This window comes from Cherax quadricarinatus, unplaced genomic scaffold (genome assembly GCF_038502225.1).
Source record: "Cherax quadricarinatus isolate ZL_2023a unplaced genomic scaffold, ASM3850222v1 Contig1270, whole genome shotgun sequence".
NCBI classification, from domain to species: Eukaryota; Metazoa; Arthropoda; class Malacostraca; order Decapoda; family Parastacidae; genus Cherax; species Cherax quadricarinatus.
In genome coordinates this window covers 31,190-98,207 of record NW_027196296.1, presented here as the reverse complement: position 1 = coordinate 98,207, position 67,018 = coordinate 31,190, and the positions used below count along the sequence as shown (strand labels likewise).

The 67,018-nt window shown below is 46.0% G+C and overlaps 1 protein-coding gene across 1 annotated transcript; it reads left to right on the top strand.

Annotated features, from left to right (window-relative positions):
• Nucleotides 1-12,501: 12,501 nt before the first annotated feature.
• On the top strand, nucleotides 12,502-56,403 carry stops (SOCS domain-containing protein stops). Its single transcript, XM_070080928.1, has 2 exons — nucleotides 12,502-12,607; nucleotides 54,657-56,403. Exon 2 carries the CDS (start codon nucleotides 55,226-55,228, stop codon nucleotides 56,357-56,359), a length of 1,134 nt encoding a protein of 377 aa, XP_069937029.1. The 5' UTR covers nucleotides 12,502-12,607; nucleotides 54,657-55,225; the 3' UTR covers nucleotides 56,360-56,403.
• Nucleotides 56,404-67,018: the final 10,615 nt, after the last annotated feature.

Genomic DNA, 67,018 nt, shown 5'->3' with positions numbered 1-67,018 from the left:
TTTCTTTTCTATTCATTAATTTTCCTGAGGAGGAGCCAGCTTTGGTAATACTGTCTGAAGTTGTTACAGGGCTGAGTAAGCCTTCACAAGTGGCGACCTTGCCAGGATCATCTCTACTGAATCAAGATTCAATTCCATCTCGAATCTACCATTGGAACTTCAACGCTGCATACCACAGACGGTTACCACCAGCCATGAGTAATCATTCTCTATGGTAGGACTACAGTACAGGTATTTAAAAGATTTTGTGATTGTTATGGTCTCAATTTATTGTAAGTCAAGTCAAGGCAGGAATACTAGTTAATTCTGCCATCTATTTTTGTGTGAGCTTGAAACACTTTGGAGGATTAGACTCTAGGGAGCCGAGATTTTCCAGTGACAATTTGTTTCATTGAGCTCTTTATTATATCAAGGGAACTGTCATAGGACACTCTTGATTTGTTGGTGAGAAGATTGGATGGTCAAGTGACCCCATTCTACTTACTGTTTGCTCGGAGCCAGCATAGAACCCTTCGTTTTAATTAATACATATTATTTAATTGAAGCAGGGATCAAGCCCTCTGGTTTATTTACAGTTTGAGCGGAGCAGGAATTGAACCCTCCGTTTCATTTCCCCTGATAGTTTAAGTTATTCTTGCAAGCATGGAGGAATACCAGTTTTGGATGAATGCTGGAAGTAAGTTAGGAATAGTTAGTTTAATATCTTTATTATGCACCCCATACCCATCCTGTGGGCGGTAGTCAAAAGATTACAGAGGTACATAATGGGTCCAGGGACTGGGCCTCAAAGTTTTGATAGCTGAGCAAGTTACAGAGGTAATGAATTCACATTTTACAAAGGTAATGAACTCACAATTTGCAAAGGTAATGAACTCCAGGTAGGTCTAGTCACAATCATTACAAGTTACAAAGGTATTTACAGATTATAGAGGTACACAATGGGTCCAGGGACTGGGCCCCAAAGTTTTGATGGCTGAACTAGGTACAAGGTAATGAACTCACAAGTTACAAAGGTAATGAATACTGTAAGAATGATTACTTACGTTTATACATGGTTACAATCATGAACAAATTTTAGAGAAATGAGCAATTCACACTTCCACACCCGGTCACAACTGTAGTGAGTTATTGGTGCAAATATTGATTGTTGAGTCACACACACACACACACACACACACACACACACACACACACACACACACACACAAATTCATACACACACACATAAACACACACACACACACACACACACAAACACACACACACACACACACACACACACGCACACACACACACACACACAGGAACCATACACAGTTTTAAGACGAGGTTTGATAAAGCTCATGGAGCGGGGAGAGAGAGGGTCTAGTAGCAACCGGTGAAGAGGCGGGGCCAGGAGCTAGGACTCGACCCCTGCAACCACAAATAGGTGAGTACAAATAGGTGAGTACACACACACACACACACACACACACACACACACACACATATGTGGCAACAAAGTGCAAGGAGGCAGAGGAAAGTTTTGTTCCCAAGGGAAACAGAAATAATAGGAAGACCAAAACGAGTCCTTGGTTTACCCGAAGGTGTAGGGAGGCAAAAACTAAGTGCAACAGAGAATGGAAAAGGTACAGGAGGCATAGGACCCAGGAAAACAAGGAGATTAGTAGAAGAGCCAGAAACGAGTATGCGCAGATAAGGAGGGAGGCCCAGCGACAGTATGAAAACGACATAGCATCGAAAGTCAAATCTGACCCGAAACTGCTGTATAGCCACATTAGGAGGAAGACAACAGTCAAGGACCAGGTGATAAGGCTGAGGAAAGAAGGTGGAGAACTCACAAGAAACGATCAAGAGGTATGTGAGGAGCTCAACACGAGATTTAAGGAAGTATTTACAGTAGAGACAGGAAGGACTCTGGGGGGACAGACCAGATGGGGACACCAACAAGGAATACACCAACAAGTGTTGGACGACATACATACAGATGAGGAGGAGGTGAAGAAACTGCTAAGGGACATCGATACCTCAAAGGCAATGGGACCGGACAACATCTCTCCATGGGTCCTTAGAGAGGGAGCAGATATGTTGTGCGTACCACTTACCACAATCTTCAACACATCCCTGGAAACTGGGCAACTACCTGAGGTATGGAAGACGGCAAATGTAGTTCCCATTTTAAAAAAAGGAGACAGAAAAGAGGCACTAAACTATAGACCTGTGTCATTGACGTCTATAGTATGCAAAATTATGGAGAAGATTATCAGGAGGAGAGTGGTGGAGCACCTGGAACGGAACAGGAGTATAAATGCCAACCAGCACGGATTCACGGAAGGCAAATCCTGTGTCACAAACCTTCTGGAGTTTTATGATAAAATAACAGAAGTAAGACAAGAGAGAGAGGGGTGGGTTGATTGCATCTTCTTGGACTGCAAGAAGGCTTTTGACACAGTTCCTCACAAGAGATTAGTGCAGAAGCTAGAGCATCAGGCGCATATAACAGGAAGGGCACTGCAATGGATCAGAGAATACCTGACAGGGAGGCAACAACGAGTCATGGTACGTAATGATGTATCACAGTGGGCACCTGTGACGAGCGGGGTCCCACAGGGGTCGGTCCTAGGACCAGTGCTATTTTTGGTATATGTGAACGACATGACGGAAGGGTTAGACTCAGAAGTGTCCCTGTTTGCAGATGATGTGAAGTTAATGAGGAGAATTAAATCTGATGAGGACCAGGCAGGACTTCAAAGAGACCTGGACAGACTGGACACCTGGTCCAGCAAATGGCTTCTCGAATTTAATCCTGCCAAATGCAAAGTCATGAAGATAGGGGAAGGGCACAGAAGACCACAGACAGAGTATAGGCTAGGTGGCCAAAGACTGCAAACCTCACTCAAGGAGAAAGATCTTGGGGTGAGTATAACACCGAGCATGTCTCCGGAAGCACACATCAATCAGATAACTGCTGCAGCATATGGGCGCCTGGCAAACCTGAGAACAGCATTCCGACACCTTAGTAAGGAATCATTCAAGACACTGTACACCGTGTATGTCAGGCCCATACTGGAGTATGCAGCACCTGTTTGGAATCCGCACTTGATAAAGCACGTCAAGAAACTAGAGAAAGTACAAAGGTTTGCAACAAGGTTAGTTCCAGAGCTAAGGGGAATGTCCTATGAAGAAAGATTAAGGGAAATCGGCCTGACGACACTGGAGGACAGGAGGGTCAGGGGAGACATGATAACGACATATAAAATACTGCGTGGAATAGACAAGGTGGACAAGGACAGGATGTTCCAGGGAGGGGACACAGAAACAAGAGGCCACAATTGGAAGTTGAAGACACAAATGAGCCAGAGAGATAGTAGGAAGTATTTCTTCAGTCATAGAGTTGTAAGGCAGTGGAATAGCCTAGAAAATGACGTAGTGGAGGCAGGAACCATACACAGTTTTAAGACGAGGTTTGATAAAGCTCATGGAGCGGGGAGAGAGAGGGTCTAGTAGCAACCGGTGAAGAGGCGGGGCCAGGAGCTAGGACTCGACCCCTGCAACCACAAATAGGTGAGTACAAATAGGTGAGTACACACACATACACACACTCATACACACACACACACACACACACACACACACACTCATACACACACACACACACACACACACACACTCATACACAAACACACGCACACACACACACACACACACACACACACACACACACACACACACACACACGATCTTATGACAATAATAATTATGGTGGTGGCTGCCACAACCTGGCCAGTACGACTGTATTTTTTATGTTAATCTCCAGGGTTTGTTGCCTGGACCTCAGCAATGAGAGTGGCTACTCTCACTGCTGGACAACGGTGACCACAAACTAGAGCAAAAACCTAATGTAAATGACCTTGGAGTGATAATATCAAAGAATCTAACTTTCAAAGATCACAAAAATGATAGAATGGATATTGAGAGCCATCAAAACTAGGGATGCCAAGCCAGTGTCTTCAAATCGCTTTTTCTCTCTAGGCTGGAGTACTGCTGTACACTAGAGATCCCTTTCAAGGCAGGCGAAATTGCAGACCTGGACAATGTACAGAGAACGTTCACTGCATGTATAAGTACAATAAAGCACCTAAATTACTGGGAACAGTTGAAGTTCCTTGACCTGTACTCCATGGAATGCAGGCGGCTACAGTGAAGTAAGATACTTGATAATGTATGGCTGGAAAATCCTAGACGGACTAGTTCCAAATCTACACAAGGAAATCACTCAGGCGATGCAACATCCCACCAATGAAAAGCAGGGGCGCCATGAGTACACTAAGAGACAGCACAGTAAGTGTCAGGGGCCCAAGACTGTTCAACTGCCTCCCAGCATACATAATTGGGGATTATCAATAGACCCCTGGCTGTCTTCAAGAGGGAGCTGAACAGGCACCTAAAGTCATACATGACCAGCTGGACTGTGGCTCATACATCGGTTACCGTGCTGCCATCAGTAACCGCCTGGTTGATCAGGCACTGGTCAACCGCGAATCCTGGATCGGGCCGGGGGGGGCGGGCGCTGACCCTCGAGACACCTTCCAGGCATAAACAGTTGAGTTACTTAGCTCTTTCAAGGACCCCAATGGAAATAAGTCACTCTGACGTTTTTTCTGTTATCCCAGGTTCTCTACACATATGCTGCTATGTATGACAATCTATGTAACTGTATTTGTGTATACCTAAATAAACTTACTTACTTACGTATTTTAACTTTAAGGTTTAAATAATAAGATATTACAAGGACCCCAGTGAAAAAAAAAAGTCACTGATTTTTTTTGGGGGTTATATCAGATAATTTACACTATGTAAAATAATTGTACTTATGTGTACCTTTGTCTAAATAAACTTACATAAAAGGCCTAGAGCTATCATTCAACTTTCCCCCATAGATTTTTTCATAAATCCTTTAGTTTCGTTGAACATGATGTAGAGAAGAGAATAAGGAGAGAGAAAGAATAGAGAGAGAGAATCAAGAAAGACAGTTAGAAAGAGAAAGAGAGGATAAAAAGGAGAAAGAGAACCTTGAAAGACAGGAGAAAAAGGAGAGAGAGAGAATTGAGAGAGAAATCCAAGAAAGAGAGTTAGAAAGTGAGGGAGAAGACAAAAAGGAGCGTGATAGACTTGATCGTGAAGAAAGAACTAGAGTACGTGAGGAACAAGTTAAATTAAGGGAACTTGAGGAAAGAGCAAAGGACAGAGAATATGAGTTAAGGGAGAGAGAAAAAGATCGCGAGCTCGAACAAGCTCGCCTTGAATTAGAGAATAAAAAGTTAACTTTCTCACAACAGCAATTAGATGAAGGAGTAATGGAACAACGTGCAGCTAGTGCACATATTCCAACACCTAATTTACCTCCCTTCACAGAGGGGGAAGACATAACTTCATACATTATCAGGTTTGAAAATACCGCTACCCTCTGTGAATGGCCTGCTGACACCTGGGCTACCAGGTTAGGAATATTATTTTCTGGTACCGATTTGAATATCTATGCAACTTTGTGCTGTATAGCCCTTGTGGCTTAGCGCTTCTTTTTGATTATAATAATAATATGCAACTTTGTCGCAGGATATCATATGTAATTATAACATACTGAAGAAGGCAATCCTTAAAGCATATCAAAAAACCACTAATTCTGACAGGAAAGATTTCAGGTATGCCACCTTACAGCCTGGCCAGAACTTTCAGCAGTTACAGGTAACACTCTTTCGTTTGTTCGACTTTTGGATAGAGAGTTCAGGAATTGATCACAGTTATGAATCTCTTAGAGACTTCATGGTTGCTGACCAGTTCCTGACAGCTCTTCCCCATCAGATACGAACATTCATCAGAGAATGTAACCTGATTAAAGCTGAGGAAGTTGCTGAGGCTGTTGACCTGTATGCTGAGGCTCACAATTCCTATAAAGACCTAAAGGGATCGAACCCCAAGGGCAAGGGTTCATCAGACCTTAAGAAATCAAAGCCTCTAGTGGAAAGTAAAATGACTTCTTTTATTCCTGCTTGTCATTTGTGTGGTGTTAAGGGACATAAACGTCTAGATTGTCCTAAGAAGGTCCAAAAAGTTGGAAGATGTTTTAAAGACTGTAATGACCAAGCACCCTTCTGTTCAGGAACAGTTAATGGACTTAATGTATCTACCATTTTACGAGACACTGGATGCACATGTATAGTCATTTCTGATAAGCTGTTCCCTAACCTTAAAGAAACTCATTCCTCTACTATACTTTCAGACTACTTGGGCCGTACGGACACTTTTCCTACCATCCGTTGTTACATTAGGTCTAAATGGTTCACAGGTTGGTCTGAAGCCGTACTAGCCTCCATCACTTCTTGCTCCGTACTAATAGGTGATGTAAAAGGTGCCATTCTTCCTTCTGAGGTTGACCTTTCATCACCAAAGATGGACAAAGGTGTTTCAGATCCTCTTTCTGTAGAGTCAGAGAAGCCCCTCGAAAGTTCAGATGAGACAATGTCTCGTGAGATTCATGTGGGATTAAAAACCAGTGATGCTACTCTCGAAAGCGAGGTAGTAGGATCACCGGTTCACTTATTAGATGAAAGTGAAGATATCACCTCCGATACTATAAATGTCTTGACTAGGGCTCAGACCAAAGCCCAGGCTTCTCCTACTGTCCATCCTTTGATTTTCCCTGACTTTAAGCGTTTAGACATATCGAAGGGCTCCTTTGTCAATTTACAACGTAATTGCCCTTCTGAAAGTTAAGACACATGTGCAACATCTGGATATCTTTATTGTAGACGTTTCGCCATCCAGTGGCTTTATCAATACAGATTCTAGGACATAATAGGAAGACAGAACTATATACAAAAGATGAGGTAATCAGTCCCTCAGCCTTGGAGTTAGTGTTCACAGCATCGTGGTGGAGGAGAATATGGAGCAAAGGCAAGAAGACTGGCGGTTATATAGGCGTCAGTGGATAAGGACGGGCAGCAGACGAGGGCATAGTCACTGGTAGGTGGGATTCCCCAGTGGAAGTAGGTCCTTCCCAAAGAGATGGGTTAGTTGCAGCAGCCGTGAAGAAGGTCTTGTAGATGTCCTCTGAACCAAGATTCCATGATGTTGCAGTGTCTGACAAGTTGTGCAAGAACATCATGGAATCTTGGTTCAGATATTAAGAAATATTACCGAAGAAATTCGGTTAACTGCCTTAATAACTTTGACTTAGTTTTTCCACACGAACTTGATAAAACAACTGAAGAATGTAAAGTTTGCGTAATTGACACCTCTAACTTAGACTATGATGAAGAACTACATGACTTGGTGACTCTTGACCACTCGGGCGCAACCAACATAAATATTAATGAGTCTTTGGATGGCCATAAGAGACATGAACTATTTCAATGTGTGATGAACTTTTCAGACGTCTTTACTGATATTCCAGGTGTTACCTCCACGGTAGTCCATAAGATTGACTTAGTGACGGACAATCCTATCAAACGAAAATTATACCCCGTTCCAGTTCACCTTAGGGATGCATTTGACCGAGAGGTAGACAAATTATTAAAACTAAAGATCATTGAACCTTCAGTATCTTCATATTGTTCACCAGTAGTCATGGTTAAGAAGGAGGATAATTCATATAGACTTGCTATTGACTTCAGAGGCCTTAATGCTATAACTTGGTGGGATGCTGAGTCTATGCCCTTAATAGATAGCGATCTACACAATTTTTATGACTCTTCCTTCTTTTCAGAGATTGATATTGTGCAGGCATATCATCAAGTAATGTTAGATCCTTCTTCTAAGCAGTACACCGCTTTTCCTACACACCAAGGACTGATGCAGTATAGAACTATGCCCTTCGGTTTGGTAACTGCCTGTGCTACCTACGTGAGACTGATGAGAAAGGTCTTGGGTAATATGCCAAATGTTTAAGTTTATTTTGATAACATTTACGTAATGACATCCACGTGGGGCGAACATATCCAAACATTAACATCAGTTTTGCGTAGGTTACGCTCACATGGCCTCACTGCCAAGCCAAAGAAATGCTTCCTTGTGTATAACAAGATTAGATATCTTGGACTGATACTTTCTAATAACTCTCTGCAACCTCTCCCTAGTAAGATCAAAGTTTTATTAGAATTTAAATTCCCCAAAACCAAGAAGCTCATGCGTAGCTTTCTTGGTTCTGTAAATTTTTATGCACGGTTTATCCCAAACATTACTGATCTTACAGGCATCTTATCCGACTTCCTTAAAACATCTGTGAAGGAACCTTTTGAACTTTCCGACGTAGCTCGGGAAAAGTTTAATGAGATTAAAAATATCTTCTCGAAAGACCCTATACTTAAGATTCCAGATATTAATAAAACATTTTGTTTAAGAACTGATGCCTCCAATACTGGCTTAGGTGCGGTGTTACTACAATACCATGATGGTACTCCCTACCCTGTATGCTTCCTAAGTCGGAAACTCCTTCCCGCAGAAACGAGATACTCCACAATAGAAAAGGAATGTTTAGCCCTTGTGTGGGGTATCTCCAAACTTAAATTCATTTTAGAAATGGACCACAAACCATTGATATACCTAGAAACTTTTAAGGGAACCAACTGTCGCCTCTTGAGGTGGACATTGGCACTCCAGGCTTTTAAGTTCCATATTGTGTATATCAATGGTTCATACAATTATTTCTCTGACTGGTTAAGTCGTGACAGTCAGTAGAAGATTTCTTGCCTTACGCGACTTCCACATGTTAGAACTTTTTCCTCACCTATTCTTCTTATACTCCTTGACTATAAGTCTTGGTATGGGGGAGTGTGAGGGAAAATTTCAATAGATAGGAGTAGCGATGGAGTATATAGTAACAATAGTTTCATTGCCGGCTACTTGTTAAGGTTGGGTAAGTCAAGCTCCCGCTACTCCCACCTTTTTTCCCCCACCCCGAAAGTGATAGTTTGACTGCCGGCTGCTTGTTAAGGTAGGGTCAGTTTAGCTCCCGCTATCCCTTCCCCTCCCTCTTCCCCCCCCAAAGGTGACGTGTGGGGCTCCGGTCCAAACAGTAATCACTAGACTCACAGCTCCCAGCACTACTGTAAGTACATGCCTACCTTGTATTCTAGTGGATTTATTGGTTGAAAGCTTCACTTTTGACCAATAATAAACTTAGTCCTTTCAGTCTTGCTCTAGGTTGACTGTTGTAATAATCACCACGTCTTTTAGGTATTGTACTTATCATGGAGAGTGATTTCTTAAGCAGTGGGTAACTTGTCTATCTTTCCAGCTTGGATGACAGAGAGGGTCACCTGCCAGTCAATGAGCAGAATTGATGGAGATGGACGAACGTCCTGAGACTTCCCCTTTTTGGATTTAATTACCTGTGCACCTGTATGAAATTGCAGGACGTAACCCCTCATCATTGCAGCGGTAAAGAACCTGCTTTCCTGTCATCGAGATAGAATACTCAAGGCTATACTGTGATGAACTAGCCAGTGGGTTGTCTCCAACACCTGCGACCCCCCCCATCATCAGCAACGGCTACGATTTCAACAACAGTGTCACCAACACCAGACACCCAAGTTTTATATTAGCGTTGAATTCAGTTATCATTTATATTTTTCATCTTTCATTTTCTTTAATGTAGAATTAATATTTCATATTTAAGTGTTTTATATTTTCTATATAATAAAGTGTTTATGTTTGTCTGTTATTATTTCTTTTTCTATTCATTAATTTTCTGGAGGAGGAGCCAGCCTTGGTAATACTGTCTGAAGTTATTACAGAGCTGAGTAAGCCTTCACAGTGTTGTATGGGGGATAATGGTTGGGGTTGGATGGGGGATTGTGGTGAGTGTTGTGTGGGGGATGGTGGTAGGGGTTGGATGGGGGATGGTGGTGAGTGTTGGATGGGGTTGGAGGTGGGGGTTGGATGGGGGTGGTGCTGAGTGTTAGATGGGGGATGGTGGTTGGTGTTTGATGGGGGATGGGGGTGAGTGTTGGATGGGAGATGGTGGTGAGTGTTGGATGGGGGATGGTGGTTGTTGTTGGATGGGGGATGTTGGTGAGTGTTGGATGGGGGATGGTGGTGGGGTTGTTTGGAGGATGGTGATGGGGTGTTGGATGGAGGAGAGTGGTGAGTGTTGGATCGGGAATCGTGGTGAGTGTTGGATAGGGGATGGTGGTGGGGTGTTGGATGGGGGATGGTGGTGAGTATTGGATGGGAGATTGTTGGGGGGGTTGGATGGGGGATGGTTGTAAGTGTTGGATGGGAGATGGTGGTGAGTGTTGGATGGGGGATGGTGGTGAGTGTTCGATGGGGAATGGTGGTGTGTGTTGCATTGGGGATGGTTGTTAGTGTTGGATAGGGGATGGAGGTGGGGTGTTGGATAGAGGTGGTGGTGGTGGTGGTGGTGGTGGTGAATGTTGGATGGGAGATGGTGGTGGGGGTTGGATGGGGGATGCTGGTGAGTGTTGGATGGGAGAGGGTGGTGAGTGTTGGATGGGGGATGGTGGTGAATGTTGGATGGGAGATTGTGGTGAGTGTTGGGTGGGGGATGGTGGTGAGTGTTGGATAGGAGATGGTGGTGGGGGTTGGATGGGGGATGGTGGTGAGTGTTGGATGGGATGTGGTGGTGGGGATTGGATAGGTGATGGTGGTGAGTGTTGGATGGGGAATAATGGTGGGGGTTAGATGGGGGATGGTAGTGACTGTTGGATGGGTGATGATGGAGGGGGTTGGATGGAGGATGATGGTGAGTGTTAGATGGGGGATGATGGTGGGGGTTGGATGATGAATTGTGGTTAGCATTGCACGGGGGATGATGGTGGGGGTTGGATGGCGGATGGTGGTGAGTGTTGGATGGGGGATGGTGGTGGGGGTTGGATGGGGATGGTGGTGAGAGTTGTATGGGGGATTGTGGTGGGGGTTGGATGGGGGATTGTGGTGAGTGTTGGATGGGGGTTGGTGGTGGGGGTTGGATGGGGTTGGTGGTGAGTGTTGGATGGGGGATAGTGGTGGGGGTTTGATGGGGGTGGTGGTGAGTGTTGATGATGTGGGGATGGGGATGGTGGGGGGTGTTGGATGGGGGATGGTGGTGGGGTGTTGGGTGGGGGATCGTGGTGAGGGTTGGAAGGGGGATGGTGGTGGGGTTTGGATGGGGGATGGTGTTGGAGTTTTGGGCGGGTGATGGTGGTGGGGTGTTGGATGGGGGATGGTGGTGGGGGTTGGATGGGGGATGGTGGTGAGTGTTTGATGGGGGATGGTGGTGAGTGTTGGATGGGGGATGGGGGTGAGTGTCGGATGAGGGATTGTGGTGTGGATTGGATGGGTGATTGTGGTGATTGTTTAATGGAGGATGGTGGTGGGGATTGGATGGGGGATGGTGGTGGTGTGTTGGATGGGGGATGGTGGTGGGGGTTGGATGGGGGATGGTGGTGAGTGAAGGATTGGGGATGGTGGTGGTGGTTGGATGGCGGATGGTGGTGGGGTATTGGATGGGGGATGGTGGTGGATGTTGGATGGGGTTGGTGGTGGGGTGTTTAATGGGGGATGGTGGTGAGTGTTTGATGGGGGATGGTGGTGAGTGTTGGTTGGGAGATGGTGGTGGGGGTTGGATAGGGGATGGTAGAGCGTGTTGGATGGGAGATGGTGGTGGGGGTTGGATAGGGGAGGGTGGTGAGTGTTGGATGGGAGATGGCGGTGGGGTTTGGATGGGGATTGTGATGAGTGTTGGATGGGAGATGGTGGTGGGTGTTGGATGGGGGATGGTGGTGAATGTTGGATGGGAGATATTGGTGGGGTGTTGGATGGGGGTGGTGGTGAGTGTTGGATGGGAGATGGTGGTGGGGTGTTGGATGGGGGTGGTGGTGAATGTTGGATGAGAGATAGTGGTGGGGTGTTGGATGGGGGTGGTGGTGAGTGTTGGATGGGAGATGGTGGTGGGGTGTTAGATGGGGGTAGTGGTGGGTGTTAGATGGGAGATGGTGGTGTTGGTTGGATGGGGAATGATGGTGAGTGTTGGATGGTAGATGGTGGTGGCAGTTGGATGGGGATAGTGGTGAGTGTTGGATGGGGGATGGTGGTGGGGTGTTTGATGGGGGTAGTGGTGGGTGTTAGATGGGAGATGGTGGTGTTGGTTGGATGGGGAATGATGGTGAGTGTTGGATGGTAGATGGTGGTGGCAGTTGGATGGGGATAGTGGTGAGTGTTGGATGGGGGATGGTGGTGGGGTGTTTGATGGGGTGTTGGTTAGTGTTGGATGGGAGACGGTGGTGGGGGTTGTATGGGGGATAATGGTTGGCGTTGGATGGGGGATAATGGTGGGGGTTGGATGTGGGGTGGTTGTGAGTGTTGGATGGGAGATGGTGGTGGGGGTTTGGATGAGGGATAATGGTGGGGGGGGGATGGGGGTCGCACATGAAGGGCTTGACACTGACGAGATACAACTTCCACACTAGAGTGACTTCTGTCTGAGTACTACAGTGACTTATGTCTCAGTAATTCAGTGACCACTGCCTCAGTACAGTGACGAGTGCCTCAGTACAGTGACGAGTGCCTCAGCACTCCAGTATTACAGTGCCTTAGTACTATTAGCAGGGTAGTATTCATTATATCATACGACTGATCGAGGCTAGAGGACAAACTTGTGACAGCCTCCCAGGAAGACAGGTAAACTTGTGACAGCCTCCCAGGAAGACAGGTAAACTTGTGACAGCCTCCCAGGAAGACAGGTAAACTTGTGACAGCCTCCCAGGAAGACAGGTAAACTTGTGACAGCCTCCCAGGAAGACAGGTAAACTTGTGACAGGCTCCCAGGAAGACAGGTAAACTTGTGACAGGCTCCCAGGAAGACAGATAAACTTGTGACAGCTTCCTATGAAGACAGTTAAACTTGTGACAGGCTCCCAGGAAGACAGGTAAACTTGTGACAGCCTCCCAGGAAGAGAGGTAAACTTGAGACAGCCTCCTATGAAGACAGGTAAACTTGTGACAGCCTCCCAGGAAGACAGGTAAACTTGTGACAGCCTCCCAGGAAGAGAGGTAAACTTGTGACAGCCTCCCAGTAAGACAGGTAAACTTGTGACAGCCTCCCAGGAAGAGAGATAAGCTTCTGACAGCCTCCCAGGAAGACAGGTAAACTTGTGACAGCCTCCCAGGAAGACAGGTAAACTTGTGACAGCCTCCCAGGAAGACAGGTAAAATTGTGACAGCCTCCCATGAAGACAGGTAAACTTGTGACAGCCTCCCAGGAAGACAGGTAAACTTGTGACAGCCTCCCAGGAAGACAGGTAAACTTGTGACAGCCTCCCAGGAAGACAGGTAAACTTGTCACAGGCTCCCAGGAAGACAGGTAAACTTGTGACAGGCTCCCAGGAAGACAGGTAAACTTGTGACAGTTTCCCATGAAGACAGGTAAACATGTGACAGCCTCCCAGAAAGACAGGTAAACATGTGACAGCCTCCCAGGAAGACAGGTAAACTTGTGACAGCCTCCAAGGAAGTCAGGTAAACTTGTGACAGCCTCCTAGGAAGACAGGTAAACTTGTGACAGCCTCCCAGGAAGGCAAGTAAACTTGTGACAGCCTCCCAGGAAGACAGGTAAACTTGTGACAGCCTCCCAGGAAGAGAGGTAAGCTTGTGACAGCCTCCCAGGAAGACAGGTAAACTTGTGACAGCCTCCCAGGAAGACAGGTAAACTTGTGACAGCCTCCCAGGAAGACAGGTAAACTTGTGACAGGCTCCCAGGAAGACAGGTAAACTTGTGACAGGCCCCCAGGAAGACAGGTAAACTTGTGACAGCTTCCCATGAAGACAGGTAAACTTGTGACAGCCTCCCAGAAAGACAGGTAAACTTGTGACAGCCTCCCAGGAAGACAGGTAAACTTGTGACAGCCTCCAAGGAAGTCAGGTAAACTTGTGACAGCCTCCCAGGAAGACAGGTAAACTTGTGACAGCCTCCAAGGAAGTCAGGTAAACTTGTGACAGCCTTCCAGGAAGACAGGTAAACTTGTGACAGCCTCCCAGGAAGACAGGTAAACTTGTGACAGCTCCCAGGAAGACAGGTAAACTTGTGACAGGCCCCCAGGAAGACAGGTAAATTTGTGACAGCTTCCCATGAAGACAGGTATACTTGTGACAGCCTCCCAGAAAGACAGGTAAACTTGTGACAGCCTCCCAGGAAGACAGGTAAACTTGTGACAGCCTCCAAGGAAGTCAGGTAAACTTGTGACAGCCTCCCAGGAAGACAGGTAAACTTGTGACAGCCTCCAAGGAAGTCAGGTAAACTTGTGACAGCCTCCCAGGAAGACAGGTAAACTTGTGACAGCCTCCCAGGAAGACAGGTAAACTTGTGACAGGCTCCCAGGAAGACAGGTAAACTTGTGACAGGCCCCCAGGAAGACAGGTAAACTTGTGACAGCTTCCCATGAAGACAGGTAAACTTGTGACAGCCTCCCAGAAAGACAAGTAAACTTGTGACAGCCTCCCAGAAAAACAGGTAAACTTGTGACAGACTCCCAGGAAGAGAGGTAAGCTTGTGACAGCCTCCCAGGAAGACAGGTAAACTTGTGACAGCCTCCCAGGAAGACAGGTAAACTTGTGACAGCCTCCCATGAAGACAGGTAAACTTGTGACAGCCTCCCAGGAAGACAGGTAAACTTGTGACAGCCTCCCAGGAAGACAGGTAAACTTGTGACAGCCTCCCAGGAAGACAAGTAAACTTATGACAGCCTCCCAGGAAGACAGGTAAACTTGTGACAGCCTCCCATGAAGACATGTAAACTTGTGACAGCCTCCCATGAAGACAGGTAAACTTGTGACAGCCTCCCAGGAAGACAGGTAAACTTGTGACAGCCTCCCAGGAAGACAAGTAAACTTATGACAGCCTCCCAGGAAGACAGGTAAACTTGTGACAGCATCCCAGGAAGACAGATAAACTTGTGACAGCCTCCCAGGAAGAAAAATAAACTTATGACAACATCCCAGGAAGACAGGTAAACTTGTGACAGCCTCCCTGGAAGACAGGTAAACTTGTAACAGCCTCCCAGGAAGAGAGGTAAACTTGTGACACCCTCCCAGGAAGACAGGTACACATGTGATAGCCTCCCAGGAAGACAGGTAAACTTGTGACAGCCTCCCAGGAAGAAAGGTAAACTTGTGACAGCCTCCCAGGAAGACAGGTTAACTTGTGATAGCCTTCCAGGAAGACAGGCAAACTTGTGACAGCCTCCCAGGAAGACAGGCAAACTTGTGACAGCCTCCCATGAAAACAGGTAAAGTTGTGACAGCCTCCCAAAAAGACTTGTAAACTTGTGACAGCCTCCCGGCAAGACAGATAAATATGTGACAGCCTCCCTGAAAGACAGGTAAACTTGTGACAGCCTCCCAGGAAGAAAGGTAAACTTGTGACAGCCTCAAAAGAAGACAGGTAAACTTGTGATAACCTTCCAGGAAGACAGGTAAACTTGTGACAGCCTCCCAGGAGGAGAAGTGAACTTGTGACAGCCTCCCTGGAAGACAGGTAAACTTATGACAGACTCCCAGGAAGACAGGCAAACTTGTGGCAGCCTAACAGGAATAGAGGTAAACTTGTGACAGCTTCCCAGGAAGACAGGTAAACTTGTGACAGCCTCCCAGGAAGACAGGTAAACTTGCGACAGCCTTCCAGGAAGACAGGCAAAGTTGTGACAGCCTCCCAGGAAGGCAGATAAACTTGTGACATCCTCCCAGGAAGTGAGGTAAAATTGTGACAGCCTTCCACGAAGACAGGTAAATTTGAGACAGCCTATCAGGAAGACAGGTATACTTGTGACAACCTCCCAGGAAGACAGGTAATCTTGTGACAGCCTCCTAGGAAGACAGGCAAATATGTGACAGCCTCCCAGTAAGACAGGAAAACTTGTGACAGCCTCCCTGGAAGACAATTAAACTTGTGAGAGACTCCCAGAAAGACAGGTAAACTTTTGACAGCCTCCCAGGAAGACAGGTAAACTTGTGACAGCCTCCCAGGAAGACAGGTAAACTTGTGACAGTCGCCCAGGAAGACAGGTAAACTTGTGATAACCTCCCAGAAAACAGGTAAACTTGTGACAGCCTCCCAAGAAGACAGGTAAACTTGTGACAGCCTCCCAGGAAGACAGGTAAACTTGTGACAGCCTCCCAGGAAGACAGATAAACTTGTGACAGCCTCTCAGGAAGACACGTAAACTTGTGACAACCTCCCAGGAAGACAGGTAAACTTGTGACAGCCTCCCTGGAGGACAGGTAAACTTGTGTCAGCCTCCCAGGAAGACAGGTAAACTTGTGACAGCCTCCCATAAGGTAAACTTGTGATAGCCTCCAAGGAAGACAGGTAAACTTGTGACAACCTCCCAGGAAGACAGGAAAACTTGTGACAGCTTCAAAGGAAGACAGGTAAACTTGTGACGGCCTCCAAGGAAGACAGGTAAACGTGTGACAGCCTCCCAGAAAGACAGGTAAACTGGTGTCAACCTCCCTGGAAGACAGGTAAACTTGTGACAGCCTCCCTGGAAGACAGGTAAACTTGTGACAGCCTCCCAGGAAGACAAATAAACTTGTGACAGCCTTTCAGGAAGACAGGTAAACTTGTGACAACCTCCCAGGAAGACAGGTAAACTTGTTACAGCCTCCATGGAGGACAGGTAAACTTGAGACAGCCTCCCAGGACGACAGGTAAACTTGTGACAGCCTCCCAGGAAGACAGGTAAACATGTGACAGCCTCCCAGAAAGACAGGTAAACTTGTAACAGCCTCCCAGGAAGACAGGTAAACTTGTGACAGCCTCCCAGGAAGACAGATAAACTTGTGACAGCCTCCCAGGAAGACAGGTAAACTTGTGACAGCCTCCCAGGAAAAGAGGTAAACTTGTGACAGCCTCCCAGGAAGACATGTAAACTTGTGACAGCCTCACAGAAAGAGAGGTAAACATGTGAGAGCCTCCCAAAAAGACAGGTAAATTTGTGACAGCCTCCCAGGAAGACAGGTAAACTTGTGACAGCCTCCCAAGAAGACAGGTAAATTTGTGACAGCCTCCCAAGAAGACCGGTAAACTTGTGACAGCGTCCCAGGAAGACAGGTAATCTTGTGACAGCCTCCCAGGAAGACAGGTAAACTTGTGACAGCCTCCCATGAAGACAGGTAAATTTGTAACAGCCTCCCAGGAAGACAGGTAAACTAGTGACAGCCTCCCAGGAAGACAGGTAAACTTGTGACAGCCTCCCAGGAAGAAAGGTAAACTTGTGACAGTCTTCCAGAGAGACCGGTAAACTTGTAACAGCCTCCCAGCAAGACAGGTAAACTTGTGACAGCCTCCCATTAAGACAGGTAAACTTGTGACAGCCTCCCAGTAAGACAGGTAAAATTGAGGCAGCCTCCCAGAAAGACAGGTAAATTAGTGACAGCCTTCCAGAATGACAGGTAAACTTGTGACAACTTCCCAGGAAGACAAGTAAACTTGTGACAGCCTCCCAGGAAGAGAGGTAAACTTATGACATACTCACAGGAACACAGGTAAACTTGTGACAGCCTCCCAGGAAGACAGGTAAACTTGTGACAGCCCCCCATAAAGACAGGTTAACTTGTGACAGCCTCCCAGGATGACAGGTAAACTTGTGACAGCCTCCCAGGAAGACAGGTAAACTTGTGACAGCCTCCCAGGAAGACACGTAAACTTGTGACAGCTTCCCAGGAAGACAGGTAAACTTGTGACAGCCTCCTTGGAATACAGGTAAACTTGTGACAGCCTTCCAGGAAGACAGGTAAACATGTGACAGTCTCCCAGTAAGACAGGTAAACTTGTGACAGCCTCTCAGGAAGACAGGTAAACTTGTGACAGCCTCCCGGGAAGACAGGTAAACTTGTGACAGCCTCCCAGGAAGACAGGTAAACTTGTGACAGCCTCCCTGGAAGACAGGTAAACTTGTGAGAGCCTCCCAGGAAGCCAGGTAAACTTGTGACAGTCTCCCAGGAAGACATGTAAACTTGTGACAAGGTCCCAGGAAGACAGGCAAACTTGTGACAACCTCCCTGGAAGACAGGTAAACTTGTGATAGCCTCCCAGGAAGACAGGTAAACTTGTGACAGCCTCCCAGGAATACAGGTAAACTTGCGAGAGCCTCCCAGGAAACCAGGTAAACATGTGACAGCCTCCCAAGAAGACAGGTAAACTTGTGACAGCCTCACAGGAAGACAGGTAAACTTGCGACAGCCTCCCAGGAAGACAGGTAAACTTGTGACAGCCTCCCAGGAAGACAGATAAACTTGTGACAGCCTCCCAGGGAGACATGTAAACTTGTGACAGCCTCCCAGGAACACAGGTGAACTTGTGACAGCCTCCCAGGAAGACAGGTAAACTTGTGACAGCCTCCCAGGAAGACAGGCAAACTTGTGACAGCCTCCCATGAAGACAGGTAAAGTTGTGACAGCCTCCCAAAAAGACTTGTAAACTTGTGACAGCCTCCCGGCAAGACAGATAAATATGTGACAGCCTCCCAGGAAGACAGGTAAACTTGTGACAGCCTCCCAGGAAGAAAGGTAAGCTTGTGACAGCCTCCCAAGAAGACAGGTAAACTTGTGATAACCTTCCAGGAAGACAGGAAAACTTGTGACAGCCTCCCAGGAGGAGAAGTAAACTTGTGACAGCCTCCCTGGAAGACAGGTAAACATGTGACAGACTCCCAGGAAGACAGGCAAACTTGTGACAGCCTAACAGGAATAGAGGTAAACTTGTGACAGCCTCCCAGGAAGACAGGTAAACTTGTGACAGCCTCCCAGGAAGACAGGTAAACTTGCGACAGCCTTCCAGGAAGACTGGCAAAGTTGTGACAGCCTCCCAGGAAGACAGATACACTTGTGACATCCTCCCTGGAAGTGAGGTAAACTTGTGACAGCCTTCCACGAAGACAGGTAAATTTGAGACAGCCTACCAGGAAGACAGGTAAACTTGTGACAACCTCCCAGGAAGACAGGTAATCTTGTGACAGCCTCCTAGGAAGACAGGCAAATATGTGACAGCCTCCCAGTAAGACAGGTAAACTTGTGACAGCCTCTCAGGAAGACAGGAAAACTTGTGACAGCCTCCCTGGAAGACAGTTAAACTTGTGAGAGACTCCCAGAAAGACAGGTAAACTTTTGACAGCCTCCCAGGAAGACAGGTAAACTTGTGACAGCCTCCCAGGAAGACAGGTAAACTTGTGACAGTCGCCCAGGAAGACAGGTAAACTTGTGATAACCTCCCAGAAAACAGGTAAACTTGTGACAGCCTCCCAGGAAGACAGGTAAATTTGTGACAGCCTCCCAGGAAGACAGGTAAACTTGTGACAGCCTCCCAGGAAGACAGATAAACTTGTGACAGCCTCTCAGGAAGACACGTAAACTTGTGACAACCTCCCAGGAAGACAGGTAAACTTGTGACAGCCTCCCTGGAGGACAGGTAAACTTGTGTCAGCCTCCCAGGAAGACAGGTAAACTTGTGACAGCCTCCCATAAGGTAAACTTGTGATAGCCTCCAAGGAAGACAGGTAAACTTGTGACAACCTCCCAGGAAGACAGGAAAACTTGTGACAGCTTCAAAGGAAGACAGGTAAACTTGTGACGGCCTCCCAGGAAGACAGGTAAACGTGTGACAGCCTCCCAGAAAGACAGGTAAACTGGTGACAACCTCCCTGGAAGACAGGTAAACTTGTGACAGCCTCCCTGGAAGACAGGTAAACTTGTGACAGCCTCCCAGGAAGACAAATAAACTTGTGACAGCCTTTCAGGAAGACAGGTAAACTTGTGACAACCTCCCAGGAAGACAGGTAAACTTGTTACAGCCTCCATGGAGGACAGGTAAACTTGAGACAGCCTCCCAGGACGACAGGTAAACTTGTGACAGCCTCCCAGGAAGAGAGGTAAACATGTGACAGCCTCCCAGAAAGACAGGTAAACTTGTAACAGCCTCCCAGGAAGACAGGTAAACTTGTGACAGCCTCCCAGGAAGACAGGTAAACTTGTGACAGCCTCCCAGGAAGACAGATAAACTTGTGACAGCCTCCCAGGAAGACAGGTAAACTTGTGACAGCCTCCCAGGAAAAGAGGTAAACTTGTGACAGCCTCCCAAGAGAACATGTAAACTTGTGACAGCCTCACAGAAAGACAGTTAAACTTGTGACAGCCTCCCAAGAAGACAGGTAAATTTGTGACAGCCTCCCAGGAAGACAGGTAAACTTGTGACAGCCTCCCAAGAAGACAGGTAAACTTGTGACAGCCTCCCAAGAAGACAGGTAAACTTGTGACAGCCTCCCAGGAAGACAGGTAATCTTGTGACAGCCTCCCAGGAAGACAGGTAAACTTGTGACAGCCTCCCATGAAGACAGGTAAATTTGTAACAGCCTCCCAGGAAGACAGGTAAACTTGTGACAGCCTCCCAGGAAGAAAGGTAAACTTGTGACAGTCTTCCAGAGAGACCGGTAAACTTGTAACAGCCTCCCAGGAAGACAGGTAAACTTGTGACAGCCTCCCAGGAAGACAGGTAAACTTGTGACAGCCTCCCAGGAAGACAGGTAAACTTGTGACAGCCTCCCAGTAAGACAGGTAAAATTGAGGCAGCCTCCCAGAAAGACAGGTAAATTAGTGACAGCCTTCCAGAATGACAGGTAAACTTGTGACAACTTCCCAGGAAGACAAGTAAACTTGTGACAGCCTCCCAGGAAGAGAGGTAAACTTATGACAGCCTCACAGGAACACAGGTAAACTTGTGACAGCCTCCCAGGAAGACAGGTAAACTTGTGACAGCCCCCCATAAAGACAGGTTAACTTGTGACAGCCTCCCAGGATGACAGGTAAACTTGTGACAGCCTCCCAGGAAGACAGGTAAACTTGTGACAGCCTCCCAGTAAGACAGGTAAAATTGAGGCAGCCTCCCAGAAAGACAGGTAAATTAGTGACAGCCTTCCAGAATGACAGGTAAACTTGTGACAACTTCCCAGGAAGACAAGTAAACTTGTGACAGCCTCCCAGGAAGAGAGGTAAACTTATGACAGCCTCACAGGAACACAGGTAAACTTGTGACAGCCTCCCAGGAAGACAGGTAAACTTGTGACAGCCCCCCATAAAGACAGGTTAACTTGTGACAGCCTCCCAGGATGACAGGTAAACTTGTGACAGCCTCCCAGGAAGACAGGTAAACTTGTGACAGCCTTCCAGGAAGACACGTAAACTTGTGACAGCTTCCCAGGAAGACAGGTAATCTTGAGACAGCCTCCCCGGAAGACAGGTAAACTTGTGACAGCCTCCTTGGAATACAGGTAAACTTGTGACAGCCTTCCAGGAAGACAGGTAAACATGTGACAGTCTCCCAGTAAGACAGGTAAACTTGTGACAGCCTCTCAGGAAGACAGGTAAACTTGTGACAGCCTCCCGGGAAGACAGGTAAACTTGTGACAGCCTCCCAGGAAGACAGGTAAACTTGTGACAGCTTCCCTGGAAGACAGGTAAACTTGTGAGAGCCTCCCAGGAAGCCAGGTAAACTTGTGACAGTCTCCCAGGAAGACATGTAAACTTGTGACAAGGTCCCAGGAAGACAGGCAAACTTGTGACAACCTCCCTGGAAGACAGGTAAACTTGTGATAGCCTCCCAGGAAGACAGGTAAACTTGTGACAGCCTCCCAGGAATACAGGTAAACTTGCGAGAGCCTCCCAGGAAACCAGGTAAACATGTGACAGCCTCCCAAGAAGACAGGTAAACTTGTGACAGCCTCACAGGAAGACAGGTAAACTTGCGACAGCCTCCCAGGAAGACAGGTAAACTTGTGACAGCCTCCCAGGAAGACAGGTAAACTTGTGACAGCCTCCCAGGGAGACATGTAAACTTGTGACAGCCTCCCAGGAACACAGGTGAACTTGTGACAGCCTCCCAGGAAGACAGGTAAACTTGTGACAGCCTCCCTGGAAGACACTTAAACTTGTGACAGCCTCCCTGGAAGACAGGTAAACTTGTGACAGCCTGCCAGGAAGACAGGTAAAGTTGTGACAGCCTGCCAGGAAGACAGGTAAACTTGTGTCAGCCTGCCAGGAAGACAGGTAAACTTGTGACAGCCTGCCAGGAACACAGGTAAACTTGTGACAGCCTCCCAGGAAGACAGGTAAACTTGTGACAGCCTCCCAGAAAGACAGGTAAACTTGTGACAGCCTGCCAGGAAGACAGGTAAACTCTCCACGCTCTACATGACCACTATACCATGCCAGTATACATATATATATTTAACTGTGTGTGCATGCGTGTGTGCGTGTGTGTGTGTGTGTTTGTGTGTGTGTGTGTGTGTGTGTGTGTGTGTGTGTGTGTGTGTGTGTGTGTGTGTGTGTGTGTGTGTGTGTGTGTGTGTGTGTGTGTGTGTGTGTGTGTGTGTGTGTGTGTTTGTGTGTGTGTTTGTGTGTGTGTGTGTGTGTGTGTGTGTGTGTGTGTGTGTGTGTGTGTGTGTGTGTGTGTGCACGTGTGCTCACTTAATTGTGGTTGCAGGGGTCGAGTAAAAACAGATGGTTGTAAGTAAAACCAAAATTTTTAAAGAGGTGTCCAAGCAACAATGGCGGGTCATGAAGTGACTAAGACCCGTGTCAGGAAACACTTGTTCTGTTTCCTGACGAACCTTACCTAATCTAACCTAGGGGTTGAGTCATAGCTCCTGGTCCCGCCACTTTAATGGTCGCTACTAGGTTACTCTCTCCCTGCTCCATGAGCTTTATCATACCTCTTCTTAAAGCTATGCATAGTTCCTGAACACGTGCTGGTTGTCGCAGATAAGCTCATTCCATTGTAGGTGTACCACCACGCTTTTGATAATTTTCTCTGTGAAGTCCTTCCTGATCCTCATTCGACTGCATTCTTCACATTAGCTTCACATCAGGTGCAAACAGGGATACCTTTGAATCTATTACTTCATGTCATTCACATATACCAGAAACAGCACCGGCACGGAGTCGTTCATTTGCACAGAAAACCAAAACTGTTATTGTGGTGGTATACAAGCCTCCAGATGCAACTTCCCAGCAATTCCAGGAGCTGCTTGTGAAAATTTTAGTAGAGATCACCCCGGGAGGCAGCTCAGATGAAAATTCACACACACACGAACTATTAAATCCTTGCAACAAATTCACCTTAAACCAGCAAATAGTAGAGCCTACAAGACTAGAAAATACGCTGGACCTCATCTTCACTAATAACGACGATCTGATACGTAATATAACTGTATCGAAGACAATACACTCAGATCACAACATAATAGAGGTACAGACATGTATTCACAAGGTTTCTGACCAGTAAAATGTGAGCAGTCATGAAGGTCTCTTCACGAAATTCAATTTCAATAACAAAAACATACAATGGGATCAAGTAACCATGTCCTAAGTGAAACAAGCTGGGAAGATATTCTAAACAACGCGGATTCGAACATTTTCCTTGAAAAAATGAATTCTGTGGTTCTTGAGATCTGCTCAAGATATGTTCCATTAAGAAAAAGAAAGAGAAAATGTAAACTAGAAAGAGAGAGATACTCCCTATACAGACGAAGGCGAAGAGTCACAGAGCTGCTGAGAAGGGCCAATGTATTTGTAATACGAAGGGAGGCACTAGTCAGTGAAATTGCAAATATCGAACTTAAGCTGAAGGAATCTTACAGGAGACAAAAATCACAGGAAGAACTAAAATCCATGAAGGAAATTGAAAAAAAAAATAGTTCTTCTCTTATGCCAAATCTAAGGGAAAAACAACATCCAGTATTGGGCCCCTGCTTAGATGACAGCCAAGAAAAGAGTGAGCTACTAAAGTCCCAATATGACTCAGTGTTCAGTGAGCCGCTGCCCAGACTAAGGTTCGACAATCCAAATGAACGAAACCCAAAATTTGGTCATCTCAAAATTCTCAGATATTATCCTAACTTTACAAGACTCTGAAGAGGCAATTAATGACATGCCCATGCACTCTGCCCCAGGCCCAGACTCTTGGAACTCCGTGTTCATCAATGCCTTCAGCATTTTATGGAGAGGGAGCATGAACACAGGGGTCATCCCACACACACTAAAAGCAACAGACACAAAGGTGGCAGTAAAGCAAATGCAAAGAACTACAGACCGATAGCACTAACATCCCATATCATAAAAATCTTTGATGTGGTTCTAAGAAGCAAGATCGCCAACCATGTAGATGCCCATCAATTACACAACCTGGGGCAGTGCGGGTTTAGAGCAAGTCGCTCCTGCCTGTCACGGCTAATGGACCACTATGACAAGGTCCTGGACGCTGTAGAGGATAAACAAGATACAGATGTATACACAGACTTTACAAAAGCTTTTGACAAGTGTGACCATGGTGTAATAGCACACAAAATGCACGATAAACGAATAAACGCAAAGTGTAATAGTAAAGAGAGTAAAGTCCCAGACAGCCACAGTAAAAAGCTCTGTTCCACAAGGCACAGTACTCGCTCCCATCCTATTCCTCATTCTCATTTCTGACATAGACAGAAATATGTCTTCCTTTGTTGATGACACCCGGATTACCATGGCAGTGACCTCCATCGATGACACCGCGAGACTCCAGGCTGACATCAACCAAATCTACAAATGGGCCACTCAAAACAATATTAAGTTCAACAAGGAGAAATTTTAACTTCTCAGATATGGGAAACTTGAGGAAATGAAAAATGTATCAGGGTATACCACAAATTCTAACTATACAATAGAGCGGAAAAATAATGTGAAGGATCAGGGAGTGATAATGTTAGAAGATCTTCCTTTGAAAGACCGCAACAATGTATCTACCTCATCTGCTAGGAAAATGATAGAACGGATAATGAGAACCTTCAAAACTAGGGACGCCAAGCCCATGATGATTCTCTTCAAATCGCTTGTGCTCTCCAGGCTGGAATACTGCTGTACACTAACGGCCTCCTTTAAGGCTGGCGACATTGCAGACCTGGAGAGTGTACAAAGAACTTTCACCACACACATAAGTACGATAAGGCACCTAAACTACTGGGAATGGTTGAAGGTCCTTGATCTGTATTCCCTGGAAAGCAGGCGAGAGAGATACATGACAATATACACTTGGAAGGTTCTGGAGGGATTGGCACCAAACCTGCACACGAAAATCACTCCATATGAAAGCAAAAGACTCAGCAGGAGATACAACATTCCCCCGATGAAAAGCAGGGGTGCCACGAGTACATTGAGAGACAACACATTAAGTGTCTGGGGCCCAAGACTGTTCAATTGCCTCCCAGCATACATAAGAGGAATTACTAATAGACCCCTGGTTGTCTTTAAGAAGCCACTGGACAGGCACCTAAAGTCAGTAAGAAGCCACTGGACAGATCACTTCTAACATTGTTAGAAGTGATCAAGGTGCCGGGACCGAAACGTTGTCTTATATGTCTTAGTGTGTGCTTACGTGTTTTTCTAAACCACCTAAAGTCAGTACCTGGCCTACCGGGCTCTGGTTCGTACGTCAGCTTGCGTTGGGCCAGCAGTAGCAGCCTGGTTGATCAGACCCTGATCTGCCATGAGGCCTGGTCTCAGACCGGGCCGCTGGGGCGTTGACCCTCCAAGCCCTCTCCAGGCAAACTCCAGGCTCTAGGACTGACCCCTGTGGGACCCCACTCACCACAGTCTCCCACTCTTACACCTTGTCAAGTACCATGACTCGTTCTTGCCTTCCTGTGAGGTATTCTCTGTTCCATTGCATTGCATTGTATTCCACTGCATTGCATTGCTTCTCTAGCTTTTATACTAATCTCTTTTGTGGAACTCCGTCAAAAGCATTTTTACAATCCAGGAAAACGCAATCTACCCATCCCTCTATCTCTCTTCTCTTACTTCCGCCACCTTGTCATAAAACTCTGGTACGTTTGTGATAGTATTTCCCAACCCTGAAACTGTTCTTGTGTGTCTTATCTTAATCTTGTCAACTTATTCCTTTCTAGGTGCTCCACCACTCTACTCCTGATAGTCTTCTCCATGACTGTGCATACTATACATGTTAGTGACACCCATCAGTAGTTTAATGCTGTCTGTCTCCTTTCTTAAAAATTGTGACTACATTTGCTGTCTTCCACACCTCAGGCAGTGTTCCAGTTCTGATAGATGTGTTGAAGATTGTTGTTAGTGGCACACACAGCGCCTCTGCTCCCTCTCTCAGGACCCAGAAGGAGATGTTATCCGGTCTCATCACCTTTGAGGTATCTAGCTCATTTAGCTGCCTCTTCACCTCCTCCTCTGTTGTATGTATCGTTGGTGTACACCACCATTCCGGCTTTCTGGAGTCCTTTCTGTCTCTTCTCAAAACGGTTCCTTAAATCTTAAGTTGAGCTCTTCACATATTTCTCGGTCGTTTCTTGTTATCTTCCTTCCTTCCTTCCTGAACCTGATTTCCTTGTTCTTGACTGTTGTTTTCCTTGATGTGGCTGTACAACTGCTTCAGGTCAGATTTGACTTTCGATGCTATGTCATTTTTCTATTGCCACTGGGCCTCCCTCTTTATCTGTATATTTGTTACTGGCTCCTTGTTTTCCCGAGTCCTTTGTCTTCTATATTTTTTTCCATTCCCTAACATACTTAGTTTTGGCCTCTCTACACCTTTTGGGCGAATCAAGGACTCGTTCTAGTCTTACCATTATTTCTGTTGCCCTTGGGTACGAACCAATCCTCTGCCTCTTGCATTTTCTTAACACTTATTGCCTGGAGTTAACCTGGAGAGGGTTTCGGGGGTCAACGACCCCGCAGCCCGACCTGAGAACAGGCCTCATGGAGGATCAGGGTCTGATCAATCAGGCTGCTACTGCTGGCCGCACGCAAGCTGACGTACGAACCACAGCCTGGTTGGTCAGGAACTGACTTAAGGTGCCTGTCCAGTGCCTTCTTGAAGACAGCCAGGGGTCTATTGGTAATCCCCCTTATGTATGCTGGGAGGCAATTGAATAGTCTTGGGCCCCAGACACTTAATGTGTTGTCTCTCAGTGTACTCGTGGCACCCCTGCTTTTCATCGGGGGAATGTTGCAACTCCTGCCGAGTCTTTTGCTTTCATAGGGAGTGATTTTCGTGTGCAGGTTTGGTACCAATCCCTCCAGGACCTTCCAAGTGTATATTACCATGTATCTCTCTCGCCTGTGTTCGAGGGAATACAGATCAAGGACCTTCAACCGTTCCCAGTAGTTTAGGTGCCTTATTGTACTTGTGTGTGCCGTGAAAGTTCTTTGTACATTCTCCAGGTCTGCAATGTCGCCAGCCTTGAAGGGGGCCGTTAGTGTACAGCAGTATTCCAGCCTGGAGAGCACAAGCGATTTGAGGAGAATCATCATGGGCTTGGCATCCCTAGTTTTGAAGGTTCTCATTATCCATCCCATCATTTTCCTAGCAGATGAGGTAGATACATTGTTGTAGTCTTTCAGGGCAAAATCTTCTGACATTATTACTCCAAGGTCCTTTATATATCTTTTCCACTCTATTGTATGATTAGAATTTGTGGTCTACCCTGATACTTTTTTAATTTCCTCAAGTTTTCCATATCTGAGTAGTTGAAATTTCTCCTCGTTGAACTTAATATTGTTTTGAGTGGTCAAGTCGAAGATCTGGTTGATGTCTGCTTGGAGTCTCGCAGTGTCTTCGATGGAGGTCACTGCCATGGTGATCCGGGTGTCATCCGCAGTGGAAGACACGGAGCTATGGCTTACATCTCTGTCTATGACAGAAATGAGGATGAGGAATAGAATGGAAGAGAGTACTGTGCCTTGTGGAACAGAGCTTTTTACCATGGTTGTCTGGGACTTTACTCTGTTCACTATTACTCTTTGTGTTCTATTTGTCAGGAAGTTATAGATCCATCTACCAACTTTTCCCATTATTCCTTTATCCCGCATTTTGTGTGCTGTTACGCCATGGTCACACTTGTCGAAGGCTTTTGCAAAGTCTGTGTATACTACACATTTATTTTGCTTATTCTCTACAGCATCCAGGACCTTGTCATAGTGGTCCAGTAGCTGGGACAGGCAGGAGTGACCTGCTCTTAACCCGTATTGCCCCAGGTTGTGTAACTGATGGGTATCAACGTGGTTGGCGATCTTGCTTCTTAGAACCCCATCAAAGATTTTTATGATATTGGATGTTAGTGCTATCAGTCTGTAGTTCTTTGCAGTTGCGTTACTGCCACCTTTGTGGAGTAGGGCTATGTCTGTTGTTTTTAGTGTGTGGGATGATCCCTGTGTTCATGCTCCCTCTCCATAAAATGCTGAAGGGTCTGGGGCAGAGTGTATGGGCTTGTCATTAATTGCCTCTTCAAAATCTTGTGGAGTTAGAATAATATCCGAGAGTTTTAGGATGGCCAAATTTTGGGTTTCGTTCATAAAGAATTCATTTGGATTGTCGACCCTTAGTCTGGGCAGTGGATCGCTGAACACTGAGTCATATTGTTACTTTAGTATCTCACTCATTTCTTGGCTGTCATCTGTGTATGTCCCATCCCGTCTAAGCAGGTGCCCAATACTGTATGTTGCTTTTCCCTTAGATTTGGCGTAAGGGAAGAAGTATTTTTTTTTTCAATTTCCTTTATGTCTTTTATATCATTTCATTTGCTGATTTTCCCACCAGATCACAATAAAACATTTTGCCATGGATCTGCAAAGACAATAAAAACACTCCCAAACAATTTCTCAATACATATCTGCAACATGAAAAAATACATACAATAATTTATTGCACAGGAAAAGTTTACAGTCGCCAGGCACGCATAAATATATTTGGACCTTTTTCATTGTCATCTTTTTCATTTGCATCCTGAAGTCATAATAAGCATCACATAGCCATTAGTTATTTACCTAAACATGCCTTACTCCTTCGTTTAGGAACAAGAAATAAAAGCATGTACTTGTGAAGTGGTGAAATTTGAGAATCTGATGAGGATAATACACGCAGACAAACAGGTTTGGACGCTGCTAACCTGGAGTTTACCTGGAGAGAGTTCCGGGGGTCAACGCCCCCGCGGCCCGGTCTGTGACCAGGCCTCCTGGTGGATCAGAGCCTGATCAACCAGGCTGTTGCTGCTGGCTACACGCAAACCAACGTACGAGCCACAGCCCGGCTGATCAGGAACTGACTTTAGGTGCTTGTCCAGTGCCAGCTTGAAGACTGCCAGGGGTCTGTTGGTAATCCCCCTTATATGTGCTGGGAGGCAGTTGAACAGTCTCGGGCCCCTGACACTTATTGTATGGTCTCTTAACGTGCTAGTGACACCCCTGCTTTTCATTGGGGGGATGGTGCATCGTCTGCCAAGTCTTTTGCTTTCGTAGTGAGTGATTTTCGTGTGCAAGTTCGGTACTAGTCCCTCTAGGATTTTCCAGGTGTATATAATCATGTATCTCTCCCTCCTGCGTTCCAGGGAATACAGGTTTAGAAACCTCAAGCGCTCCCAGTAATTGAGGTGTTTTATCTCCGTTATGCGCGCCGTGAAGGTTCTCTGTACATTTTCTAGGTCGTCAATTTCACCTGCCTTGAAAGGTGCTGTTAGTGTGCAGCAATATTCCAGCCTAGATAGAACAAGTGACCTGAAGAGTGTCATCATGGGCTTGGCCTCCCTAGTTTTGAAGGTTCTCATTATCCATCCTGTCATTGTGATTGTGATTGGTCAGAAATAAAAAAAATGGGAAGCTAGTGACTTGGTGAGAGTAGGATAACACTTGCAAAGAGCATGTGTTTACCCATAAATATTTTTGTCTGCCAGGTAAAGGGTCAAACACCGGCAATCACTCCTGTGGTATTAAAAGTTATATTTATCACTTCCTGTGGTGTTATTAGACCTTTTCACAATCACTTCTGTGATATTATATGGTAGACAAGTTAAAGAAATGGAAAGCATATTCTAACAATTTTGCTTTTGAACGGTAAACTATTTAATTTAAAACAACACATGTTAAGCAAATTCAGAATAAGACACACAGGTTAATACAATGGCAAGTGTTTACAATTTATTTCTCAAGAAAACTAGTATATACTTACATGTTTGAAAAATGGCTGGCAACAATACATGGTACAAACATTTACTAGGATAAAATTCCTGACTAGGTAAACAACTTATAATGCACACTGAAAAAAATTTATAGACAATGTCACAAAAAAAATGAATTATTCTCTGTTAAGCATTTTGTGTTTGTTGCAGCAGTGTCTTCCGTTCTTCTTCCATCTATGGACTCCATTTTAAGATAAGATAAGATAAGATTTCGTTCGGATTTTTAACCCCGGAGTGTTAGCCACCCAGGATAACCCAAGAAAGTCAGTGCGTCATCGAGGACTGTCTAACTTATTTCCATTGAGGTCCTCAAATCTTGTCCCCCAGGATGCGACCCACACCAGTCGGCTAACACCCAGGTACCTAATTGCTGCTAGGTGAACAGGTGTAAGGAAATGTGTCGAAATGTTTCCACCCGCCGGGAATCGAACCCGGGCCCTCCGTGTGTGAAGCGGGAGCTTTAGCCACCAGGCCACCGAGCCTCCATCTTGTGTTTGTGGCAGCAGTGTCTTCCGTTCTTCTTCTGTCTATGGACTCCATTTTTTCTGAACTTGCAGGAGGGACTTCCCTCAAATCTTTGTCCGTTCTCTTCATCACTAGAAGAACTTAACGGAGACGGTACGGAAATATTTGCTAAAGAATTCTATGTAATCACCTTTTGTTTCTTTGAAGGTGATTGCTGGAATTAAATTCCAAACTCTGATAAATTTGTCCTCACAAATTTACATTTTTCACAAATACAACCGGATTTACAAATGCCACTCATTAATTCCTCATTAGTCTAATTCTCATCTGTCATAATAATAGGAATTACCCCCTCGTCTATTATTTTTGGAATTAAAAGGTGTTACTCTCCGGTTTGGGTACAATTGATTCCATATAATTCTTTACTATCTTCTTTGTATCTAGCAGCAATTTTCAAATTCTCATTAATAATAATCTTATTCATTTTATTAATTAATTTGTAGTTAATGTTGCCGAGTTCTCAAAGATTCTATCAGTTTTGGGTAATATCGTCCGACCAGTGTTCGCTGCTATTGTAGTTGCAAGATTAGTGCGGACATCTCTCAGTCCTGCCCCCTCAAGGAAGGTTCCTTGATGTTGGTGAGGGACTCTTGATTTAGGGAATTGGATCTGTGCTCCAGTTCCCCGAATTAAGCCTGAATGCCTTCCACATCCCCCCCCCCAGGCACTGTATAATCCTCCGGGTTTAGCGGTTCCCCCTTGATTATAATAATAATAATAATCTCAGTCCTGCCAAACATAAATAATATTGTATTAATATTGGTAAAATTACCGACAATGTATTAAGTAAATGGACACAGATGGAACGGTAACGTTTTGCTCTCCAGGAGCTTTATCAAGCAAAACGTTGCCGCAGTAAAATGTCACATTACCTGGAGTTTACCTGGAGAGAGTTCCAGGGGTCAACGCCCCCGCGGCCCGGTCTGTGACCAGGCCTCCTGGTGGATCAGAGCCTGATCAACCAGGCTGTTGCTGCTGGCTGCACGCAAACCAACGTACGAGCCACAGCCCGGCTGATCAGGAACTGACTTTAGGTGCTTGTCCAGTGCCAGCTTTAAGACTGCCAGGGGTCTGTTGGTAATCCCCCTTATGTATGCTGGAAGGCAGTTGAACAGTCTCGGGCCCCTGACACTTATTGTATGGTCTCTTAACGTGCTAGTGACACCCCTGCTTTTCATTGGGGGGATGGTGCATCGTCTGCCAAGTCTTTTGCTTTCGTAGTGAGTGATTTTCGTGTACAAGTTCGGTACTAGTCCCTCTAGGATTTTCCAGGTGTATATAATCATGTATCTCTCCCTCCTGCGTTCCAGGGAATACAGGTTTAGGAACCTCAAGCGCTCCCAGTAATTGAGGTGTTTTATCTCCGTTATGCACGCCTTGAAAGTTCTCTGTACATTTTCTAGGTCGGCAATTTCACCTGCCTTGAAAGGTGCTGTTAGTGTGCAGCAATATTCCAGCCTAGATAGAACAAGTGACCCGAAGAGTGTCATCATGGGCTTGGCCTCCCTAGTTTTGAAGGTTCTCATTATCCATCCTGTCATTTTTCTAGCAGATGCGATTGATACAATGTTATGGTCCTTGAAGGTGAGATCCTCCGACATAATCACTCCCAGGTCTTTGACGTTGGTGTTTCGCTCTATTTTGTGGCCAGAATTTGTTTTGTACTCTGATGAAGATTTAATTTCCTCATGTTTACCATATCTGAGTAATTGAAATTTCTCATCGTTGAACTTCATATTGTTTTCTGCAGCCCACTGAAAGATTTGGTTGATGTCCGCCTGGAGCCTTGCAGTGTCTGCAATGGAAGACACTGTCATGCAGATTCGGGTGTCATCTGCAAAGGAAGACACGGTGCTGTGGCTGACATCCTTGTCTATGTCGGATATGAGGATGAGGAACAAGATGGGAGCGAGTACTGTGCCTTGTGGAACAGAGCTTTTCACCGTAGCTGCCTCGGACTTTACTCTGTTGATGACTACTCTCTGTGTTCTGTTAGTGAGGAAATTATAGATCCATCGACCGACTTTTCCTGTTATTCCTTTAGCACGCATTTTGTGCGCTATTACGCCATGGTCACACTTGTCGAAGGCTTTTGCAAAGTCTGTATATATTACATCTGCATTCTTTTTGTCTTCTAGTGCATTTAGGACCTTGTCGTAGTGATCCAATAGCTGAGACAGACAGGAGCGACCTGTTCTAAACCCATGTTGCCCTGGGTTGTGTAACTGATGGGTTTCTAGATGGGTGGTGATCTTGCTTCTTAGGACCCTTTCAAAGATTTTTATGATATGGGATGTTAGTGCTATTGGTCTGTAGTTCTTTGCTGTTGCTTTACTGCCCTCTTTGTGGAGTAGGGCTATGTCTGTTGTTTTTAGTAACTGTGGGACGACCCCCGTGTCCATGCTCCCTCTCCATAGGATGGAAAAGGCTCGTGATAGGGGCTTCTTGCAGTTCTTGATGAACACAGAGTTCCATGAGTCTGGACCTGGGGCAGAGTGCATGGGCATGTAATTTATCGCCTTTTCGAAGTCATTTGGCGTCAGGATAACATCGGATAGGCTTGTGTTAATCAAATTTTGTGGCTCTCTCATAAAAAAATTCATTTTGATCTTCGACTCTCAGTCTGGTTAGCGGCTTGCTAAAAACTGAGTCATATTGGGACTTGAGTAGCTCACTCATTTCCTTGCTGTCATCTGTGTAGGACCCATCTTGTTTAAGTAGGGGCCCAATACTGGACGTTGTTCTCGATTTTCATTTGGCATAGGAGAAGAAATAGTTTGGGTTTCTTTCGATTTCATTTATGGCTTTTAGTTCTTCCCGCGATTCCTGACTCCTAAAGGATTCTTTTAGCTTAAGTTCGATGCTTGCTATTTCTCTGACCAGTGTCTCCCTACGCATTTCAGATATATTGACCTCTTTTAGCCGCTCTGTTATTCTTTTCCGTCGCCGTGTAAAGGGAGCGCCTGTCTCTTTCTATTTTACATCTACTCCTCCTTTTTCTTAGAGGAATAAGCTTTGTGCATACATCGAGTGCCACCAAGTTAATCTGTTCTAGGCATAAGTTGGGGTCTGTGTTGCTTAGTATATCTTCCCAGCTTATATCGGTTAGGACTTGGTTTACTTGGTCCCACTTTATGTTTTTGTTATTGAAGTTGAATTTGGTGAATGCTCCCTCGTGACTAGTCTCATTATGTCGGTCTGGGGCTCCACGCATACATGTCTGAACCTCAATTATGTTGTGATCTGAGTATATTGTTTTGATATGGTGACATTTCTTATCAGATCATCATTGTTAGTGAAGATGAGGTCTAGTGTATTCTCCAGTCTAGTAGGCTCTATTATTTGCTGGTTTAAATTGAATTTTGTGCAGAGATTTAAAAGCTCGTGTGAGTGTGAGTTTTCATCATAGCTGCCTCCTGGTGTTATTACTGCAACAATATTATTTGCTATATTCCTCCATTTTAGGTGCCTTAAGTTGAAATCCCCCAGGAGCAAGATGTTGGGTGCAGGAGCTGGAAGATTTTCCAGACAGTGGTCAATTTTGAACAGCTGTTCCTGGAATTGCTGGGATGTTGCATCCGGAGGCTTGTAAACTACCACAATGACTAGGTTTTGGTTCTCAACCTTTACTGCTAAAACTTCCACTACATCATTTGAGACATTAAGCAGTTCTGTGTAAACAAGTGACTCTGCAATGTACAGGCCAACATCCCCCCCCCTTTTGCCTGTTCACTCTGTCACATCTGTATAGGTTGTAACCTGGGATCCATATTTCGTTGTCCAAGTGATCCTTTATGTGGGTCTCAGTGAAAGCCGCGAACATTGCCTTTGCCTCTGCAAGCAGTCCACGGATGAAAGGTATTTTGTTGTTTGTTGGTGCCTTTATTTGCAAAGAAGAATGTTATCGGACTGGTGGTATTGTTGGTACTGGGGGAGGGGAATTTTTATCCGACATTAGTATCTGTATCTGTTGGTTTGGAGTGGAGGCCATCGACTGTGGTTCCACTCCAGGAATGACTGGATTTGGTGTACGATTTCTGCCATTTCCTGCCAGTTTTTTTTCCTTCCTGGCACTAAAAAACCTCTCCCTCTTGAGCGGCTGTGGCTACCCAGGTTTTCCCATGGCCTGGATGTTTTGTATCTTTTTGTCCCCTTTAGATGGTATGCCTGGCAATTTAAGTTATAGCACAGTCTTTCCTGTACTGAAGAGGTACACAGTTCATGGTGAAAAAGCTTACAGGAAGGGAGTTTGCATTTTCCTGTTGTCATATTGGCATGGCATTTTCTAGTGTGGTCATAGTTGCACGTCCCATCTGTTTTTCCAGATTTTCCATGCCAGCAGATACCAAGTGCATAGTATGTGCACAGGCTTGGTTTCCGTTTGCCTTGGGTTTCTGTGACTGTATTCCCTGTTGGTGCATGTTTCCCTGTCTTACTTCTATCCTCCCTAGCACCAACAATGGAGCTCCCACCAGTTGTTTTTGGTAATATATCCTCACTATTGCTAGTGGAGTCCTCTTGTTTGCTATTTCCTGCGGTATTTCTAGTTTGCAATATTTGTTTTATCTTATCTTTGACTACAGTCGTTTCCCTACTATGGCTCCTGTCCCCTATGAGGTCATTTATATGTATTCCTTCCTGTGTATAATTCCCGACTACCTGGACAAAATCTCCAGCTTCACCATTACTGTCTCCCAGGACAGCACCTCCAGCTTCACCATTACTGTCTCCCAGGACAGCACCTCCAGCTTCACCATTACTGTCTCCCAGGACAGCACCTCCAGCTTCACCATTACTGTCTCCCAGGACAGCACTATCAGCCCCACATTTACTGACTACCAGGACATCACCTCCAGCCTTACAGTTTGTGACTACATGGCCAGTATCAAGGGCAGTACCATTCAGCCCAGACTTTTTATGTTCCCATCTGTTGTAGAAAGCTTCCAGGTTTTCTATGAAAACAGCTTTGATGTTGTCCTCTTTTAATACCCTTGTGATTTTAGTCCACAGATTTTCCTCATTTGGGCATACCCAAAAACACTTCCCTGTTTTAACACTGCTTGTAGCTAGTTCTTGGATATCTGCACAAGGGGCGTGACACCAATTTCCACAAAAATGACAATTTACCCATGTGGAAGCCCGTTTGTTTGACTGACCACAGACTACACACAGCTTCATAATGATTTGAATGGTTGATTTACTGCAATTCTACTAGCAACCTCTTGAACATTCTATTAATAACCTCCTTAAATGAAACTCTAGCTATTTGTATTTCTGTTTCTAACTGTTTTTGTATATTGGACAGCTTACCGTGCACGTTCCTGATTTGCATTTGTGTCCTTTTACTTAATATAAAAATAATATTATTAATAATATACAGTGATTTCAATGCAAGAATACGAAATAAACGACCAGTCATGTTTAACTGAAATATACCATCAATCTACATAAATTTCTGTGCAACAATACAAAGACAACCGTCACTTATAAGAGCATAAGAAAGAAGAAAGACTGTAACAGGCCTACTGGCCTATGTGAGGCGGGTCCAATTCTCCCACCACCTTAAGCCTATGCCTCGACCTAGTGAGGTCAGACATATCACTTAAGGGAGGAGCACGGCATCCGACCTACTTACTTACTTACTTACTTACTTACACAAGCAAGTCAGGTCAAGCTCACACCCACCCACACCCACTCATGTATTTATCCAGCCTATTTTTAAAACTACACAACGTTTTAGCTTCTACGATGGTGCTCGGGAGTTTGTCCCATTCATCCATAACTCTGTTACCAAATCAGTGATTTCCTATATCCTTCCTGAATCTGAATTTTTCCAATTTAAAACCATTGCTGTGAGTCCTGTCTATGTTAGATATTTTTAGTATGCTATTTACATCCCCTTTATTAATTCCTGTTTTCCATTTATACACCTCAATCATATCATCCCTATTTCTACGCCTTTCTAGAGAGTGCAGATTCAGGACCCTCAGTCTATCCTCATTGGGAAGATTTCTGGTACATGGGATCAACTTTGTCATCCTCCTTTGTAAGTTTTCCAGTGCATTTATATCTATTCTGTAATACGGTGACCAAAACTGCGCAACATAATCTAAATGAGACCTAACCAAGGATATATAGAGTTGAAGAACAACCTATTATTTATATTTCTTGCTATGAAGCCAAGGACTCTGTTAGCTTTATTACGAACACTTTACTAACAAGCACTAAATCCTTTTTGTAATCCGTAATATTAAGATATACATTATTTAGTTTATACGTGGCATAGTCATTTTCCTGTCCAACATTTAGAACTTTGCATTTGTGTATATTAAACTGCATCTGCCACTTCTCTGACCACTGAATCAGTCTATTCATATCATCCTGGAGTGCTCTAAAGTCCTCATTAGAATGAATTGGACGGCCTATTTTGGTGTCATCAGCAAATTTGCTTATGTCACTATTTATTCCCTCATCTATGTCGTTTATGTAAATTGTGAACAAGGGGCCCAACACTGACCCCTGTGGAACACCACTTGTGACGTGCCCCCGTTCTGATTTCTCCCCATTTATGCAAACTCTCTGCTGCCTATTTGTCAGCCATGCCTCTACCCAGGAAAAAATTTCTCCTCTTATTCCGTGTGCCTTAAGTTTCCTCAATAGCCTCTGATGTGGAACTCTATCGAAAAATCTTACTGAAGTCCATATACACAATATCATATTCAATACCATGATCTACCTCCTCAAACACCTTAGTGAAGAAAGTTAGTAAATTCGTAAGACAGGAACGCCCCTTTGTAAAACCGTGTTGAGATTCATTAATCAATCTGTGCCTGTCAAAATGGCTACGAATTGCTTCAGCAATTATTGATTCCATAAATTTTCCCACTATGGAGGTAAGGCTTATAGTTCGTAGCCAAGGACCTGTCACCTGCCTAGTAAATAGGTATTACATTTGCCATTTTCCACTTATCAGGCACTATGCCAGTTTGTAGTGATATGTTGAAAAGATTAGCCAAAGGTATGCTAAGTTCCTCTTTACATTCCTTTAACACCCTTGCAAACAGTTCATCAGGACCTGGGGATTTGTTAGGTTTTAATTTCTCTATTTGTCTGAGGACCATGTCACTAGCCCCAGTGGAAATAAGTCAGTCTGTCTGACTTTTCTGGGTTATCCCAGGTTCTCTACACATATACTGCTATGTATGACAATGTATGTAACTGTATTTGTGTATACCTGAATAAACTTACTTATTTACTTACTAGTTACCCTAATCGTGCATAGTTTATTATCGTCCTGTTCTACATAATATATTATTTCTGGAATTTCGCTAGTATCTTCCTGAGTAAAAACTGAGAGGAAGTAAGAACTGAAAATTTCACACATATCCTTATTACTGTCAGTGATCTGACCTGAGTTACACTTAAGTGGCTCTATCTTGTCCCTAATCTTACTTCTGTATACCTGAAAGAACATTTTTGGGTTAGTCTTCGAATCTCTTGCGACTTTAGCCTCATAATCCCTTTTTGTTTTTCTTATTCCCTCTCTTATTTCTCTCTTTATCTAGATATATTGATTTGTTAACTGCCCTTTCCCTCTTTTGATACGCCTATATATGCCTCTCTTTTGACCAATGAGATATTTTAATCTATTGTTTATACATTTGGGATCATTTTTGTTAGATCTTATTTTCATACTCGGAACAAAAGCCAGCACTATGCTCTGAAATACGTCATGTTGACATTCAATCCTCCCTACCTGACACATTGTAAGGTTGTCCCAATTTAGCCCACCCAGGTAATTTCTCATACCCATGAAGTCGGCCAAGTGGAAATCTGGGACAGCGACTTGGTTGAAGTTATCTGGGTAATTCCATGATATATTGAAACTAAGTGATTTGTGATCACTTTCCCCAAGCTCATCACTAATGTCAAGATTATTAACTAGTGATTCTTTGTTGGCAAGAACTAAGTCAGATTGTTTCCTCTAGCTGGTTCTCTCACAAACTGGTTTAAAAAGCAGTCTTGAACCGTATCAAGAAAGTCACTAGACTCAAGATTTCCTGTCACAGTGTTCCAGTCAATTTGTCTAAAGTTCTCCCATATTAGAAATCCCCCTTATGTCACCCGTGTCAGCGTGCCTCGTTGTGCTCCGGGTTTTCTCGTGTTTTCACGGTCGCTCTTACGTGCTAGAACTTTAATTTGTGTCATCAATCCTATACGATACATCCCTCTAGCGCCTGGAACCAATCTTGGGCGGAAAACATTATATACTGAGTCAAAAAAGGAGAATTAGTGCGCACTACCTAGCAGAGTTTACTGCCAGAGGGGAATCGTAGGCCTGTGTCCCGTGTGAAAAAAATAATAATAATTGAACTTTTCGTGTCAGAGGAAAGAAAGTCTCCCTGATAACATTGAGTATACATAGTGTATAGTGTATACTACAGTGGCTCCCTAGTATATTGATGATAAAGGGTAAAGTGTCATTTGAAAACAGGTGAATTTGTAAATGAAGTGATAAGCCTATAGAGGCAGGTGCCAGAAGTCGCCAGAAACTTACCACAGGTCAGCTGTTTTTAATAATCTTCCAGGCTTGCTAGTGTACTCGCATATAATCTAGTGATACCAGTGAATAGCAGAATACAGTGTTGTAGTAGCAACTAACCAGTATTATAATGGTACTTAGTGGAGTGGAGGGACTTTCATTAGTTTCTTTTTTCTTGAAATACCAGACGTATACTGCGAATTTCATATAACCTGTAGTTACCAGCGGTCGCAATATACACAACGAGAAGCAATTATTACTACAGAAAAAGCGTCCTTCCTCCAAAATTTCCACCAGTCAACTATAGTGATAATATAGCATTTATTGTGGTGGAGACGGAAAAAAAATAGAAAAGCTAGATACAGCGATTGATAAACAAGGGTTGAGGTCGACCGTTCGTCATTGTAGGAGTTGCTAGCAGTCACCGGTTTCTTCAACACGCAAGTTATACTTTTGTATCAATCAAATCACTTATTACTCGGGTAGATAATTTCCAGTAGATCCTTCATGTGTTAGCTCAAATCACCGACCAGTATGTTTTAAATAAGTGACCCACTGATCAGATCAGATCGACTGGTCCGAACCCTTGACTGGTCCGAACCCTTGACTGGTTTCAAACGGTTTCGTTGGACAATAAAGCAGACAGTAAACGGATGGGGTTGTAGGCGCCCTTATAAACACAAACATTAAATATAAATCAGGAACGTGCACGGTAAGCTGTCCAATATACAAAAACAGTTAGAAACAGAAATACAAATAGCTAGAGCTTCATTTAAGGAGGTTATTAATAGAATATTCAAGAGGTTGCTAGAAGAATTGCAGTAAATCAACCATTCAAATCATTATGAAGCTGTGTGTAGTCTGTGGTCAGTCAAACAAACGGGCTTCCACATGGGTAAATTGTCATTTTCGTGGAAATTGGTGTCACGCCCCTTGTGCAGATATCCAAGAACTAGCTACAAGCAGTATTAAAACAAAGAAGTGTTTTTGGGTATGCCCAAATGAGATAAATCTGTGGACTAAAATCACAAGGGTATTAAAAGAGGATAACATCAAAGCTGCTTTCATAGACAACCTGGAAGCTTTCTACAACAGATGGGAACATAAAAAGTCTGGGCTGAATGGTACTGCCCTTGATACTGGCCATGTAGTCAGAAACTGTAAGGCTGGAGATGAAGTCCTGGTAGTCAGTAAATGTGGGGCTGATAGTGCTGTCCTGGGAGACAGTAATGGTGAAGCTGGAGGTGCTGTCCTGGGAGACAGTAATGGTGAAGCTGGAGGTGCTGTCCTGGGAGACAGTAATGGTGAAGCTGGAGATGCTGTCCTGGGAGACAGTAATGGTGAAGCTGGAGATTTTGTCCAGGTAGTCGGGAATTATGTGCAGGAAGGAATACATATAAATGACCTCATAGGGGACAGGAGCCATAGTAGGGAAACAAGTGTAGTCAAAGATAAGATAAAACCAATATTGCAAACTAGAAATACCGCAGGAAATAGCAAACAAGAGGACTCCACTAGCAATAGTGAGGATATATTACCAAAAACAACTGGTAGGAGCTCCATTGTTGGTGCTAGGGAGGATAGAAGTAAGACAGGGAAACATGCACCAACAGGGAATACAGTCACAGAAACCCAAGGCAAACGGAAACCAAGCCTGTGCACATACTATGCACTTGGTATCTGCTGGCATGGGAAATCTGGAAAAACAGATGGGACGTGCAACTATGACCACCCTAGAAAATGCCATGCCCATATGACAACAGGAAAATGCAAACTCCCTTCCTGTAAGCTTTTTCACCCTGAACTGTGTACCTCTTCAGTACAGGAAAGACTGTGCTATAACTTAAATTGCCAGGCATACCATCTAAAGGGGACAAAAAGATACAAAACATCCAGGCCATGGGAAAACCTGGGTAGCCACAGCCACTCAAGAGGGAGAGGTTTTTTAGTGCCAGGAAGGAAAAAAAACTGGCAGGAAATGGCAGAAATCGTACACCAAATCCAGTCATTCCTGGAGTGGAACCACAGTCGATGGCCTCCACTCCAAACCAACAGATACAGATACTAATGCCGGAAAAAAATATCCCCCCAGTACCAACAATACCACCAGTCCGATAACATTCTTCTTTGCAAATATACAGGGTCTAAAGCCAGCAACAAACAACAAAATACCTTTCATCCGTGGACTGCTTGCAGAGGCAAAGGCAATGTTCGCGGCTTTCACTGAGACCCACATAAAGGATCACTTGGACAACGAAATATGGATCCCAAGTTACAACCTATACAGATGTGACAGAGTGAACAGGCAAAAAGGGGGGGGGGGTTGGCCTGTACATTGCAGAGTCACTTGTTTGCACAGAACTGCCTAATGTCTCAAATGAGGTAGTGGAAGTTTTAGCAGTAAAGGTCGAGAGCCAAAACCTAGTCATTGTGGTAGTCTACAAGCCTCCGGATGCAACATCCCAGCAATTCCAGGAACAGCTGTTAAAAATTGACCACTGTCTGGAAAATCTTCCAGCTCCTTCACCAAACATCTTGCTCCTGGGGGATTTCAACTTAAGGCACCTAAAATGGAGGAATATAGCAAATAATATTGTTGCAGTAATAACACCAGGAGGCAGCTATGATGAAAACTCACACTCACACGAGCTTTTAAATCTCTGCACAAAATTCAATTTAAACCAGCAAATAATAGAGCCTACTAGACTGGAGAATACACTAGACCTCATCTTCACTAACAATGATGATCTGATAAGAAATGTCACCATATCAAAAACAATATACTCAGATCACAACATAATTGAGGTTCAGACATGTATGCATGGAGCCCCAGACCGACATAATGAGACTAGTCACGAGGGAGCATTCACCAAATTCAACTTCAATAACAAAAACATAAAGTGGGACCAAGTAAACCAAGTCCTAACCGATATAAGCTGGGAAGATATACTAAGCAACACAGACCCCAACTTATGCCTAGAACAGATTAACTCGGTGGCACTCGATGTATGCACAAGGCTTATTCCTCTAAGAAAAAGGAGGAGTAGATGTAAAATAGAAAGAGACAGGCGCTTCCTTTACAGGAGACGGAAAAGAATAACAGAGCGGCTAAAAGAGGTCAATATATCTGAAATGCGTAGGGAGACACTGGTCAGAGAAATAGCAAGCATCGAACTTAAGCTAAAAGAATCCTTTAGGAGTCAGGAATCGCGGGAAGAACTAAAAGCCATAAATGAAATCGAAAGAAACCCATAGTATTTCTTCTCCTATGCCAAATGAAAATCGAGAACTACGTCCAGTATTGGGCCCCTACTTAAACAAGATGGGTCCTACACAGATGACAGCAAGGAAATGAGTGAGCTACTCAAGTCCCAATATGACTCAGTTTTTAGCAAGCCGCTAACCAGACTGAGAGTCGAAGATCAAAATGAATTTTTTTATGAGAGAGCCACAAAATTTGATTAACACAAGCCTATCCGATGTTATCCTTACGCCAAATGACTTCGAAAAGGCGATAAATGACATGCCCATGCACTCTGCCCCAGGTCCAGACTCATGGAACTCTGTGTTCATCAAGAACTGCAAGAAGCCCCTATCACGAGCCTTTTCCATCCTATGGAGAGGGAGCATGGACACGGGGGTCGTCCCACAGTTACTAAAGCAACAGACATAGCCCCACTCCACAAAGGGGGCAGTAAAGCAACAGCAAAGAACTACAGACCAATAGCACTAACATCCCATATCATAAAAATCTTTGAAAGGGTCCTAAGAAGCAAGATCACCACCCATCTAGAAACCCATCAGTTACACAACCCAGGGCAACATGGGTTTAGAACAGGTCGCTCCTGTCTGTCTCAACTATTGGATCACTACGACAAGGTCCTAAATGCACTAGAAGACAAAAAGAATGCAGATGTAATATATACAGACTTTGCAAAAGCCTTCGACAAGTGTGACCATGGCGTAATAGCGCACAAAATGCGTGCTAAAGGAATAACAGGAAAAGTCGGTCGATGGATCTATAATTTCCTCACTAACAGAACACAGAGAGTAGTCGTCAACAGAGTAAAGTCCGAGGCAGCTACGGTGAAAAGCTCTGTTCCACAAGGCACAGTACTCGCTCCCATCTTGTTCCTCATCCTCATATCCGACATAGACAAGGATGTCAGCCACAGCACCGTGTCTTCCTTTGCAGATGACACCCGAATCTGCATGACAGTGTCTTCCATTGCAGACACTGCAAGGCTCCAGGCGGACATCAACCAAATCTTTCAGTGGGCTGCAGAAAACAATATGAAGTTCAACGATGAGAAATTTCAATTACTCAGATATGGTAAACATGAGGAAATTAAATCTTCATCAGAGTACAAAACAAATTCTGGCCACAAAATAGAGCGAAACACCAACGTCAAAGACCTGGGAGTGATCATGTCGGAGGATCTCACCTTCAAGGACCATAACATTGTATCAATCGCATCTGCTAGAAAAATGACAGGATGGATAATGAGAACCTTCAAAACTAGGGAGCCCAAGTTCATGATGACACTCTTCAGGTCACTTGTTCTATCTTAGCTGGAGTATTGCTGCACACTGACGGCACCTTTCAAGGCAGGTGAAGTTGCCGACCTGGAAAATGTACAGAGGACTTTCACGGCGCGCATAATTACTGGGAGCGCTTGAGGTTCCTAAACCTGTATTCCCTGGAACGCAGGAGGGAGCGATACATGATTATATACACCTGGAAAATCCTAGAGGGGCTCTGGTGGCCTGGTGGTTAACGCTCTCGCTTCACATTGGACGTGTTTCTTTCCACCTGTTGTCTATGTTCCCCATCAGTAAAATGGGTACCTGGGTGTTAGTCGACTGGTGTGGGTCGCATCCTGGGACACTGACCTAAGGAGGCCTGGTCACAGACCGGGCCGCGGGGGCGTTGACCCCCGAAACTCTCTCCAGGTAAACTCCAGGTAAACTCCAGGTACCGAACTTGCACACGAAAATCACTCACTACGAAAGCAAAAGACTTGGCAGACGATGCAACATCCCCCCAATGAAAAGCAGGGGTGTCACTAGCACGTTAAGAGACCATACAATAAGTGTCAGGGGCCCGAGACTGTTCAACTGCCTCCCAGCACACATAAGGGGGATTACCAACAGTCCCCTGGCAGTCTTCAAGCTGGCAATGGACAAGCACCTAAAGTCAGTTCCTGATCAGCCGGGCTGTGGCTCGTACTTTGGTTTGCGTGCAGCCAGTAGCAACAGCCTGGTTGATCAGGCTCTGATCCACCAGGAGGCCTGGTCACAGATCGGGCCGCGGGGGCGTTGACCCCCGGAACTCACTCCAGTTAACACAACATTTTCATATCTAGATGCCTTATGAATTTCGTCCCATAACAGCTTACTGCACTCCCTATCAAGGTTTGTGGGGCCTATAAATCACACCAAAAATTAATTTTTCACGACCTTTGAGAAACTGTAACCAAACAGATTCTGTGTCAGATATTTCTAATCTTACATCTTGTCTAACACAACAGTTTAAATTATCTCTGACATACATCGCCACTCCACCACCCTTCCTGTTGACCCTGTCAGTGTGGAATAGTTTATAACCCTGCATGTTGCATTCAGAAGGCATTTCTCTATCTTTCAGGTTGAACCAGGTCTCAGTTATAACAATAATATCTATATTACCTGCACTTGCAAGTAATCTTAGCTCATAAAAGCAAAAGACTCGGAGGAGATGCAACATTCCCCCATCGCAAAGCAGGGGCTGCCATGAGTGCACTGAGAGACAACACAGTAAGTGTCAGGGGCCCAAGACTTTTCAACTGCCAATGGATCCCTGGTTGTCTTCAAGAAGGCACTGGACAGTTTCCTACGTCAGTTTGCAAGCGTACAGCAGTAACAACCTGGTTGATCAGGCCATGATCCACCATGAGGCATGGTCTCAGACCGATCCGCGGGGTCACAGACCCACCAAACCCTCTCTAGGTAAACTCTACGTTAAGTCTAAAGAGGAAATTTCAGTGTAACAATAAACTGTGACCAACATTTTCACCACAAAACTGAAACAAGGCGGGGATGGTAGGCGCAGCATGGTGACTGGAGTCACCACACCATGGTGACTGCAGTCACCATATCATGGTGATTGGAGTCACCACACCATGGTGACTGGAGTCACCACTTCATGGTGACTGGAGTCACCACATCATTGTGACTGGAGTCACCACATCATTGTGACTGGAGTCACCACACCATGGTGACTGGAGTCACCACATCATGATGACCGGAGTCACCACACCATAGTGACTGGAGTCACCACACCATGGTGACTGCAGTCACCACACCATAGTGACTGGAGTCACCACATCATGGTGACTGCAGTCACCACACCATAGTGACTGGAGTCACCACACCATGGTGACTGCAGTCACCACACCATGGTGACTGGAGTCACCACATCATGGTGACTGCAGTCACCACACCATAGTGACTGGAGTCACCACACCATGGTGACTGCAGTCACCACACCATGGTGACTGGAGTCACCACACCATGGTGACTGCAGTCACCACACCATGGTGACTGGAGTCACCACATCATGGTGACTGCAGTCACCACACCATAGTGACTGGAGTCACCACACCATGGTGACTGCAGTCACCACACCATTGTGACTGGAGTCACCACATCATGGTGACTGCAGTCACCACACCATAGTGACTGGAGTCACCACACCATGGTGACTGCAGTCACCACACCATAGTGACTGGAGTCACCACACCATGGTGACTGCAGTCACCACACCATAGTGACTGGAGTCACCACATCATGGTGATTGGAGTCACCACACCATGGTGACTGGAGTCACCACATCATGGTGATTGGAGTCACCACATCATGGGTGAATGGGTGACTGGAGTCACCATATCATGGTGACTGGACTCACCACATCATGGTGACTGGAGTCACCACATCATGGGTGACTGGAGTCACCACATCATGGGTGACTGGAGTCACCACATCATGGGTGACTGGAGTCACCACATCATGGGTGACTGGAGTCACCACATCATGGGTGACTGGACTCAAATAAATTTACCTTAATTTATGCATTTTAACATAAATGTTCACCCCAGTGACCCATACGTGTTTCGTAAGACTTTTCATATATTTATAATACATTTTGGTTTGTCTTTTATTCTATTATATATATTTCTATCTCGTCCAATGCATGACAACCTAGATAACTTGCATACTCTGCAGGGCTGTATTTATCTCTTTACCATTCATGATTCTACTTTCTCGATTGAAAGGTTTTGGCTCTATTGGTGTTTATTTTTATAATTTGTTATGCCTCGCTAAACAAGTGTCTTATCTGTTCTTTGGGTCTACCGAAAGTCAGGTTGTAGGTGGCGTTTTCTTCACTCAGTGCTTTTAAAAATGGCTGAGACAGCAGACCAGGTCAGGCAGTCAACAACACCACACAGACCCGATAAATGGAACTGAAGGGGATTTGGACGGATAAAACCATTGATTAAAACTTTCTGGTCCTGTCAGAATGGAAATGAGTTAGAAGTGTAATAGGTGAAACTGGACTGTGAAGTGAGGCGGGAAGGGGGAGGGGGGGGTGAAATAAGGGGATAAGTGAAAGGGGTTAGTGGAGTATAGGGATAAGCGAGGAGTGAAGAGGGTTTTGAAGTAGATACCAGGAAATTTACTAATAATCAGTGGTGATTGCTAGAGCAGCTACTGGGGTTTTCTAGGTGACTGGAAAAGAGAAATAAATATTGTTGTGTATGATTAAAAGAGTGAAGAGTGAAAATGGCAGGCGTTAGGAGGGTACAGGCTGCCTTAATTATATTTATCTTCATCCTGCAATTCCATGAAGAAGGAATTCAGTCATGGGAGCTGGAAAAGGTGAATGGAGTAACAGCGCCCTGGACAGTAAAAGCCCAACAGTTGCCATCCTACCAACAACGTAAATGTCACTATCGTCGCAAGGTATGGCAACACCGCATACCCAAACAAAAACAGTGGCACACAGCTCTCATTGTAGCGCTCTTAAGTGGTGATATCCAAATTAATCCAGGACCTCAAACTATTGTGCAGAGGCAAAACAGACAGAATGACGGTGATAATGACGGTCTAGTAGCTAGGAATGATAACCTTAATTCCATATCTAATACATACATAGGTCAATGTAAAACAATACAGCCAATATTATTATCTCAAACACCACCGAACATGTGTATACACTGTACTAAAGTACGCAAGAAAAACAGAAAAGGCACCTTATGTAAAATGTGTAAGGGGTGGGTGCATGGCAAAACTTGACATATCCAAGTTTTAGTATGAATGGAAACATAAGTATTGAGCTCTACTTCCCTTGTGAAATGTACGGTGCTCCTGCAAATGTATTGGTTGTACGAAAGTTTACCTCATAGTTAAAAATATTTCACTTACCAAACTTTTTATGAAGAGTTTTAAGTGCTTTCAAACCGATTTTGCATTTTCCGTCTCCTGCAGGTATTTTCTTGCCTACGCCCTTAACAGCTGCTGTACCGAGTTTCTGCCAAATTCTATTTCCCCTTTAGCATCACTTAGCACCTTTTGTCCATACTAAACTGCACCTGGGGTAATACTAATTAACAAGGGATAGTCTTCCAAGGTAACCCTTCAAGAAGTAAAAACAATCATCCACCTCTCCCACTTGCTTTATACAATGTAATATCTTCTATTCCACCTCCTTTTATTCTCAAAGTGTAAAAACATGTAAAAGCTGCCAATTGACTGCTTGTACATTGTTAGTAATTTAAAAATTTCCTCATCTTTTCAAATTGACTTCAGTCTCAGAGTACACATGAAGACGTTGCTGTCTGAACTCACCAAATTTCCCAATGTGTGCCTGGCTGGCAGTGTCCCAGAGGCCATTAGACCCCTTGCCTTTGGTGCCTCATTGTGTGCCCTCCGGAAAAAGGATGGAGGAATTAGGACAATTGCAGTGGGCAACACCCTTCGGCGCCTAGTCGCCAAGGCTGCAATAAGAATGGTGAGTCAAGAGGCTGCTGCAATGTTGTAACCAACTCAGCTCGGTTTTGGTGTTCAACAAGGCTGTGAAGCAGCGATGAAAAAGCCTTGATCAAATTAGACTTTGCCAACGCTTTCATCTCAGTCAGAAGGGATGCTGTTCTCTAAGCAGTTTCTAGACTCTTCTCTTCCAGCCATCCCTTCATAGAATCGTGTTAGTGTGACTTCTAAACTATTGTTTGGGGATCATGAAATTGATCCCCGTTTCCATTCTGTTTGGTCATAAAGGAAGTCACAGAAGCACTCTCCATTGAGTTCAATATCTGGTTCTTCGATGATGGTACGCTAGCTGGCACTACAGAATCTCTCCTAAAGGACATCAGAAAAATTGAAGACATAGGAGAAAGTCTGGGCCTATCTTTTAACCCCACCAAATGTGAAATAGTTTCTACCAATCAACAGATGATCCAGAATATTAGTTCTGTTTTACCAGGAGCACGAGCCATTGATGATGCTCCTCTTGGATCCAATGCCATCGATCTGATCCTAGAAAAGAAAAGTCTCAGACCTCCGGACGATGGAAGGCAGGATGCAAGACATAGATACACACGATGCCTTCTACCTACTCACCAGGTGCCTGTCAATCCCAAAACTTATATACTTTCTGAGATGCTCCCCAGCCTTCAGCAGTCTGAACTCAAGAAATATGACTCCTTAAGACTATGCTAGAGAGTGTATTGAATCTTTCCCTCGAAGATGGACAGTGGTTGCAAGTCTCACTTCCAGTCAGGCTCAGGGGGCTGGGAGTGCGCAGATCCGCCCAGGTTGCCCTACCAGCTTTTCTATCCTCTTCCAAAGCATCAAATGAGTTAATAAGACAAATTCTTTCGGACAACCTCAGCGACTCAGCAGGGATACAGGACTCTAGCTATGCCAGTACCATCACTGAATGGGAGACTCTTGCTGCTCCAGCACTAAACCCTAGTGCAGCACTGGCCTACAGTCAAGCTGGGATGGCCCCATCGCTGAAAAGTGTTTGCCAACATGCTTGGGGCTGTAATATCAGACAGGGAGACTGGCCATCTCCAAGCTGTGAGTGCATCTAACTCTGGGGACTTCCTCCAAACAGTTCCCATTTCAGCAATGGGAACGTGCCTCGATCCTAAGTCCCTCCGCATTGCAGTGGCTCTGTGCCTTGCTACCCAATTCACATGGAATATATGTGTATTTGTGGCGATGCGCAAGCAGACCAATATGGTCTACACGATCTTAACTGTTTCAAAACCAAGGGCTGGCATGCAAGACACATTGAGGTCAACGACATCATAAAGAGAACCCTTGCTACAACTGGATGTCCAGCCGAGAGGGAGCCCCAATTGTAGACAGCCTGTACTGTCTGCACAGACAGCCCATGCTGTCTGCCAGCTTAGTTCATATTTCGCACCATGCTGGTGCTGCCACCTATAGGCCTTGCCACTTCAGTATGCCCAGACTTGCCTCGCTCTCACTCTCACAGCGGCCTAGCAGCAAGACACAAGTACTCCCAGCTCTCTCTCGTGGGATGGCCCTGCCCGGGCCATGGGCACAACACAAGCCTGTGTACCCACCACGACTTAACAATAAAGTAAGAAGCCTCCGAAGAACGTATCATTTCAACTACCCGCTTGCAGCACCTACCATACAAACCCGTTAAATGGTAGCAGCTGTGGTCGCAGCAGTGTGTTTGCCCAAAGCGAGGAAGGAAGAGGTATGAAGTCATCTTCACTTCATCATCCCATGCAAGAAGCATCCGTCTCTCAACGAGTTATCCTGATGTCGTGTCTGCACGTTTGAGCATTCAGACACAGGTACAAGCAGGATCCAGGCCGAAATTTGCCGAAATTCTCCGAGAATTGTAAGTGGCGTCACAGTGACCCCACGCTACAGCGTCCCACGCTACAGTGTCCCACGCTGTTTCTCAAGTCACGTGTTCAGCGTCACTTGTATGTTGCTGCTATTGTTGTTCAGCTCAGCACAGCTGTTTCAGCAAGCCAGAGGTGAGTTTTGTGGTGAATTCTGCATCCAGTGTGAGCTTCTCCACGTGTTTGTGGGAGGAGGAGGAGGAATGGCCAGATGCTCGCCCTGCCATGCACTCACCCACGCTCCTTGCCACCACACTACCATACACTCACCACTGCCCACTCCCTCTGCTGTGTTTTCTGCTGTTTTTCGTGTGATTCATTGCCATAGCTGTGTATCCGAGTGCCCGAGGCAACTCGAAGCTACGTGGATCAGCATGCCACGTAGATCACGACACCATGTGGATCACGACGCCACGTGGATGTGGGCGATGTCATGTAGACCTACGAGCTACGTGAGTTACCAAATGTCCCAGGCCTCATGCTATGGTCTGCTGCCCGCATCACATTGACGTCACCGACGATGCTGCCCGACTTCATGACGTCACAATGTCTGCATGACGTCACCTCGAGATGTCTACCGACGTAACAGTGCTGCTGACGTCACCTCGCGACATCACGCCTGACATCACATGATGTCACCATCGAGTGTTCAGTAATTATTTCAGTATTGTCGAGAAGATTGAGAGAAAATATATGTCGTGTGTTAATTCCTCTCAGTCAGTGTTCTCACATGTTGTTGTACCGCGGTGTGTTTTTAAAGTTTCCGTGTGTCCAGTGAGGTCTGAGCCAGACCTGAGTAGCACCACTGTGCTAAGTCACCCGTGTGACCAGTGTGTTTGACAGCTATCAGACAGCCCTGAGTGACCGAGCCCTCTTGTACAGAAAGCTTTTATGCTCATCGCTCGTGTTGTTCTGCAGAATCGTACCTGCTACGATTCCCATCGAGATTTGTTTCACTTCACCTCCAAACCGTCAGAGTGCAGTTATATGTAGAGAAACAAGTCTGGGGACGCTTAGACTAACCTCTGCTATAACTCCAACTGCCGAATGATACTCGCCAAGCCGCAGTTAGCCCTGTCGGCAGGCGCTGTGTCAGCCTCGTGTCACAAGCTTCAGTGAGCAGCCTGCACAAAGAAGATGTCACTTTGACTGCTAGCTCTCTCACTGCAGTCTGGTGTATGATGTTACGACTCCCAGATGTTTCGCCCAGTCGTCTCTGCCACGACTCGCTCCACAACTCGCTCCACGCTCGCCGGCAGTGACAGCCCAGCGACAGTACCAGTCGAGAAGTGTCCTCCTGAGTTGCTTGCCAGAAGTCCTGCCCAGTTGCCGAGTTTTGTCGATGCCTCACTCGAGGCACCAGCATGTCGTGCCCCAGGTTGAGTGAAAACCTGCAGCGACTCCTACGATGTCTGCTTCACCGTTCCAGAGGAGACCGTACCCTGTTACATCACAGCTCAGCCGCAGCGATGTCTCCCGTGTTGTAGTATCTGTCCAGACGCAGGAAGGCGTGCAGTGATGCCCTTCGACGCACACTGCCTTTGACCACGATGTTTAGCACACCCCACATGTTTTTTTCTTCCCTCCCTGTAGGAAGTTTTTTTTTCCATGTCCATATGTATATATATGTTTTTATTTTGTGTTCTGTGCCCTGTTCCTACGATAGGTGGCCGAGCATATGTAGACAGCCTGTACTGTCTGCACAGACAGCCCATGCTGTCTGCCAGCTTAGTTCATATTTCACACCATGCTGGTGCTGCCACCTATAGGCCTTGCCACTTCAGTATGCCCAGACTTGCCTCGCTCTCACTCTCACAGCGGCCTAGCTGCAAGACACAAGGCCTCCCAGCTCTCTCTCGTGGGATGGCCCTGCCCAGGCCATGGGCTCAAACACACAAGCCTGTGTACCCACCACGACTTAACAATAAAGTAAGAAGCCTCCGAAGACATATCATTAACCACCTGCTTGCAGCACCTACCAAACAAACCCATTATACAATCACTAGCAGCCAACAATACCTCAACCCAGCAAACCACCCCAGTGGGATCACCATCTATCCTTGGAAGAATAGCAAGCTATTAGCATGGGACTATATCTTTGTGTCCACACTAACTGACACTTATATCCATCACAGTTTCGGGCGACAAGGAGGAGCTGCTGACCACAGGGAGGAGTACAAGGTCGACAAGTGCAGGGACACAAGCCAACAGTATCAATTTGTCCCAGTGGGATCAGAAACCTTGGGATCATGGGGAAAAAAATCCACACAATTCCTGAAAGAACTGGGTTCCAGACTCATCGACATCACCAGGGACCCAAGAGCAGCCGCTTTCATGTTCCAGCGCCTCAGTGTGGCCATGCAGAGGGGAAATGTATGCTGCATACTGGGCTCACGTCTGGCTTCAGAGGAGCTGGAAGAGATTATAACCTTTATTATTAATTTGGACATGATACATAGATGTACAAAGAAATACAGTGGTTAAGTGGTTAAGTGTAGCCTGCCCATAATGCAGAGCATTATGGGCAGGCTTAAAATTAACTTAAGATTAACTAAGCAATGATAAGTATGGATGTTTTGTACGGTGAGTAGGTTCAGAGTTTTGAATATTGGTGGAGTGTGCTGCCTGTAGTGGGAATTTATTATCATACTGACTGCAGCCTTTTGTTGGGTAATTAATGGTCTGAGATGGTTTATTGTTGTTGAGCCCCATGCACAAATTCCATAGGTGAGATAGGGGTAAATTAGTGAGTGATATAGGGCCAGAAGAGCTGAATGTGGAACATAGTACCATATCTTCGATAGTATGCCTATGGTCTTGGAAATTTTCTTGGAAATTTGTTGTACATGTGTTTGAAATTTGAGTCTACTATCAAGGTGGATTCCTAAGAATTTTCCCTCTGTGAGCTTTATGATAGGTGATCCGTTTATCACTATGTTAAGAGGGACATCTGTAGCTCTGTTACCAAACTGAATGAAGTAGGCTTTGTCAATGTTGAGGGTAAGTTTGTTAGTCATCATCCAGTTAGATATTTTCAGTGTGAAGGCTTACTCAGTCCTGTAACAACTTCAGACAGTATTACCAAGGCTGGCTCCTCCTCAGGAAAATTAATGAATAGAAAAAGAAATAATAATAATTCACAAAGATAAACACTTTATTATTTAGTAATGCAAACATAAAACATTTAAACATGAAGGTGTATCCTATTTGAAAGAAAAATGAAAAATTAAAAGAAAAAATGACATTTGAATTCTACGCTAATATGTATAGTTATATTGGGGTGTCTGGTGGAGGTTGACACCGTCTTGTAGAAATTGTAGCCGTTACTGATGATGTGGGGGGGTCACAGGTGTTGGTGACAACCCAACGACTAGTTCTTCACAGAGTCTATAACCTTGAACAGTCAGTCCAGATGACAGGAAAGCAGGTTCTTTACCACTACAAATATGAAGGGTTGTTGTCTGCTGTCGCCTACAGTTAATCAGGAAGGTAGATCAAAAAGTGACGTCTCTGGACTTTTGCAAAAGTCCTTCTCCTTCAACACTTCTCGTTGGTTGGCAGGTGACCCGATCTGTCATTCCAAGCTGGAAAGAGAGACAGGTTATCCACTGCTTAAGAAATCACTCTCCATGATAAGTACAATACCTAAAAGACGTGGTGATTATTACAACATCTAACATGGAGATCAAGGCTGAAAGGACTAAGTTTATTATTGGTCAAAAGTAAAGCTTTCAACCAATAAGTCTACTAGAATAGGAGCAGACTCACAGCTCCCAGTTGTGCTGGGAGCTGTGAGTCGAGTGATTACTGTTTGACCGGAGCCCCACACGTCACCTCTCGGGGTGGGGAGAAAGGGGGGGGGATAGCGGGAGCTAGACTTACCCTACCTTAACAAGCAGCCGGCAATCAAACTATCGTTACCATATACTCGTTTGCTACTTCTATCTGTTGAACTTTTCCCTCACATTTTATAATTTGGTATTTACAGTATTGGCTAGCATGACTGGGCTCGGGCGAGAGAAGATGTATGTTGTGTCATCTGCAAATGGCGTAGGTTTGAGTAGTTGCGATGCATTTGGTAGGTCGTTTATGTAAACGAGAAAGAGAATAGGGCCAAGGACACTTCCCTTTGATATATTGTACCTATGTATTCATCTTTGTGTTTCCTATCAATGTATTCAGTCTATTAATAAAGTTAACATGTAGTATAAAAATATAGGGGGTGGTAGAAGAAAATATTGAAACAGCTCCGGGGAGAACTTTGAGTTTTCCCTGAGGTACGTTTATTGTCTTCTCTGAGGATGAGGGTCCCTAGTAAAGTTCTAGAGGTGGTACCTACCTAGATATATATATATAGATATATATATATATATATATATATATATATATATATATATATATATATATATATATATATATATATATATATATATATATATAGAGAGAGAGAGAGAGAGAGAGAGAGAGAGATTGCTTGACAGAATGAATAATTATGAAAATTGTGGATCCTGTCAAAATTTTGTACTATTTTGTAAGTTTTACTGAAAACTTTGCGTAATGCTTACATACATTTTTCCTAACTAAATATTTCTATTGCTTCCTCAGGATACATTGAAAAAATAAATATATTCCAAAAACGCAGATGCAAACGAAAAGGTTTGTGATTACAAGTAAAGAAGATTCCAGGAACCTGTTTCTCAACGCTGGCGAATCTGTTATAGTGTGATTCAATATTCGTGATTTTATTCCTCAGACATCGATCTTTTATTCAGAATTGAAAACATATTTTAGTGTTAACTATGAAAAAGTTTTTGTTGGACCAGTGTAGTAACTAGTGAAGCACTTGTGACGATTATCAGTATAATCAGCATAGACCGAGCATCCACAGATCGGTTTTACTCCTGATTTCTTCAACAGTTCTAAATACTATTTCTAATATTAATAAAGTTATAGATCTATACCACTCATTCCCCAGGTGCTATGTGACCCTACGGGTTTAGCATTTCATCTTGCTTAAAATATAGATGTTATGACAGAATAACATAACAATTTCGGTAACGTCAGTGATTTTTATTTTTTCCATATTCAGTGGATTTTTTAGAGCTGCACACTGCTTTCACATTCTTGTAGCTATAATAATAAAATCGGCCATTGTTTTCCTGAAATTGTCCGGGATGGCTCGGAAAAATGTAGCCGGGACAAGAGGACTTATATTAGGCTGGGGATCTAAATCTGGTGAGGATGCACCTTTCATCCAGCGGTTGTGGCCCGTCGTTCTGGCTAGTGCTGGAGCTGGTAAAGGCCTCATGATTGATGCAAAGATGCTGGAAACTCTTCTCGTGGGATGTGCCAGAGATTGTCTCAATTCCCGCAGACGGCGAGACGAGTTAGTTGCGGCATTTACTCCGATGTTGGAGGCTTCCATTAACCCAGCTGATGCGACTGCTTCCCTCATAAATGCCACACTTGATTACCACAACCATCATCTTGAGACCAACGGTGGAGTTTGTAAATTAGGAAAATTCCACAATGTTTTGTATGTCACAGTCACTTTGGCCGTAGAACAAAATGTTCGTGACTCTGAAGCTGTGACTCGGCTCCTGCTAGCTCTTCATCGTTGTGAAGGAGGTCTAGATCGTTTAGTTGCACCAGCGGTGTTGGGGCCCAAGGTTTCTCATATCCTTAGCTCGTGGCGTTGTGACACCGACACGCCTGAGCAAGCTAGACACCATCTTCAGTTCTTTGTAGACCATGCGCATTCAACGCGACTACTGCTACCACTGGTTGATGGGCCTCCAGCGCCCCTCGTAGATGCTCCACTACCCTCGCTCCAGGGTGCTTCACCTCTCTATATGGCAGTTCAAGCCACTGACGAAGACGCTGTGTTACTGCTCTTACAAAACGGGGCTACGCCTGTCCTTAACGGCCAACATTGCCCATTCATCTTGGCACTGCGACGTCTCTCTACCCACGCCCGAGCCTTCATCGGCCAGATGCCGCCCTGTGTTTGCCCTGGGAACCCGTGCCCATGCTACATCCAGTATTCCATCGTGTACCCACCGGAGGCCCTGGCTGTACTTCGCCTCCTGCTAAGAGCTATAGGACCGCGGCGGGTGATGAGGGACCCAGATGTTACACATCCACGCCTGCTATATGACCGAGTGCTTGGTGGCCCTCCCTCCCTGAAGCACTGGGCGAGGTACAGCATACGGAAAGTGCTGCACAAGCTGTGGAGGCTTCCTCATGGCACTGCCAGCCTAGGGCTTCCACCGGCACTGGTCGCCTACCTTGACCTCTACCTCGACTGATCTTGGCATAGGCTACGTATCTTTTTTATTGTTAAGGTAACTTTATTGCCTTATTAGTTTGGTGAATGTCCCCTTTTTTGTCTGCTTAGTGAGTGTCATGTCTTCTTTAACACAGTAAAAGCTTCTTCATCTTTGGCATAGTGAATATCCCTTCATATTTACTGTCGCACTCCCCTCTACCTTTCTGTCTACTGCATTCATCTCCTTGTATTCCTCTTCCTCATTCCTCTCCCATTACCCATCATTCCCACAGCCTTAATCTAACATTCATTTTTCTGTCTCTCTCACCTGTTTAACAAAGTGAAAATTTCTTTATCTTCAGCTTAGAGAATGCACTTTAATCTCTAATATAATGAACGTCACTTTTCATTCAGCACAGTGAATGTTCCATCATTTTTAATATAGTAAATCTTACTTAGTGTCTAGCATAGTCCCTTTATCTTTGTCATTGTAAACTTCCCAACACTTTCTTCATCACAAACCTTGGTTTACTCTCAATATAAACATCACTTTGTTATATGCTAAGAGTAGGTTACATTTTATTCACCCAATGTCACACACCCATATAGGCTGCCCTCCTGACCAGTGAACCAGACACACACCCGTATAGGCTGCCCTCCTGACCAGTGAACCAGACACACACCCGTATAGGCTGCCCTCCTAACCAGTGAACCAGACACAAACCCATATAGGCTGCCCTCCTGACCAGTGAACCAGACACACACCCGTATAGGCTGCCCTCCTGACCAGTGAACCAGACACACACCCATAAAGGCTGCCCTCCTGACAAGTGAACCAGACACACACCCGAATAGGCTGCTCTTCTGACCAATGAACCAGACACACACCCATATAGGCTGCTCTCCTGACCAATGAACGAGACACACACCCATATAGGCTGCTCTCCTGACCAATGAACGAGACACACACCCATATAGGCTGTTCTCCTGACCAATGAACAAGACACACACCCATATAGGCTGCTCTCGTGACCAATGAAAAAGACACACCCATATAGGCTGCTCTCCTGACTAATGAACCGGACACACACCCATATAGGCTGCCCTCCTGACCAATGAACCAGACACACACCCATATAGGCTGCCCTCCTGACTAATTAACCAGACACACACCCATATAGGCTGCCCTCCTGACCAATGAACAAGACACACACCCATATAGGCTGCCCTCGTGAACAATGAACAAGACACACACCCATATAGGCTGCTCTCCTGGCCAATGAACCAGACACACACCCATATAGGCTGCTCTCCTGACCTATGAACCAGACACACACCCATATAGACTGCCCTCCTAAAAAATGAACCAGACACACACCCATATAGGCTGCCCTCCTGACCAATGAACCAGACACACACCCATATAGGCTGCTCTCCTGACGAATGAACCAGAGACACACCCGTATAGGCTGCCCTCCTGACCAATGAACCAGACACACACCCATATAGGCTGCCCTCATGACCAATGAACCAGACACACACCCATATAGGCTGCTCTCCTGACCAATGAACCACACACACACCCATATAGGCTGCCCTCCTGACCAATGAACCAGAGACACACCCATATAGGCTGCCCTCCTGACCAATGAACCAGACACACACCCATATAGGCTGCCCTTACGACCAATGAACCAGACACACACCCATATAGGCTGCTCTCCTGACCAATGAACCAGACACACACCCATATAGGCTGCCCTCCTGACCAATGAACCAGACACACACCCATATAGGCTGCCCTCCTGACCAATGAACCAGACACACACCCATATAGGCTGCTCTCCTGACCAATGAACCAGACACACACCCATATAGGCTGCCCTCCTGACCAATGAACCAGACACACACCCATATAGGCTGCCCTCCTGACCAATGAACCAGACACACAACGATATAGGCTGCCCTCCTGACCAATGAACCAGACATACACCATTACAGGCTGCCCTCCTGACCAATGAACAAGACACACATCCATATAGGCTGCCCTCCTGACCAATGAACCAGACACACACCCATATAGGCTGCTCTCCTGACCAATGAACCAGACACACACCCATGTAGGTTGCTCTCCTGACCAATGAACCAGACTCACACCCATGTAGGCTGCTCTCCTGACCAATGAACCAGATACACACCCATATAGGCTGCCCTCCTGAACAATGAACCAGACACACACCCATATAGGCTGCCCTCCTGACCAATGAACCAGACACACACCCATATAGGCTGCTCTCCTGACCAACGAACCAGACACACACCCATATAGGCTGCCCTCCTGACCAAAGAACCAGACACACACCCATATAGGCTGCCCTCTAGAACAATGAACAAGACACACACCCATATAGGCTGCCCTCCTGACCAATGAACCAGACACACACCCATATAGGCTGCCCTCCTGACCAAATAACCAGACACACACCCATATATGCTGCTCTCCTGACCAATGAACCAGACACACACCAATGTAGGCTGCTCTCCTGACCAACGAACCAGACACACACCCATATAGGCTGCCCTCCTGACCAATGAACCAGAGACACACCCATATAGGCTGCTCTCTTGACCAATGAACCAGAGATACACCCATATAGGCAGCTTTCCTGACCAATGAACCAGACACACCCATATAGGCTGCCCTCATGACCAATGAACCAGACACACACCCATGTAGGCTGCTTTCCTGACCAATGAACCAGACACACACCCATGTAGGCTGCTCTCCTGACCATTGAGCCAGACACACACCCATATAGGGTGCCCTCCTGACCAATGAACCAGACACACACCCATATAGGCTGCCCTCCTGACCAATGAACCAGACACACACCCATATAGGCTGCCCTCCTGACCAATGAACCAGACACACACCCATATAGGCTGCTCTCCTGATCAATGAACCAGACACACACCCATATAGGCTGCCCTCCTGACCAATGAACCAGACACACACCCATATAGGCTGCCCTCCTGAACAATGAACCAGACACATACCCATATAGGCTGCTCTCCTGTTAAATGAACCAGACACACACCCATGGAGGCTGCTCTCCTGACCATTGAACCAGACACACACCCATATAGGCTGCTCCCCTGTTAAATGAACCAGGTACACACCCATGTAGGCTGCTCTCCTGACCAATGAACCAGACACACACCCATATAGCCTGCTCTCCTGACCAATGAACAAGACACACACCCATATAGGCTGCTCTCCTGACCAATGAACCAGACACACACCCATATAGGCTGCTCTCCTGATCAATGAACCAGACAAACACCCATATAGGCTGCTCTCCTGACCATTGAACAAGACACACACCCATATAGGCTGCCCTCCTGACCAATGAACCAGACACACACCCATATAGGCTGCTCTCCTGACCAATGAACCAGACACACACCCATATAGGCTGCTCTCCTGACCAATGAAGCAGACACACACCCATATAGGCTGCCCTCCTGACCAATGAACAAGACACACACCCATATAGGCTGCCCTCCTGACCAATGAACCTGAGACACACCCATATAGGCCGCCCTCTTGACCAATGAACAAGACACACACTCATATAGGCTGCACTCCTGACCAATGAACCAGACACACACCCATATATGCTGCCCTCCTGACCAATGAACCAGACACACACCCATATAGGCTGCTCTCCTGACCAATGAACCAGACACACACCCATATAGACTGCCCTCCTGACCAATGAACCAGACACACACCCATATAGGCTGCCCTCCTGACCAATGAACCAGGCTCACACCCATATAGGCTGCCCTCCTGACCAATGAACCAGACACAATCCCATATAGGCTGCTCTCCTGACCAGTGAACCAGACACACACCCATATAGGCTTTCCCTCCTGACCAATGAACAAGACACACACCCATATAGGCTGCTCTCCTGACAAATGAACCAGACACACACACATGTAGGCTGCCCTCCTGACCAATGAACCAGACACACACCCATATAGGCTGCTCTCCTGACCAATGTACCAGACACACACCCGCATAGGCTGCCCTCCTGACCAATGAACCAGACACACACATATATAGTCTGCTCTCCTGACCAATGAACCAGACACACACCCATGTAGGCTGCTCTAATGTTAAATGAACCAGACACACACCCTTATAGGCTGCCCTCCTGACCAATGAAACAGACACACACCCATATAGGCTGCCCTCCTGACCAATGAACCAGACACACACCCATATAGGCTGCTCTCCTGACCAATGAACCAGACACACACCCATATAGGCTGCTCTCCTGACCAATGAACAAGCCACACACCCATGTAGGCTGCCCCGCTGACTAATGAACCAGACACACACCCATGTAGGCTGCCCTCCTGACCAATGAACCAGACACGCACCCATGTAGGCTGCTCTCCTGACAAATGAACTTGACTCACTCCCATATAGGCTGCTCTCCTAACCAATGAACCAGACACACACCCATGTAGGCTGCTCTCCTGACCAATGAACCAGACTCACACCCATATAGGCTGCTCTCCTGACCAATAAACCAGACACACACCCATATAGGCTGCTCTCCTTACCAAAGAACCAGACTCACACCCGTATAGGCTGCTCTCCTGACCAATGAACCAGACACACTCCCATATAGGCTTCCCTCCTGACCAATGAACCAGACTCACACCCATATAGGCTGCTCTCCTGACCAATGAACCAGACGCACACCCATACAGGCTGCCCTCCTGACCAATGAACCAGACACACACCCATATAGGCTGCTCTCCTGACCAACGAACCAGACACACACCCATATAGGCTGCCCTCCTGACCAAAGAACCAGACACACACCCATATAGGCTGCCCTCTAGAACAATGAACAAGACACACACCCATATAGGCTGCCCTCCTGACCAATGAACCAGACACACACCCATATAGGCTGCCCTCCTGACCAAATAACCAGACACACACCCATATATGCTGCTCTCCTGACCAATGAACCAGACACACACCAATGTAGGCTGCTCTCCTGACCAACGAACCAGACACACACCCATATAGGCTGCCCTCCTGACCAATGAACCAGAGACACACCCATATAGGCTGCTCTCTTGACCAATGAACCAGAGATACACCCATATAGGCAGCTTTCCTGACCAATGAACCAGACACACCCATATAGGCTGCCCTCATGACCAATGAACCAGACACACACCCATGTAGGCTGCTTTCCTGACCAATGAACCAGACACACACCCATGTAGGCTGCTCTCCTGACCATTGAGCCAGACACACACCCATATAGGGTGCCCTCCTGACCAATGAACCAGACACACACCCATATAGGCTGCCCTCCTGACCAATGAACCAGACACACACCCATATAGGCTGCCCTCCTGACCAATGAACCAGACACACACCCATATAGGCTGCTCTCCTGATCAATGAACCAGACACACACCCATATAGGCTGCCCTCCTGACCAATGAACCAGACACACACCCATATAGGCTGCCCTCCTGAACAATGAACCAGACACATACCCATATAGGCTGCTCTCCTGTTAAATGAACCAGACACACACCCATGGAGGCTGCTCTCCTGACCATTGAACCAGACACACACCCATATAGGCTGCTCCCCTGTTAAATGAACCAGGTACACACCCATGTAGGCTGCTCTCCTGACCAATGAACCAGACACACACCCATATAGCCTGCTCTCCTGACCAATGAACAAGACACACACCCATATAGGCTGCTCTCCTGACCAATGAACCAGACACACACCCATATAGGCTGCTCTCCTGAACAATGAACCAGACACACACCCATATAGGCTGCGCTCCTGACCATTGAACAAGACACACACACATATAGGCTGCACTCCTGACCAATGAACCAGACACACACCCATATAGGCTGCTCTCCTGACCAATGAACCAGACACACACCCATATAGGCTGCTCTCCTGACCAATGAAGCAGACACACACCCATATAGGCTGCCCTCCTGACCAATGAACAAGACACACACCCATATAGGCTGCCCTCCTGACCAATGAACCTGAGACACACCCATATAGGCCGCCCTCTTGACCAATGAACAAGACACACACTCATATAGGCTGCACTCCTGACCAATGAACCAGACACACACCCATATATGCTGCCCTCCTGACCAATGAACCAGACACACACCCATATAGGCTGCTCTCCTGACCAATGAACCAGACACACACCCATATAGACTGCCCTCCTGACCAATGAACCAGACACACACCCATATAGGCTGCCCTCCTGACCAATGAACCAGGCTCACACCCATATAGGCTGCCCTCCTGACCAATGAACCAGACACAATCCCATATAGGCTGCTCTCCTGACCAGTGAACCAGACACACACCCATATAGGCTTTCCCTCCTGACCAATGAACAAGACACACACCCATATAGGCTGCTCTCCTGACAAATGAACCAGACACACACACATGTAGGCTGCCCTCCTGACCAATGAACCAGACACACACCCATATAGGCTGCTCTCCTGACCAATGTACCAGACACACACCCGCATAGGCTGCCCTCCTGACCAATGAACCAGACACACACATATATAGTCTGCTCTCCTGACCAATGAACCAGACACACACCCATGTAGGCTGCTCTAATGTTAAATGAACCAGACACACACCCTTATAGGCTGCCCTCCTGACCAATGAAACAGACACACACCCATATAGGCTGCCCTCCTGACCAATGAACCAGACACACACCCATATAGGCTGCTCTCCTGACCAATGAACCAGACACACACCCATATAGGCTGCTCTCCTGACCAATGAACAAGCCACACACCCATGTAGGCTGCCCCGCTGACTAATGAACCAGACACACACCCATGTAGGCTGCCCTCCTGACCAATGAACCAGACACGCACCCATGTAGGCTGCTCTCCTGACAAATGAACTTGACTCACTCCCATATAGGCTGCTCTCCTAACCAATGAACCAGACACACACCCATGTAGGCTGCTCTCCTGACCAATGAACCAGACTCACACCCATATAGGCTGCTCTCCTGACCAATAAACCAGACACACACCCATATAGGCTGCTCTCCTTACCAAAGAACCAGACTCACACCCGTATAGGCTGCTCTCCTGACCAATGAACCAGACACACTCCCATATAGGCTTCCCTCCTGACCAATGAACCAGACTCACACCCATATAGGCTGCTCTCCTGACCAATGAACCAGACGCACACCCATACAGGCTGCCCTTCTGAACAATGAACAAGCCACACACCCATGTAGGCTGCCCTCCTGACCAATGAACCAGACACACACCCATATAGGCTGCTCTCCTGACCAATGAAGCAGACACACACCCATATAGGCTGCCCTCCTGACCAATGAACAAGACACACACCCATATAGGCTGCCCTCTTGACCAATGAACAAGACACACACTCATATAGGCTGCACTCCTGACCAATGAACCAGACACATACCCATATAGGCTGCTCTCCTGACCAATGAACCAGACACACACCCATATAGGCTGCTCTCCTGACCAATGAACCAGACACACACCCATATAGACTGCCCTCCTGAGCAATGAACCAGACACACACCCATATAGGCTGCCCTCCTGACCAATGAACCAGACTCACACCCATATAGGCTGCCCTCCTGACCAATGAACCAGACACAAACCCATATAGGCTGCTCTCCTGACCAATGAACCAGACACACACACATATAGGCTGCTCTTCTGACCAATGAACCAGACACACACCCATATAGGCTTTCCCTCCTGACCAATGAACAAGACACACACCCATATAGGCTGCTCTCATGACAAATGAACCAGACACACACACACATGTAGGCTGCCCTCCTGACCAATGAACCAGACACACACCCATATAGGCTGCTCTCCTGACCAATGTACCAGACACACACCCGTATAGGCTGCCCTCCTGACCAATGAACCTGACACACACACATATAGTCTGCTCTCCTGACCAATGAACCAGACACACACCCATGTAGGCTGCTCTAATGTTAAATGAACCAGACACACACCCTTATAGGCTGCCCTCCTGACCAATGAAACAGACACACACCCATAAAGGCTGCCCTCCGGATCAATGAACCAGACACACACCCATATAGGCTGCTCTCCTGACCAATAAACCAGACACACACCCATGTAGGCTGCTCTCCTGACCAATGAACAAGCCACACACCCATGTAGGCTGCCCCCCTGACTAATGAACCAGACACACACCTATGTAGGCTGCCCTCCTGACCAATGAACCAGACACGCACCCATGTAGGCTGCTCTCCTGACCAATGAACTTGACTCACACCCATATAGGCTGCTCTCCTAACCAATGAACCAGACACACACCCATGTAGGCTGCCCTCCTGACCAATGAACAAGACACAGACCCATGTAGGCTGCCCTCCTGACCAATGAACCAGACTCACACCCATATAGGCTGCTCTCCTGACCAATGAACCAGACACACACCCATGTAGGCTGCTCTCCTGACCAATGAACCAGACTCACACCCATATAGGCTGCTCTCCTGACCAATAAACCAGACACACACCCATATAGGCTGCTCTCCTTACCAAAGAACCGGACTCACACCCGTATAGGCTGCTCTCCTGACCAATGAACCAGACACACACCCGTATAGGCTTCCCTCCTGACCAATGAACCAGACTCACACCCATATAGGCTGCTCTCCTGACCAATGAACCAGACGCACACCCATACAGGCTGCCCTCCTGAACAATGAACAAGCCACACACCCATGTAGGCTGCCCTCCTGACCAATGAACCAGACACACACCCATATAGGCTGCCCTCCTAACCAATGAACCAGACACACACCCATGTAGGCTGCTCTCCTGACCAATGAACCAGACTCACACCCATATAGGCTGCTCTCCTGACCAATGAACCAGACACACACCCATGTAGGCTGCTCTCCTGATCAATGTACCAGACTCACACCCATATAGGCTGCTCTCCTGACCAATGAACCAGGCACACACCCATATAGGCTGCCCTCCTGTCCAATGAACCAGACACTCACCCATATAGGCTGCTCTCCTGACCAATGAACCAGACACGCACCCATATAGGCTGCTCTCCTGACCAATTAACCAGACTCACACCCACATAGGCAGGCCTTCTGACCAATGAACCAGACACACACCCATGTAAGCTGCCCTCCTGACCAATGAACCAGACTCACACCCATATAGGCTGCTCTCCTGACCAATGAACCAGGCAAACACCCATGTAGGCTGCTCTCCTGGCCAATGAACCAGACTCACACCCATATAGGCTGCCCTCCTGACAAATGAACAAGCCACACACCCATGTAGGCTGCCCTTCTGACCAATGAACAAGACACACACCCACATAGGCTGCTCTCCTGACCAATGAACCAGACACACACCCATGTAGGCTGCCCTCCTGACCAATGAACCAGACACACACCCATATAGGCTGCCCTCATGACCAATGAACCAGACACACACCCATATAGGCTGCTCTCCTGACCAATGAACCAGACACACCCATGTAGGCTGCTCTCCTGACCAATGAACCAGACTCACACCCATATAGGCTGCTCTCCTGACCAATGAACCAGACTCACACCCATATAGGCTGCTCTCCTGACCAATGAACCAGACACACACCCATGTAGGCTGCTCTCCTGATCAATGAACCAGACTCACACCCATACAGGCTGCTCTCCTGACCAATGAACCAGGCACACACCCATATAGGCTGCCCTCCTGTCCAATGAACCAGACACTCACCCATATAGGCTGCTCTCCTGACCAATGAACCAGACACGCACCCATATAGGCTGCTCTCCTGACCAATTAACCAGACTCACACCCACATAGGCTGGCCTTCTGACCAATGAACCAGACACACACCCATGTAAGCTGCCCTCCTGACCAATGAACCAGACTCACACCCATATAGGCTGCTCTCCTGACCAATGAACCAGGCAAACACCCATGTAGGCTGCTCTCCTGACCAATGAACCAAACTCACACCCATATAGGCTGCCCTCCTGACCAATGAACAAGCCACACACCCATGTAGGCTGCCCTTCTGACCAATGAACCAGACACACACCCACATAGGCTGCTCTCCTGACCAATGAACCAGACACACACCCATGTAGGCTGCTCTCCTGACCAATGAACAAGACTCACACCCATATAGGCTGCCCTCCTGACAAATGAACAAGCCACACACCCATGTAGGCTGCCCTTCTGACCAATGAACCAGACACACACCCACATAGGCTGCTCTCCTGACCAATGAACCAGACACACACCCATGTAGGCTGCCCTCCTGACCAATGAACCAGACACACACCCATATAGGCTGCCCTCATGACCAATGAACCAGACACACACCCATATAGGCTGCTCTCCTGACCAATGAACCAGACACACACCCATGTAGGCTGCTCTCCTGACCAATGAACCAGACTCACACCCATATAGGCTGCCCTCCTGACCAATGAACCAGACACACACCCATATACGCTGCCCTCTGACCAATGAACCAGACACGCACCCATATAGACTGCTCT

Coding starts and splice junctions, on each gene's coding strand:
- stops (XM_070080928.1), top strand. CDS start 55,226: ATGGCTCGGAAAAATGTAGCCGGGACAAGAGGACTTATATTAGGCTGG.